Raw genomic sequence first — 51,973 nt, forward strand, 5'->3', positions numbered from 1 at the left:
AATTTTGATATTGTGTATTACTTCTGATTCGATTTTCACAGTTGTTTAATTGTTTCATTAGGGAGTCTACGGATTTTGTTACATAGAACTCTTTGATGTTTCTTATTTCGTTCAGAGTCGAACATTTTTTAAAATTCTTGTGCGAATTTTTTCCAGTCTGATTTAATTTCTATTGGTAAAACAGAAAACCACTTTTTTTGCTGCGCCATCAAGTGTGGTTTTGGACTAGAGAAGCTGTACGTCTGTGCATTCAATTTTGATAAGTGGCGTATTTACTGGTTCAGGTCCTATATATTTATAATTAAGTTAGCTGAAACTGAATTTGAATAATCTTCTACTGAGTATTCAGGATCTGTTCCTGTGAATACCATCAGTGGATAATTAGAAGATATGGAAGATCCACCCATAAAGTATGGTTTCATCGTCATCTGAATTGATTCTGCGGTAATTGGTATTTGAGAAAAGTTTGTAAGTTGTGTTTTTTTTTCGTGCTGTTGTATTTAAAATTGTTATTTTTTTTCATTTTGCATTTTTGTTGGTTGATAATCTTGTCTTTTTATTGAATTTGTATTTGAAAATTATTGTTTTTGTATGAGTTTTGTTTTGGAGGAAAATTTTGTCTTGATTGTCGTGTTTTTGCATTTCGTGTGTAGAGTTCAAAAAGATCTGGTTGACAAATAGGATCTGGTTGATCAATATTCCAGCTATTTTTTGTTGATTTGTGGTAAATCGTTGTTGGTTTTGGCTGAAAATAATCTTCATCTTCTGAATAATGTGGTTGATTTCTTGTAAATTGTTTCGCATTAATGTTTTTACTTTGATGGAGCAACGGGAATTCTTCACTACGATCCACTGTGTCTCGTTGTTGATCGTTGAAAAAAAAACTGAGTGGTGAACTTGTTATTTGCACTTTTGTGCCTGTGATTGATTTTGGCTGTTTGTATAGGGAGGTTTTGCTATGTTATTGTTTGCAAAAAACTTGTAATTATTATCTGAAAATTTTTTTTCATTAGTTTTTTCTGTTTGTTTGTTTGTCGTTATGGTGTTGCTGGTCTACTTGTCTGATAATCCATTTCTGAGTGTTTTGGAGTAACAGACGGTTTTACTGTTGATTGTATAGTTGTTTGTAGAAATGCAGTATTTTTTAACTTGTGGTTTGTAAATGTAGGGTGAATGGGAGAAAATTTTTGTTGTGTTATTGTCGGCATTGATTCGACTATTTCTTATTTAACGAAATGTGATGGAGTTTGAATATCTTGATGTGTAAGATTTCTTTTTCCATTCAAGTTTTCTTGTCTGTTATTGAATGTAGAGCTTAAATTATTATTTCCTGTCCTATCAGTGAACCTTGCATTATAATTTAACGGTGTTCTATCGATAGTAGGTGGAGTTAATTCAATATATTCTCTATTTACTGAGTTAGCAGTAATTGCTGCACTTGATATATCAGTTGTTATCTTAAAAAAGGATGGATGAGACCAATCAGGGTCCAAACATAATCTGTTTTATCTGCTAATACAGTTTCGTCGTTTGAGCTTTGTGGTCGAAAACTATTTCTTGGTTGTGCTATGCAATCGATTTTATGAACAAAATAATCAATTATGAACCATGCTCACTTTTTTTAGTAGATCGTGTTTGACAATTTGGGAAATTTCATTTTTAATGAGATTTTCACGGATTGTATCTAAAATTTTGAAAATTTATTTCATGTCTTACAGTTGAGTGTCGGGATGTTTGAGCCCGTGATTCATTTTGTGCTTCTTTTAGTTCTAATATAAATATATAACTATAAACAATAGACAAAACTTCATCTTGAATATTGAATTTGCTCTTTGTGAAATTTGATGTTGTATTTTTTTATATATTCTGTGAAGACTTCTGAGAATTCTATATCTATGTCATCTGTTTGTATTGATGTACTGTTGGTTTGATTATTCTGGTAGGATTTCGGTTGTGAATATAGCGTAATATGAAGTACTATTACAATTAACTTTGAGATAGTGATCAAGAAATTGTCGTTTTTTTTCTTATTTCAGGAAATTACTGTTTTCATGGGATACTTCTTGTTTCGAAAAAAAAATAACGATTAAGTTGTAACAAAATTGTACTTGTCCTCGAGCGGGATCACTAAGTATTGAATTATCGTCGAAGTTTTTGTCGAATTCTATCTGTTTTTGTATCTTAAAAATGTTAGTGTATAACTTTCAATGTGTCTTCTGGTTGATTCCAACTGTACGGTTGTTCTGGCTTATCAAAATATGATTTTTTATATTTACGTTTTCCTTAAATTAATGATGATGATGTAGCCTCTGAGTCAGAAACACTTTTGATTTTCTATCGGGTTATTTTTGTTTATTGAATCTTTCAGGTCTTGAAGTTCCTGTATAGTATTTGTATCTGATTCTCAAACTGCGTTTTTGTTTTCGAAATACGTCTTTTGATAATTTGTTTTGTTTTGCTATTTTTGTCTTTTTTGGGTATGTATTTTTGATCTGATATATCCTGTTGTTTGTCTGTGCTGTGTGATTACAAGATCATATCTTTTTCTTTATTTAAGCAATTGTGTAATATGATTGTTTGTTTACTGCCTAGATTATCTCATGACATAAAGTTTAGGATGATGGGTACAATACTCGGGGGTTAGAGTTTCTATTTTCCTAACCTGTTAGTTCTTACATTTTTTTTGTGTGGTTATTTTAATTTGGGGTATAGATTGTCGTGGTTGACGGGTTGGAGAGAGTGTATATCAATTCGTGAGAATGATTTTTTCTTTCTCGTGTCTGGATTTTATACATGATGAACTTACTTAATCTAACCTAGTTGTTTGATTTGTGAACGAGGGTTGGAGAATAGTAAATCAGTCCACAAGGTTCAGGTATAATTTCAACACAAGTAGATCGTTAGATACTTTTTTAAAACCTACTAGTATTGTTAAGGGTTTTAGCCTGGGTCATCGAAGAGGAAGGGCTCAAGTAATGGATGAGTAACCGAAGTTCTTCACTGTCTATCCTAATTAAAATGGTTAGTCCTTCAAAAATTTCTATTGATTATGGGTCTTTATAAGGGTTGGGTAGTAAATCGACGTTTAGCTTAGACACTTCAAATTATTGGGTGGGAAAACAAAGTTGTTCTGATTGATCCAAGGGAAGCCTTGACAATCAGAAATTCACGTGAAATGAAATTGAATTTAAGTGAAATTAAAGATCCAAGGAAAGCCCTGATGATCTCTTTATGAAACAAAAAATGAATTATTGAAAAGCAAGGATAAGCTTTGATAATTGTTTAAGGTAAAAATTCAATTTGAAGAAAATTTAAATGTTAGATTTCAAATTATTTTAGTTCCTTGAATTCATGTGGTTCTGTTGTAGGTGAAAAAGTTGAAATAAAGAAAAAATTATTTGAGTTTAATTTAATGAAACTAACAATAAATTTTCATACTAACTAATTTTGTGTTTTTTATTCATTAAATTAAATGTGCAAAAAATTTAAATTACTGCAGATTTTGGGTAGAACGACTTGTGTATCTTTTTATCAGTCGTTATTGTTTAAATATTAGGAATAGCACCAAGGAGATTCTTGAAGAAATTTTCTTCGAATGATTTTCATAATACTAATTCAATGTTTAAATTTACTGCATAAAGTATTCTGAATACAAATACTTGTTCCGGTTTTTGTCGTACTATCATGAAGTAGATCGGTCTGTCTCCTAATCATTGTTCACGGCTTGATCTTGGTCTTCTTGAAATATCTAGTATTTCTCGTATTGTTTAAAATTTTGGCGTAAATTTATTCAGACGTAGATACATTTCTATTAAATTGTGCATTCCATCTAACATTTTGCAGTTTTGCAATAGTCTAATTCTAATTCTAATTGTCTAATTTCAAGTTAGTTAAGGTCTTGTTCAAGACTTTTGGTCGCACCAGATGAGTTATGTACGAGGTACTGTACTCATAGAGTAATTTCAGATAAGGTACACCGTCTGTTCGTCACGTTATCTTATTTTAGGCCGGATAGTGAGTTAGTTTTTAGGTTTAACTCATAGAGTAATTTCGGATACGGTACACCGTCTGCTCGTCACGCTATCTTATTTTCGGCCGGATAGATTCGTGCAACTTCTTAGTCTAATACCGATCCTAATCTTACTCTTATATCTACTAGTCTCAGGGTGTTTAACTAGTCTCTGCTACGCTCAATAGATCTAGAGTATACTGGCTTATTGTGATTGCTAAAGTTCTCTTGGAGAGGTAACTAATTCCTAAGTTAAATTCAAATCTCTCTGGTGCTGAAATTACTAGTAATTTCAGCACTTACAAATAAGTGGGTTGTTAGTTAGATGGATCGTGATTGGTTAATATTAAATATTTTATAGAGACAGGATATCCAATTTATAACCAATAATAAATATAGTTTATATCTGGTTCCAATAGGTTCGTGCATTAAACTATTTCCAATCTTAATTTTACTCTTATATCTCCTAGTCTCAAAAGATCTAGTGTATACTGGTTTTTGCGAGTTAGTTCTTGAAGTTTATCAGAAAGAGAACAACTGAAGTCTAAGATTTATTCAAGTTGTTCTGGTGCTGAGACTACAAGTAGTTTCAGCACTTACAAATAATTGTCAATCTTGGTGATGGAATATGATTGGTTAGTTAGTAATACTTTTTAGAGATAGTTTTATCAATTTTATACTTGGTTTATAAATACTAGTTTAGAATTTATCATTGGTCTGGTTCTATTACCTCCGCAGAACTTGGTCCGTTCCATTACCTCATTGGTCTGTTCCATTACCTCCGCAGAACCGCGCTGAACTGGTTCCATTACCTTCGAGTTATTACTGTGGCATTTACCTGGAAAACACGCTTTATTCACGCTCATTTTTGGATTTTGCTGAACAAATAACTTTAGGAGACGTGACCAAAATGAAGATGTACACTATATTGGGCGGGTTCTTTTTCAAGTGTGATCTAACTTTTTTCATTCCCACGAACCATCTTGTGAGCTTCACCAAACCGCAGCCTCCTCATCTGATGGCCAAATACAGATCATCTATTCTAATGCATCGGGGCATCAAAATCAAGGAAAACGAAGCAGGGACTAAGAAAGAACCTCTACCGGAGGACCAAATTCTGATGACAGTTTTTCCGCAACCACAGTACCAGTTTGAAGTAAGTAAAAACTGAACGGAAGACAGGAGAAATTAAAAGCCTTGTATTTTTAGGTATATTTCTTGCAACACCCATAATTGATGGTAATAGTTTAGTTTTTGCTTTTAAATCGCAGACAGATTTTTGTTCCGAACACTGAAAACTCAGTGTGTTTCAGTTTTTTTTGTTTTCAAAATCAGTACCACAAATAACCAGCGGAATGGGTAGAGTGATATGTCATATTAAAAATCTTTCAATCGTAAATCAAAAGACGTGAGAAAAATTGATTTGAATCACGCCGCGCAGAAAAAACAACCCAATTTAAAAAAGTTTGCGATATTTTTTCAAGAAATTGTTCCAGCAATCTGTGCTACTTGCACAGTAACCGGCTATCCTTGTTTTTTTGCAAAATGTCAATTTTAAGAAAATCATTAACTGTTCATGTAATTCGTACTTTAAAGTTTGCATTTTAAACTGTTCTGCCCATAAAGGGTTTTACGAAATCAAATATGAAAAAAATAATTAAAATGATTGCAAAAAAATCAGTCTTTTTGTATTATGAAATTTTAGATTAAAGTTTTTTAGAAGAAATAATTCAGTCATCCAGACATGTACTGAAATCACTGATTTTGACCACTCTTGTGGACTAGAAGGGAGCAATGGCGAGGAGTGGACTTTCTCCGCCATGTTTTAGATACCAAACTTTTCAAAGAAAGATTGTATATGTTTATTTTAAAATGATAACTTTTGGGTCTTGATTGTGATTTCAGACAGACTTTCCATTTCTATCAGTTTCTATATTTCTTGTAAATAGTTTCAAACTTAAACAGTTTTAAACTTTTTGTAATTCATCTATACGAGCAATAAAGTCTTCAAATTAATTACAAATTTCGGTTCAACCATTTAAAATTGAAAAAACTTAAACTATATTTCAAACAGTAGCGGATATAGGGGGGAAGACGCCCCCTCAGGGATTCGACCCCCTGCCGACCCAAAGGGTCCGCCCTTTGTTTTTTTTTAAGATATCTATTTTTGGCTGACTGACCTTCAAATTTTTTTAGAGGCACATTCGGCGCCAAATTATACTAATTTTAAGAGGCGAGCGCGCGCCGATAAAACGCGAGTTTTTGATCGAAAATTTCCAAAAATTGCCTAAAAACGCCTTTTTTGGCAAGTCTTTTCAAAATTTTGCCTGCGGCGCAAAACAAATTTGGTCTAATTATGGTCGTCATAGTGATATGGGACAGCTCAGAAAATCAATTTGGTTGACCAAAAAAAAAAGTCGACAAAATTGTGAAAACTTTTTTGAAAATCCGCCCCCCCCCCCTCTCTCTCTCTCGAGAAATTCCTAGATCCGCGCGTGATTTGAAATAACAATCGTTTTTCTTTTGTTCTGATAACTGAAAGTACGGAGGATCTTTGTATTTGGGCTTCTTATTTTTTTTTCATTCCAAAACAAGTATGACAAATAATACTCTATCTGTTTTGCGTTTTAATCCTATAAACAGGGGCGGATCTAGGATTTTCTCGAGGGGTGGTGGATTTTCAAAAAAATAAAATTTTTGTCAACTTTTTTTATGGTCGACCAAATAGACTTTCCAAACTGTGCCAAAGCACGGAAAAGACCTTGTTTTGGCCAGATTGTCTGCGGCGCAGGCAAAATTTTGAAAAAAAACAGGCCAAAAAGACGTTTTTGGGCTTTTTTTGGAAAATTTTGACTAAAAAACTGCATTTTTTTGGCGCGCACTCCTCCCTTAAAGTATATATTGGCGCCAAAGGCGCCCTTAGAAAAATTTTAGGGTACGTCACCGAAAATGGATATCTCAAAATAGTACAATGGGGGACCCTTTGGATCGGCAGGGGGTCGAATCCCTGAGTGGGGGGGGGGGGGGGTAGGGGAAGGGGAAACGTCCGCCTCCCCCCCCAAATCCGCCCCTACCTATAGACAATTGGAAAACATATTATTTGTGCTTGTTTTTTGAATTTTTAGAAAGAAAGTTTATTTCGTTTTAGTTATTAATTTTCCTGAAATAACTGTGGTGACATTTTCAATTTCAATTTCGAAAAGTGGTCGAAAATTTCAATTTAGCTAATTAAACTACTCAAAAAAATGCTGGTCCTTATTTTCACCCAACACTTTCTGCCAAAGCTTCCAGGTAAAAAGAATGAGAAAATCATTCAACTCTGATTTTGGTCGTTCAGTGGTCGTTTTAAGGACTAGATCCCCTCAAAAAAAGTATTACTCCATTTTGAGGTTGGTAGTTTTCTTTGAAGAGGGTAGACGCGTAGAAGCCCATCTGACAAAATTTTCAGAATCCTTGCGTGTTTTTTACAGTTTTAAAAACATCTTAATTCAAATAAACAAAGTATACTAGCATATCAAGCAAAACCCCGGCTGCCTCTTAAAGTTGAACAGAAAAAATCAATGCTTCAAAAAAATCACTAGAAAAACATCGGAAATGTCAAAATGAACAATTTTATCAATTTTTATTTTTTGTCTTCATTGTATCCCCCACGCGCTATGCATACTACAAAGAAATGTTAGCGTCTTGTTTATCGTTTTAAGTTGACCAAAATGCTGGCCTGAATTCAATTAAGAGTTGTTTAGTTTGCCGCTTACGCGTATCAAATTGGGCAATTGAGCGATTTCGAAAAGTTCTTATTTTTACAAAAAACGCTTTTATAGATGTCATGATTTTTTGTTTGATTTTTTTGTTTTGAAAAAATTTGAAACTTTGATCACGCTATTATTTGATTTTTTTTTCTGCGGTTTGATTTTTGATTTATTTTTGTCCCAAAACGTTTCATAAAATCAATAAAAATAAAAAGATAGCAATGTTCGGACCATTTGAAAAATGGGGCGAACCTTGTATTCTGATGTGTTTTAGTTTTGTGTTCCGATCATTGACAATGGAGAGGAACTTAGTATTCGGGTATATTTTAGTTTTTTTTTGTTCCGACTATTGAAAACAGGGAGGAACTTTGTATTCAGAAGTGTTTTAGTTTTTTTTTGTTTTCCACGCAAAATCAGGTACCACAAATAACCATCAGACTGGCTTGAGTGATGTATCATATTAAAGCCCTTTCAGTCGTGGTTCAAACCACTTAAAAAATCTCCAAAATTTTTTTCCACTGTCGAGAAAAACCGGTTTGAAAATTTTGATTTTTCGCATTAATTCGAGCGAATAAAGCAAGCAAGCAGGCTTACAACTAAATTATGCCTAATTTGAGACCTTTAAATTCAGTTTAAGGCTAGTAAAACATGTTTCTGAAGTTTTTTAGCTTCATTTTGGGAACCAAACAATTCGAAAAAATCAAAAAAAAAATTGTGTAATTTCTTGTTTATTTTTAAAGTTTTTTTAGGTTTTCGTAGAGTTTGCCTTTAATACTATGACTAAATTGTATTTCTACGTCAGATCTTTTTAATACACCAAGCAGAAAAAAACTACACTCATTTGGAAAAAAAACTTTTTAACCCGTAGTTTTCTAAAGACCAAGTCGGAACTTTCTGTGCTACTTGCACGGTAACCGGCTATCCTTTTCATTTTGTTTTTGCAAAGTGTCTGAAATTTTGATCATGTTATTATCTTTTTTTCTGGTGTTTGATTTTTGATTTATTTACAAGTTCATTTCATTTCCTTTGTTAAAAAGTATTGTAACAAAATTTTAAGGTTTTTCGAAAACTGAGTCCCTAAACTTTTTAAAATCAAAAAGAATTAAACGCTAGCAATGCTCAAATAATTATTGCTCGCGTATTGACTCATATACCGTGCCTGACACCTTACAAAAAATTTTTCACAGGGTTTCTCACCAACGGATTTTCTGACGTGTCGCACGATGACCCCCTGCTGCTCTACTTTTACTTCTTGTCATTTCACATCTTGACTCGGAACTGAAACGTCGTTTTTCCGAAAAACTGGTGCAAACTGACAGGTAAACGTTTATAACATTGATCAACTCATAGCATTCGAAACTAACTTGACTTACCTCATGGCGATCAACGAAATCGCAGCTAGTTAGAATAAGGGTTCTTTCTGAATGTTGTTAAAACTTTCCTATTCCTATTCACCAGACAAACTTTTTTTCACTCGTAAACAAGTTTATTATTGCAAATATCGGGGACACACATATAATATAGAACAAGGGTTATTGGATATAGATTGATTGTGATAGTGATAGTGATAGTGATAGTGATAGTTTGGTATACTTTCGCTTGGCTTATATACGGTAAATTTCCATATTTTCAAGATTCCGTCAGTTGTTTAAATCAATTGGAAAGAGATAACATATGTCGCAATGTTTGCTTTTGGTGATTTTTTATCAACCTATTAAACACATAACTTCAAGATAGCATATGGTAAACGTTTAAGAATTGTGTTTCTGATTTCAATTCAAAGCTCCAACCGTCTTTTAGGGTGATTGTTAAACGGTGATATCAGTTGGAAAAATAAATTTAGAAGAAAATTTCTAATTTACAAAACATCAATATTTAATAGAATTTCCGTAAAGTTTTTTTTGTTTCTGATTTTGACAGTTTGCTCGTAAAATGGCGGCTTTTAGTGTAGTCGGTCGATGAATGGCTGCTTGTGATGTAGTTGCTTCGTAGTATTGCGTCTTGTAGAAAAGGTGCATTTATAGCAGATCAGTGATTTGTAGAGTTGCAGCGGCGGCCAAATCACAGCTGGGTCTTTTAAGAAATATAACATCAATAGGATTTTTTCAAATTTGGTTTGGCAAAAATACTTATCGGCATTACTGGACTATAATTGTAGAAGCATACTTTGAAGGGTGGTGGCGGCTAAATCACACTTGTTGGATATAAATGAATACAAATTTTAAAAATAAAGGGAAGGAGGTCAACAGGTAGTCTTGACACTAATAGTTTCCTTCCGCCTTGGTTCTAGGCTCAAATATTTGTTGCTGAGATCCTTATTTTTTTCCCGGAGAGCTGTTTTGATTTTTTGCATTTGGTTGATACGATTTAAGTTGTTTATATAATTCTTTTGCATCTGATCCGTGTAGGAGTCAAGGATTGGAGTTTGCATTTGGGCGGTTATAAAGGCTGCTGGAACACAAATGTTGAAAAGATTGAGCGAATAAAGCAAGCAAGCAGGCTCACAACTAAATTATGCCTAGTTTGAGACCTTTAAACTCAGTTTAAGGCTAGTAAAACTTGTTTCTGGAGTTTTTTAGCTTCATTTTGGGAACCAAACAACTCGAAAAAACCAAAAAAAAATTGCATAATTTCTTTTTAATTTTTAAACTTTTTTTAAACTTTTTGTAGAGTTTGCCTTTATTACTATGACTGTCTATTATGCCTAATTTATATTTCTACGTCAGATGCTTTTATTACACCAAGCAAAAAAAACTACACTCATTTGAAAAAAGAACTTTTTAATCCGTAGTTTTCTAAAGACCAAGTCGGAACTTTCTGTGCTACTTGCACGGTAACCGGCTATTCTTTTTATTTTGTTTTTGCAAAGTGTCTGAAATTTTGATCATGCTATTATTACTTTTTTTGGTGTTTGATTTTTGATTTAACTACAAATTCATTTCATTTACTTTGTTAAAAACTATTGTAACAAAATTTTAATGTTTTTCCAAAACTGAGTTCCTAAACTTTTTAAAATCAAAAAGAATTAAACGCTAGCATTTGTCGAATAGTTATTGCTCGCGTATTGACTCATATACCCTGCCTGACACCTTACAAACAACTTTTCACAGGGTTTCTCACGATTGGATTTTCTGACGTGTCGCACGATGACCCCCTGCTGCTCTACTTTTACTTCTTGTAATTTCACATCTTGACTCGGAACTGAAACGTCGCTTTCCCGAAAACTGGTGCAAACTGACAGGTAAACTTTTATAACATTGATCAACTCATAGTTTTCAAAACTAACTTGACTTACCTTATGGCGATCAACGAAATCGCAGCTAGTTGGAATAAGGGGACTTTCTGAATGTTGTTATGACTTTTCTATTCTTATTCAACAGACAAAATTTATTTCACTCGTAAATAAGTTTATTATTTCAAATATCGGGGACACACATCAAATATAGAACAAGGGTTATTGGATATAGATTGATTGTGATAGTGATAGTGATAGTGATAGTGATAGTGATAGTGATAGTTTGGTATACTTTCGCTTGGCTTATATACGGTAAATTTCCTTATTTTCAAGATTCCGTCAGTTGTTTAAACCAGTTGGAAAGAGATAACATATGTCGCAATGTTTGCTTTTGGTGATATTTCATCAACCTAGTAAACACATACTTTCAAGCTAGCATATGGTAAAAAAATTAAGAATTGTGTTTCTGAATTCAATTCAAAACATCCAACATTCTTTTAGGTTGATTGTTTAACGGTGATACCAATTGATAAAGTAAATTCAGAAGAAAGTTTATAATTTACAAAACATCAAAAATTTTAATAGAGTTTGCGTAAAGTTTTTTTTGCTTCTGATTTTGACAGTTTGCTCGTAAAATGGCGGCTTTTAGTCGGTCGACGAATGGCTGCTTGTGATGTAGTCGCTTCGTAGTATTGCGTCTTGTAGAAAAGGTGCATGTATAGCAGAGCAGTGATTTGTAGAGTTGCGGCGGCGGCCAAATCACAGCTGGATCTCCTAAGAAAAATAACATCAATAAGATTTTTTCAAATTTGGTTTGGCAAACATACTTATCGGCATTACTGGACTATAATTGTAGAAGCATACTTTGTAGGGTGGTGGCGGCTAAATCACACCTGTTGGATATAAATGAATACAAATTTTAAAAATAAAGGGACGGAGATCAACAGATAGTCTTGACACTAATAGTTTTCTTCCGCCTTGGTTCCAGGCTCAAATATTTGTTGCTGAGATCCTTATTTTTTTCCCCGGAGAGCTGTTATAATTTTTTGCATTTGGTTGATACGATTTAAGTCGTTTATATAATTCTTTTGAACTTGATCCGTGTAGGAGTCAAGGATTGGAGTTTGCATTTGGGCGGTTATAAAGGCTGCTGGAACACAAATGTGTTGATGGGGGAGTTGTGGATTAACCAGATGGAAGGCACCGTTACCGTTTTAAAAGGGTGATAGGTTTCTATCTTAAATCGGTTAATAAAGAGAGAGAGAGAGAGAGAGAGAGAGAGAGAGCGCATAATTTAAACTGGTATCAAAATTTGGCGGTTTTCTAGGGTTGAGGTTTTGGTCCTTTTTGACTTGGATCGCAATTTTTGTTTCAATTTCTTGAGAATTTGCTGATAGGTGAAATAGTATAGTTTCAGAATGTAGGTAAAGCCGAGTTGAGGAAGAGGGGAGAATTTTGAAAGGTCGGATAATAGCTTTTCTTTTTTGAATGTCATTAGAGGGTTTCACTTTCGGGATTGTAAAATGGGTATTCAATTTTGGCTAGATTGTAAAATGGGTATTCAATTTTGGGTATTCAAGTAGAGTCTGAAGAAAATCAGCGGGTACAAAATATAAAATAAATTAGACCGGTACAGCGGGTCGATTAGTGTAATCGACTAGTTGGAGTCTAGCATAAATTTTGTCCTGATTTTCATTTTCAGAATCCTCTTGTTGAGGTGCTTGAGGCCTATGATCATGCATAATATTTTAATCGTACTCATTTTGAGCGAATTTTGAAGTCACTATAGAAGTGAAAAATCTATTGTAAAAGGCGGCCAACATAATTTTTCCGAAATGAAGACATCGGCTGGTTAGTTTGTGTATGTGTGAAACTTTTATTACGGATACAAGAGCGTCGAGTATAAACTTGACAAACAGGAAAGAGGCGAATATTATTCCGCATCTTTCTAAATAGTACTGTTTTGTACCAAAAATACGAGTGTGTTCGTTGTTCCACAAATCAGACGAGATAAGATAGTCTAAGAATACGTTTTGCGTAGATCACGTATTGACTACTCGAGTCCGGATAGAACTGTTTTCTCGCATTAGGAAAAGTTTGGGATACTTTTTGTAAAATACCCTTCATTTCAAAGTGATCAGTAATCATGCTCCAAAATTTTATTTTTGTGCATAAGTGTAAATAGAAGTCTCATGGCTAGATGCAAGAGAGTGTTTTACTTGCCGTTTAAGTTCTTTCGGCTGAAAAAGATCTGGACTTTTTACTCTAGTAATAAACGGTGTGATTTTGATCCAAGAATTATAGTTATCAACATCTAGTTGATAAAAATTTAAATGATTATCGGAGCAGTCTTGTTGATCTGTCGATTTAAAAGTTTGTCGAGTGATCGGGTAGACGAAATGAATTTTTTCGCAATACATAATTGGTATCCGATTATAACATGCATCCATTAATTGAAATGGAGAATAGAAATTTGGGCAGTGGTAGAGCCAAGCAACATTGCCTTTGATCTCAGGCTTTCGATAGAGAGCATTAAAGTGTTCAGAATCATGGAGCATTCTAACTCACATTAATTCGTTCAAAGTTCCAATTCGGCAGTTTGAAGCATGTAAAAGCTTCGAAAAAGATTATAACCTAGTTTTGTTCCTAGACGAGCTTCTTAGTCTATTTGTCCCGGTGCAAAAGGATAATTTTTACTTTTAGTGTTTTTCACAAGTCAAATTTGGTTCCGAATGAATAATTCCTGTATTAGCATTCGGGTTTATTTGTAAACCGGTATCCATATTCAAACCGTTCTGGTATGCTACGAACACTGATTCGTAATGGCTCGGGTAGACTATTTTTGGGTGTCAACATAGAGATGTTGTTTTATTTAGAATTTTTAGCATAAATTGTTGAGTGTCTCTACCTCGCGTATGGTGATTGGATTTTATAATAAAAGACTCTTTTACAATATGATAATTTTCTTCGTTTTGAACAATTTTTGCTTCGAATTCATTGAGGACCGAAAAAATGCAGTTAAGGGGCTCGTCCCAAATATATGCAAAAGGGTCGAGTGGTGTTGTGTCACATCAATTTTCATAGACAGGACAAGGCAATGGATTATTTTGTCAGTTATAATCAGTGCCTTCTTTTAAATGCACAGTTTAGGAAATATTTTGCATGTACGATTGAAAGTATCCAAATGGATACAGGAAAGATCGCTGCATTCGTTGTGGTATTCGCCATCAACTTTGCCTCTATTTGTATTTGTGACAATTTTTTCGTCAAAGTGAAAAGGAGTATTTTTCGAGTATCCTAAGTTAACATAACCCCGCTCGGCGGCGCGCTTACAAGCATCAGGGGAAATGTGTATATCAGTTGTGATTAAATTTTGGCAAGCGTCTAAACCGCTTGAATCGAAAGATTCACAAAACCATCGGATAGATTGGTTTTTCATACGACACATTGTCGCAATAATTGTTGTACCATAATGCCGTTGGTAAAGAGTAACCTCGGTTGTTGTAGTTTTGATATTTTCAGGTTGTATATTGCAGGAGGTACTTTATTAAGCGAGAAAATCTTATTCGATGTCATTAGTTGACAATCAAAAAGCGCAATTTTTAGATCTTTTGTTGTATTAGCGTAGAGATTGTCCTCTGGATTAAAAGCGCACATTTGTTGGGTAAATATTAAAAGAGTGCATATAGCTAACCAAAAAAAAATAGTTTTGGACGGCCGCGGAAAAAAGAAATTTTACTTGCTGTCAGCAAATCATCGATTATTTGGTCCGTTGAATGATCAAAGTCCATAATTTCACTTTCTTCGAGATCGGTGATTTTGGACAGTATTTTTGAAAATGATTGATTTTTTTTGCAGTATTAATCGGCAGTAGGAAGGTTTTGGAGGTTGAAATAACGATTCTGGGCTTATTTTTGCTGGTTTATATAGATCAGATTCTGATAAAGTTTATTTGTTTAAGACATGTTTTAGCAAAACCGGCTGTTCAATTATAATTGATATATTATACTGTGCCGTGTTTGTTTTTACTGGCACGTGTCTACGGCCGTTAGGAGGGGCGTTAATTGCAATTTAAGACGGTAGTTCTCAACATTTGGTCAGAGATTAGTATTTTAGTTGAAGCTTTCTTCTTGAACTTATTAACTTCTAATTGATTGAAATTATGGCTACAAAAAATGATAAAGATAACTGGCTCATGTATCCAGAAAAATTAGAGCTTCTGAAAGGTTTTTCGTTTTGGAGTATAAGTGATGAGAGAAAGGAGGAGAGAAAAAAATTATGAATTTATGTATAACTCAGATCTCTTTATTTCACGGGTCGAGTATTTATTATTCACGAACGACAATCATTTTTTCGAGGTTCCACTTTTTCGGGAAGCCAAATGGTGGTCAGCCCAAACAGTAAAACTTAATTTGGATAGGAATGCTGATATCATGTTTAATTGATGGGAGGAAAATGACCGACTGTCCAGCGATTCGATAGAGTTGATCGGTTTGCTCCTTGGTAAGGATGTGAGTATACTTTTGATCATTTGATTACAATTTCAATACTTCAGTTGTATTTTGACATAAATTATTTTGTTTCGTTTAGAAACTAATGTTTTTACTGTTGTTTTAGTTCTCTTAAGAACTTAAGAACTCTTAAGAAACTAGTTATGCTAAAAAGAATTACAATGGCTTAGTGGAAACCCGAGCCGGTATTGCAGATGGTAGCCAAAGCAATCAATCAAAACAAAGTTGCGACAAAAAGACTCTAGAAACATTGTGTGCTAATAAAATTATACATGAAATAGCAAGTAACTTTGAGTCGAAGTTGCCTAGGGGCGAAATTTAAAGAAAAATAAATTTGTTTTTCTAATATTCAATTGTCTTTTTACTTTTTTCCAAATCTGGATGCAAGACTAGATGGAATTGGACTTCCGAATTTTCGTGTGGGACATTTAGTTCTTTTTGGCCTTTCTGAGCTGACTTCAGGAATAGGCGTATAGAAACTGTTTCCGTAGTAGTTTTCTGAGCTATTTGGGGATTGAGCATAATTCGAAAATTCTTCTGAAGTATTAGAAAGCTGAGAAAAAATTTGGGGTGGTGAAACATCAAACTGTGTTCTAATGTTCCGGTAGCTATGCGAGGTACTTTGGCTATTGAGTTCACTTGGTTCATTTAATATACGTTTTGGATATGACGTAGAACTAGTAACAGGCTGTATATCGGGGTTAAATGATGTTGATTCGAATGAAGTTCTTAAGTTCATAGTTTCCTGGCTGGAATCAGAACTTTGTTTTGGAGACTTTTTTTGTTCAGATTTTCTGATTGTAGAATCATGAATTGACATATGTTGCTATTCACTAATTATCACTGGCCATCAGGAATAATTTGCAAATTCAGTCTTTTTGGGCTGGTTGAAATCGACGATTTGTCGATTTGTTAGATGATTTTAAGAACCATCGGACATTGGATCAGTTGAATATTCAGTAACCAATTTTGGCATTATATTTTCTTATGGGAAATATTTAACAATATGATTGCGGTGTACCATTGTTTTCTGAGGTTGCATCGTTTTCGATTTTATAGTTGACATCTGTTACTTGTTCAATTACAAGATATGGGCCCGATCTTAAATGTAACTGCTTTTGGGACTTTAAAAGCGGCTTAGATCTATTTTCAAGTAATACTTTACTGCCAATTTTGATTGGTTTACCCAGCTTATGCTAATTTCAGAAAAATTGCGCTTGATTAGTGACGCGGCGGCATTGTATATAGGTAATGCTGTAAATTAGTTTAAAAAGATTCTATCTTTTTTAAATTTCTGAGGATAATCCGTTTTGGAGTGACATATCGGTTTTCTCATTTTTTGCACTTTCTTCCCTATGAACTTGAAATGAAAGGCCGGTGCAATATTCTGAGATGCATTGTTTATCATTATCATGCAAAAATCCTAGTTTTAGGCTGATCGGATTTTGTGGTTTAATGCCAAATACGATTTCGTATGGCGTATAATCAGTACTTGAATTGACGGCGGTTTTATGAGCAAAGCCAAATTTGTAAGTTAGTTTTGACCAATTAGAACCAGCATCATTTATAAAATGCCTGAAATTTTGAGTTAAATGTCTATTTTGGACCGTTTGTCCGTTTGTCCACGGTGCGTATGTAGTTCTGGGTCTAAGTGTAATACTTAATTCAAAAGACCAATGAACGAAATCATTGCTTATAAAAGCACTTCCAATATCATGAAAAATTTGTTGTGGAATGCCAAATGATGTGGTATATTGTTCAAGGAGATTTATTGTTTCCTTTGAATCGGCATGTTTGCAAGATTGTACTTGTATATATCGAGAAAAGGCGTCTACAACAACTAAACAATAATTTTTGCCGTTACTCATTGGTCTGAGTGGACATTTGTGGTCAAGATGAATTGTTTTCATTGGCATTGTTTCTAGTTGACCCCATTGCTGTAAGGGAGCCTCAGTTAAATCTTTTCTTTTTGGCTTGTTTTTTTGACAATCAAGACAACCATGAAGAAACTTTTTTACCCGTTTATATAATCCGGGCCGAATGAAGTATCTTTTAATACTTTCTAATGTTTTTGAATCTCCGTGATGACCCTTTAATGGATGACTATGGGCTGGGTTGAAACTGTTGTGAAAAAGTGATAGTGGAAAACATATTTATGGGGTTTGGGAACAATCATCGTTATATTCATGAATACACAATAATTCATTTGGATTTTCGATAAATAGTAGATCAAACTGTCGGAGATAAGTTCTTATAGCTTTATCTCGAGGTCGAGGAGGTTTGGTCTCTAGTTTTGTACCTCTTTTGACCCATTTTTTGACAGAGTCATTTACTGGATCTTTTAATTGTTCTTGGAGAATTGTTTTTACATCAAGAGCAGCAGTTTTTGCAAAATCCGTCAACTTAATGATAAAATCTAGTCATTTATTCTTTTTTCTGAGAGCAAACTAATTGGTTCAATTAGCTTTGATGTTTTACATCTATTTTCAAAATCTTGTTTTGCCTGTTCAAACTCGTCAATTAAACTTTGTTCGACATTGTCCTCGCAAAGTTCTATCCACTCTGGGTTATCAAAATTGTCATCCAGAGCAGAAAACTTGTGAGGTATTTCTTCGTAAATGTTGTGGGTTGAAAATTTTTTTTGGTTACAGGAAAGATCGCTGCATTCGTTGTGGTATTCGCCATCAACTTTGCCTCTATTTGTATTTGTGACAATTTTTTCGTCAAAGTGAAAAGGAGTATTTTTCGAGTATCCTAAGTTAACATAACCCCGCTCGGCGGCGCGCTTACAAGCATCAGGGGAAATGTGTATATCAGTTGTGATTAAATTTTGGCAAGCGTCTAAACCGCTTGAATCGAAAGATTCACAAAACCATCGGATAGATTGGTTTTTAATACACTACATTGTCGCAATAATTGTTGTACCATAATGCCGTTGGTAAAGAGTAACCTCGGTTGTTGTAGTTTTGATATTTTCAGGTTGTATATTGCAGGAGGTACTTTATTAAGCGAGAACATCTTATTCGATGTCATTAGTTGACAATCAAAAAGCGCAATTTTTAGATCTTTTGTTGTATTAGCGTAGAGATTGTCCTCTGGGTTAAAAGCGCACATTTGTTGGGTAAATATTAAAAGAGTGTATATAGCTAACCAAAAACAATTAGTTTTGGACGGCCGCGGAAAAAAGAAATTTTACTTGCTGTCAGCAAATCATCGATTATTTGGTCCGTTGAATGATCAAAGTCCATAATTTCACTTTCTTCGAGATCGGTGATTTTGGACATTATTTTTGAAAATGATTGATTTTTTTTTGCAGTATTAATCGGCAGTAGGAAGGTTTTGGAGGTTGAAATAACGATTCTGGGCTTATTTTTGCTGGTTTATATAGATCAGATTCTGATAAAGTTTATTTGTTTAAGACATGTTTTAGCAAAACCGGCTGTTCAATTATAATTGATATATTATACTGTGCCGTGTTTGTTTTTACTGGCACGTGTCTACGGCCGTTAGGAGGGGCGTTAATTGCAATTTAAGACGGTAGTTCTCAACATTTGGTCAGAGATTAGTATTTTAGTTGAAGCTTTCTTCTTGAACTTATTAACTTCTAATTGATTGAAATTATGGCTACAAAAAATGATAAAGATAACTGGCTCAACTATCCAGAAAAATTAGAGCTTCTGAAAGGTTTTTCGTTTTGGAGTATAAGTGATGAGAGAAAGGAGGAGAGAAAAAAATTATGAATTTATGTATAACTCAGATCTCTTTATTTCACGGGTCGAGTATTTATTATTCACGAACGACAATCGTTTTTTCGAGGTTCCACTTTTTCGGGAAGCCAAATGGTGGTCAGCCCAAACAGTAAAACTTAATTTGGATAGGAATGCTGATATCATGTTTAATTGATGGGAGGAAAATGACCGACTGTCCAGCGATTCGATAGAGTTGATCGGTTTGCTCCTTGGTAAGGATGTGAGTATACTTTTGATCATTTGATTACAATTTCAATACTTCAGTTGTATTTTGACATAAATTATTTTGTTTCGTTTAGAAACTAATGTTTTTACTGTTGTTTTAGTTCTCTTAAGAACTTAAGAACTCTTAAGAAACTAGTTATGCTAAAAAGAATTACAATGGCTTAGTGGAAACCCGAGCCGGTATTGCAGATGGTAGCCAAAGCAATCAATCAAAACAAAGTTGCGACAAAAAGACTCTAGAAACATTGTGTGCTAATAAAATTATACATGAAATAGCAAGTAACTTTGAGTCGAAGTTGCCTAGGGGCGAAATTTAAAGAAAAATAAATTTGTTTTTCTAATATTCAATTGTCTTTTTACTTTTTTCCAAATCTGGATGCAAGACTAGATGGAATTGGACTTCCGAATTTTCGTGTGGGACATTTAGTTCTTTTTGGCCTTTCTGAGCTGACTTCAGGAATAGGCGTATAGAAATTGTTTCCGTAGTAGTTTTCTGAGCTATTTGGGGATTGAGCATAATTCGAAAATTCTTCTGAAGTATTAGAAAGCTGAGAAAAATTTTGGGGTGGTTAAACATCAAATTGTGTTCTAATGTTCCGGTAGCTATGCGAGGTACTTTGGCTATTGAGTTCACTTGGTTCATTTAATATACGTTTTGGATATGACGTAGAACTAGTAACAGGCTGTATATCGGGGTTAAATGATGTTGATTCGAATGAAGTTCTTAAGTTCATAGTTTCCTGGCTGGAATCAGAACTTTGTTTTGGAGACTTTTTTTGTTCAGATTTTCTGATTGTAGAATCATGAATTGACATATGTTGCTATTCACTAATTATCACTGGCCATCAGGAATAATTTGCAAATTCAGTCTTTTTGGGCTGGTTGAAATCGACGATTTGTCGATTTGTTAGATGATTTTAAGAACCATCGGACATTGGATCAGTTGAATATTCAGTAACCAATTTTGGCATTATATTTTCTTATGGGAAATATTTAACAATATGATTGCGGTGTACCATTGTTTTCTGAGGTTGCATCGTTTTCGATTTTATAGTTGACATCTGTTACTTGTTCAATTACAAGATATGGGCCCGATCTTAAATGTAACTGCTTTTGGGACTTTAAAAGCGGCTTAGATCTATTTTCAAGTAATACTTTACTGCCAATTTTGATTGGTTTACCCAGCTTATGCTAATTTCAGAAAAATTGCGCTTGATTAGTGACGCGGCGGCATTGTATATAGGTAATGCTGTAAATTAGTTTAAAAAGATTCTATCTTTTTTAAATTTCTGAGGATAATCCGTTTTGAAGTGACATATCGGTTTTCTCATTTTTTGCACTTTCTTCACTATGAACTTGAAATGAAAGGCCGGTGCAATATTCTGAGATGCATTGTTTATCATTATCATGCAAAAATCCTAGTTTTAGGCTGATCGGATTTTGTGGTTTAATGCCAAATACGATTTCGTATGGCGTATAATCAGTACTTGAATTGACGGCGGTCTTATGAGCAAAGCCAAATTTGTATGTTAGTTTTGACCAATTAGAACCAGCATCATTTATAAAATGCCTGAAATTTTGAGTTAAATGTCTTTTTTGGACCGTTTGTCCGTTTGTCCACGGTGCGTATGTAGTTCTGGGTCTAAGTGTAATACCTAATTCAAAAGACCAATGAACGAAATCATTGCTTATAAAAGCACTTCCAATATCATGAAAAATTTGTTGTGGAATGCCAAATGATGTGGTATATTGTTCAAGGAGATTTATTGTTTCCTTTGAATCGGCATGTTTGCAAAATTGTACTTGTATATATCGAGAAAAGGCGTCTACAACAACTAAACAATAATTTTTGCCGTTACTCATTGGTCTGAGTGGACATTTGTGGTTAAGATGAATTGTTTTCCTTGGCATTGTTTCTAGTTGACCCCATTGCTGTAAGGGAGCCTCAGTTAAATCTTTTCTTTTTGGCTTGTTTTTTTGACAATCAAGACAACCATGAAGAAACTTTTTTACCCGTTTATATAATCCGGGCCGAATGAAGTATCTTTTAATACTTTCTAATGTTTTTGAATCTCCGTGATGACCCTTTAATGGATGACTATGGGCTGGGTTGAAACTGTTGTGAAAAAGTGATAGTGGAAAACATATTTATGGGGTTTGGGAACAATCATCGTTATATTCATGAATACACAATAATTCATTTGTATTTTCGATGAATAGTAGATCAAACTGTCGGAGATAAGTTCTTATAGCTTTATCTCGAGGTCGAGGAGGTTTGGTCTCTAGTTTTGTACCTCTTTTGACCCATTTTTTGACAGAGTCATTTACTGGATCTTTTAATTGTTCTTGGAGAATTGTTTTTACATCAAGAGCAGCAGTTTTTGCAAAATCCGTCAACTTAATGATAAAATCTAGTCATTTATTCTTTTTTCTGAGAGCAAACTAATTGGTTCAATTAGCTTTGATGTTTTACATATATTTTCAAAATCTTGTTTTGCCTGTTCAAACTCGTCAATTAAACTTTGTTCGACATTGTCCTCGCGAAGTTCTATCCACTCTGGGTTATCAAAATTGTCATCCAGAGCAGAAAACTTGTGAGGTATTTCTTCGTAAATGTTGTGGGTTGACAATTTTTTTTTTGGTTGATTTGTTTGCCAAATTTAAAAAAATCTGTTATATTCTGGATTGCTTTGCAAGATTCTTTACACTAATCTGGTGCTTCTTTGATGCTGAAATCGCCTTCTAACTTATATCTATAAGTTTCTTTTTTCCACCATGCAATTGAGCAATGATTGGATAGCAGTCCTTGTGTGTTTTATTTTTGTCTTCTTTGGGAAGCACTGAATTATTTATTTGTTCTCCGGTGTCTAGAAAAAATTTTAATTCATCTGGAATAGTTTTAAGTTCAATTTGATATTTTTTAATATCAGCGATTAGAACATTTCTGCTTAAAAGATCAGAAAAAAACTTACTTTGTGCCTGGTGTGTATATTGTTTTAGATTATGAAACCTGGTCAGCACAACTTGATATTTAAAAAAATGATGTGAAAATTGTCCTTTCATAGACCAACAAAATTGGTCTATGATCGCAATGTAGATATATGGGAAATGGTGAACCTATAATATAGAGTTCATATGTTTGAAGAGCGGATATAATACCACACAGTTCACAATGCTGTGGTGACATTTTATGTTCGGCTTTATCGAAAACTCTGGAGTTTGCGGATACAGTTCTCTTTCCGTCTGGAGAGTCTTGGGTTAAAATACATCCGGTTCCTACTTTCGAAGAGTCGTCGTGAATGTGAAATGGATAATCTGTGTTTGGAATTGCATTAGCAATATCATGGCAAAATCTGTCTTTAAATTTCTGAAAAGCGGCTTCATGACATGGTAGCCATAGAAATTTGGTTGCGGTGTTTGCAAGCTCGTATAGACATTTTGCATCTACATGAAAGTTAATTATGTAAATACTATAAAACCCCATTACTCCGAGAACACCTAGTACTTCGGTTTTAAATTCGGGTGATTTTAGCTTTTTATACCATCTATGCGAGAAGCTATTGGTGAAAAAGACTATCTTTTGATACTACGTGACCAAATAACTTCACTTTTTGTAAGAAAAAAATTGTTTTGTCGGGAGCTGCTTTAATGTTCGCTTTACGAAGCAAAGATTGGTATTCTCTGATAGTATCCAATATTTCGTTTTTATTTTCACTCTGTAGAAGAGTATCGTCAATATATGTTATTGCTTTTTTTTTGTTTTTTTTAAGCGGACCGAACGCGTATCTCATTAGTTTACTAAAGAAACTTGGAAGTGGGTTTAAACCATAAAGACCAACTTGTAAGTATTTTGTCGTCCTCCGACAATAAAACTAGTAAGTTTTCGAGCTTCTTCGGGAAGAGGCACTTGATGAAAAGCGCATGATAAATCACTGCTTGTAAAATACGAGCTATTAATCCGAGTCAATAAGACCTGTAATGGTTTGAGTTGTCAGCTACAATTACTGGTATCGGTTATTGAGTTTAAGTACCGAACATCTAATACTAGTTTTACGTAGTCCTTTTTAGGAAGTATTATAACAGGGTTTACGAACCAGGAATTCATATAATCATTTTCGTTTAACTCTCGTATTATACCAGCTTGTATTAGTTTGTCCATTAACTTGTCGAATTTGTCTCGTAAATGTATGGTATTTTGCTTGATCATTGTTTTTTGAACGTAGCATCTTTTTAAAGAGGTATATGGAACTTGTGTTTCGTTTTTCCAATGTCGTACCTATGATGAGAATATACATCAATGCCTTGTATGATGAATTGGAGTAGATTGACAAATTCGTCGTCCGATAGATCAAAGTGTAAAATTGATTCGGAATCGAATCGAATCGTGCTATCGTTTTTGTTGGTTGAATGTATAATGTTCGTCTGATTAAATGTTGCGTTTCCAATAATTTGATCAACTGATCATTTTGTTCTTTGTTCCCATATTTTGTAAACTGGTCTTGAACGAGTGGTTTTCAAAAATTATTTGCATCATCCGAGAAATTGGTGGATATTTTGCCTTCGCTATTACAGGCTTGAACTATATCAGAACCGATTGTTCAAAAGTTTCGGATACACTTTCTGTATCGAAAACTTCTACTGCAGGCATACTATTGATTTCCCAACCTGGTACATAGACATAAATTGTGATTCCAGAGAATCTTAACACATCGACGATGTTTTAGAAAATTCTTTCGAATCCATTTTGTCTAGACCACAAGCTATTTTTGGCATTGCAATACAACGAAAATTATTAGTAACCGCATGATATTTCATTTCATCTAGTGCATAATGAATGCTTTGGTAGGTAGGTTTTTGGAAGTATCTTTCCTTAGTGATCAGATTATAAACTATCTGTTCGGAAATGGAATTTCGATCAAAGATGAGTTCGTTCACTTTGCTGTTGTGATAGCTACAAAAATCTTTCAATTTTGTATATCGTCGACAGACCATTTCGGCAAAGACTTTCTGTATTGAATACTTTTACTGCAGGCATGCTATTGATTTCCCAACCTGGTACATAGACATAAATTGTGATTCCAGAGAATTTGGCCACATCGACGATGTTTTAAAAACTTCTTTCGAATCCATTTTGTCTAGACCACAAGCTAATTTTGGCATTGCATTACAACGAAAATTATTAGTAATGGCATGATGTTTCATTTCATCTAGTGCATAGTGAATGCTTTGGTAGGTAGGTTTTTGGAAGTATCTTTCCTTAGTGATCAGATTACGACTTATCTGTTCGGAAATGGAATTTCGATCAAAGATGAGTTCGTTCACTTTGCTGTTGTTATAGCGTCAAAAATCTCTCATTTTTGTATTTTTTCGACAGACCATTTCGGCAAAGACTTGGGTCATTGCTTTATCCGCAGAAATCCATTGAGCAAATGGCGTGTTTGATTCAAATATAGATTGTTGTTGAAAATTGTTGTATTTTATACAAGGATCACAGACTCGGCTTGTGCATTCTAATGTGGTGTTTACGAGTGTATTTAACATGAAACAACTGTCAAATTCTGAACTTTCGTTTAGAATAGTTGCTGTAAACGCATCGCAATCTTGGATTGCATATACTTTTTCTTCTTCTTTTATATCTGTTACTGCATATCCGAGTACGCTTTTGTTTATGGTTACTGGTGGTCTTGTTGATTTTCAATTAAAATCGATAGTTTGTTTTCAGTTTGAACGCAAATAGTACTCATGAAAATTAATCCAGTCTTACAGGTGTCTTTGTGCGGAAGAAATGTAGTCCCTTTTTTAAAAACTGTTTCGGTTGTATGTTTATACAGATGTGATGAGCGGTGTGGGGTATATAGGGGATCTTTAAGTCGGATTGTTTCTATTTCGGGTTAGAAACATTCGGATAGTCTTTATCATTGTTTAATAAGCCATATGAGATGACACTTATTTCTGACTTTACTTCCACTGCTGGGATATCAAAAAGAAGGGCTTTAAGAAACAAATGACAGAAGTCGATCACTAATAGATTAACATTGCGTTCTTCTGTTATCCAGACTTTGTGGTTTAATGGATAATTTCCGTCGGTATCAAAGCATGAACCGATCAATGTTTGGCCAAGCATTTGAATTTCAAATCCATTGTAAGTTTTGGCTTTACTTTGGGATTCAAAAAGAGTCAGTTTTTGTCCAATTTTGTTTAATTCTCGATAAATTGGTTCATTTATGATGCTACAGGTTGATCCTGGATTAACCGTAAATTCAATTTCCAAACCACTATTTTTATTTGTGTCCACGGTGGCGATATGATACAGATTGAGATAGATCCTTGCTTTTGGATTGCTATCTTCACTCGGCTTCGGAGACTTTAATAATTTAAAGGAAACACATCTGTCAGTGCGTTACAGTAGTAAGTTTCTTCTTCTATCCAATGGATATTTTCTAGTTGATTTTGGTTCATTCTGAATCCTGGTGATCTTGATCGATCAGAATCTCGACTATTTTTTTGGTTATATCCGTTTTGATTATATTGTCGACCTCTAGGATCACTGCTGGATTGTCTAGTTTCTTGGTCATAATGCTGTTTTGCAGTTTGTTCATTGTCCCTGAAAGTATTTTGTTTTGGATACTTTTCATCATATGACTCACTTTGCCTGGGATTGGAATTGTACGATGGCTGTTGGTTATTTCATGGATAACCGTTTTTGTTATAATTAATATGATAACGAATGCCCTAGTTAATATAATTTTGGAAATTTGAAGTATTTCCATAATTGCCCGATTGACCGCTTTGGTTTGTAAAGTTTTCTTAACTGACCGTTTTGATTATAATTACTTTGATTTTAAAAATTTCGGTTACGTATATAGTCGGTCTCAAATGACACTTTTATATCATTTTTTATTGTTAGTTCTTTGCGAACTTGCTTACTTCGTCCTAGACTTGTTTCTCAGAGCATCTAGAGATAGAATGACCGTTCATCCTACAATAATTACAAACCGTGTATTATTTGGTCTGCCTTTTACATCAAGATCTCGGCGGCGAAAAGAATGTTGTTCATTTATTGCACTAATCTCTTGATTTTTAGTCAATTTGGTTAACTCTTTTATTTGCGTCTCTAGTGATGTCATTTTATCTGACGGGGTTTTGTTTGCATGGTCAGTGGCGACAATGAAAGTTAAATCTTTTGTAATTATATGATTTGTAAGTGTTTCCCATCCTGTAATGGGTTCTCTATTATGTACTCATGAGCTTTTTCCTTCAGAGCTAAGGGTTTTAGACCTTTAACTGAGAAATCCATATACTTTTGAGTTCTTTGTCTCACTTGTATATTTCTTTCTGATGTCTGTGCAGCGCCATCAACATGAACGGTAGTATCGATGCTTTCAGGTCAACCATTGTCGACTGAGGTTTTAATCCTGTGGAATTAATTTTTTATTAATTCGCCCTCTTCTCGAGTGGCATTTTCAGCATCAATTCGATGCTGGAATTGATCTCTACCATCAGTGAATCTTTTTAGGAAAAGATCTTTTAGTTCAGCCCAAGTAGTAGCATCAGTTACTTCACCAGTATACCATTCAAGAGCTGTTTCTGTTAATAAAGATCCAAACAAACTTTTTCGTCTGTGATCATAGTTAGGCTGAGTGGGTCGTTGCCCTAGTGTGGGTCGTTGCCCTAGTGAGAGTACAATTTTATTCTCAACTGCAACCCAAAAGGCTTTGCGTTTAGGTCTGGATCATTTCCTGAGAATGATACAAAATACAAGTTAAGATGGGTAATTGGGTGATCGGCCATCTTACTTTTTTCAAGTTAAGATATCCAATTTGATTTTAAAAATTGATCTTTCAAAAGTTGCAAAGACTACAATAAAGTTTTGATTTTTTTAGCCTTCTGAGTTCTGAAAAAAGTATATCAATTCTTTGAAGCTTTGATAATTTCATTATTTTGAAATTTGATAATTTCAACTTTTTGAAGTTTTGAAAATTTGAATTTTTGATAATTTCAATTTTTGAAATTTTAAAAATTTCACTTTTTTGAAATTTGATAATCTCAATTTTTGAGATTTTGAAAATTTCAAATTTTCCAACATTTTGAAAACTTTAATTGTGAGTAAATTTTTGAAACATGTGTGCCTCACTGGTCGCACCAATTACTCCAAACTAACTTGACTTAACTTATGGCGATCGACCAAATCGCAGCTAATTAGAATAAGGGGTCTTCCTGAATGTTGCTGAGACTTTCCTATTCTTATTCAACAGACAAAGTTTCTTTCACTCGTAATTAGGTTTATGATTTCAAATATAGGGGGCAAACATCAAATATAGAACATGGGTTATTGGCTATAGATTGATTGTGATAGTGATAGTGATAGTGATAGTGATAGTTTGGTATATTTTCGCTTGGCTTATATACCGTACATTTTCATATTTTCAACATTCCATCTGTTGGTTAAACCAATCAGAAAGAGACAACATATGTCGTAATGTTTGCTTTTGGTGATATTTTATCAACCGAGCAAACACATAGCTTCAAGCAGGCATATGGTAAAAGTTTAAGAATTGTGTTTCTGATTTCAATTCAGAACAATAGTCTTGTAACAGAACTCCGCTGTTGCTCAGAATATTATGTTGTGCCGCCATTATTCTGCAGACAGATCTCAATCTTCAGAATAGAGATTAGTGAAGTATACGACCCAAATTAGTCGCGTTGCTTACGTACAAGTTCTCTATTGTAGCCATTATAATCCGTGTTATAAAAACATGGATTCTTTCAGGACCAATTTTAGATTTTTACTTAAAAAGAAGAGTAAAGCTGATGGCCTCACGAAAAACTAATCTGAAAATAAAAACCGTGCTTTTTTAATAAATTTTTTCTGAAATTTTGTGCATGCGTGCTTACTTTATGGATTGATTTATGTACTTTTTTTTGAACTATTTTAAATTTAGATTCCAGTTCAAAAACTGGACAGTTTCTGCAGGGAAGTTCAGCCGAACCAGCCAACAGTCCTTCAAATCTGACTCAGATGATGAGCACAGTTGATTAGCGTCTAGATCCGGAAATGAACTTGATCCCAGCTATGAAGACATTCTGCCTGCAATCATCAAAACTGCCCCTGTACTCCAAAAAAGAAGAAATATTTGGGGAAAGAGCTAGATTCAGTCTTTATTCGAATGAGTTATTTGAACATTTGACTGTAACTTTTTTTCTTAAAATTAGTTTTATCTAGTTGTTTTGGAACTTTTGCGTAATCCCAACTTAACGTCTTGTAGCTCAATCTCGACTCGAAAACATTTCAAAAAAGTTTTCATCGTCCGTTAAATTCATTGCTAAAAGCTACTTCTTTGAAAAAAAAATCAAACGCCATCACAGTTTTCGTTTACATTCGATGAACCTGTAAAAGGTAATTGGCAAAGTATACTTTGGAACCTCTGAATTTTTTGCTGACATTCTAAAACATACCTCCAAGAAAACCGTTTTTCAAATCATAAGTAGTGGAACCTGATCTAAACTACATTTTATGATTGGATAAATTAGATATTTTACCAATGTAAAGTATTTAATATTAACCAATCATGATCCATCTGACTAACAATCCACTTATTTGTAAGTGCTGAAATTACTTGTAATTTCAGCACCAGAGAGATTTGAATTTAACTTAGAAGTTAGTTGAACTCTCCCGAGTACTTCAGCAGCCGCAATAAACCAGTATACCCTAGATCTATTGAGCCTAGCAGAGACTAGTTAAACAACCTGAGACTAGATAGTATAAGAGTAAGATTAGGATCGGTATTAGACTAAGAAGTTGCACGAATCTATCCGGCCGAAAATAAGATAGCGTGACGAGCAGACGGTGTACCCTATCCGAAATTACTCTATGAGTTATACCCATCGGTCCTAACTCATCTGGTGCGACCATAAGTCTCGAACAAGACCTTAATAGCTTAGAATTAACCAATAATAGATTAGAATTTAGACAAAACATTTACAAAATTTTATACGACAATAATTTAATCGAAATGTCTCTACGACTCAATAGATCAGAGCCAATATTCCGAACGATAACAGAACTACCCGGAATTGGAAGAAGACCTCGAACCAGAGACGACATACGACAAAGCAGAAACTTACCATATAGTTATATGATAGTTCGGCAAAAGCCAGAACAAACTTTTGTATTTAGAATACTACTAGCAATGAATTTAGATTTTCATTTGCAAACATAAAATTTTAAAGTCAATCTTCAAAATCATTTCAGGCGCTAAACAAAATTATTAATATACAATAACGATTGATAAAAAGATATCAGATCGTTTTCCTAAATTCTGCAGTAATATACAAAACATGTTTGAAGAATATTTATTGAAAAATCAAAATAAAAATTAGTAGCATGACAATAAATGGTTAGTAATTATAAATCATCCTGTTGTTCCAGCTTCATCACCTAAACATAACAGCATTCATAAGCTCACTAATATCATAAAAATACTAAATCTTTTCTTTACACAAATTTAAATCATTTTAAACTTAAATTCACTTAATTTTAAAATCAGATCATCAAGGCTTATCCTTGGATCTTAAATCATTTTCTATTTAATTAAATTTAACACTTGATCATCAAGGCCTATCCTTGGATCAAAAAATCAACTTTGTTCTCCCCCACCCACTTAACTAGTGTCTAACGACCTCAAACGTCGATTCACTATCCAACCCTTTCTAAAAACCCAGGACTAATAGAAATTTTTGAACACAACTAATCATTCAAATTAGGATAAACAGTGAAGAACTTCGGTTATTCATCCTTCACTTGATCGCCCCTCTTACCAGACCCAGGATAAATCTTAGACTTAGTAAGTTCAAATAGTATCTAACGAACTATCCGCGTTCTAATTATACCTGAACCTTGTGGATCGATTTACTATTCTCCAACCCTGAACACAATCACTACCCTTAAGTAAGATTAAGTAAGTTAACACCTTAGCTTATACTAGCCAAGAGAAAGTATAAAATCATTCTTCGGAATCGATATACTTTTCTCCCCAACCCTGAACAAATAGACCCAGGTTAGGCTAACAAAAAAATCGTAAGGACTAACAGTTTAAGCAAATAGAAATCATTTAACAACCTTTTGCACCCGTCATCCTAAACCTTATGTCATTTAAAAACCTAGGAAATAAACAAACAATCGTTTTACACAATTGTGAAATAGATAACAAAAAATACGACCTTGTAATCACACCTCATACACAAACAGTTGGATACATTAGAACAAAACGACAAACATTAAAGAGAAAAATAATAACTAAACAAAGACAAATAACTTGAAAAAGATTTTCAAAAAATCGAAACGCATTTCAGAATCAGAAACCAACAGTTTAGACGAACTTTATAAACTAAAAGAATCAATAGATAGAAATTGCCCAATTCACGATCAATTATATTTCTCTGACTCAAAAACAACTTCAAATTCATCAAAAAGAGGAAAAAGAAGAATAAAAAAGCAGTATAAACACAAACCAGTACATTTATACAATTGGAATCAACCAATTAGACACATTGATAATTACATATTAACGGTCATCGAACAAAAAAATGAGCTCAACGCACACCCCAGGTGAAGAAAGTCCAGATGATGATGATATCTTCCCCTTTATCGTATATGCAACCACTGATAGAGGACAGCATATATTTTGCAAAAATTTACTCTTAAATTTGTTTGAACCCGGAATCAGTCCATGTAAAACAGAGTTCCCAGATTTAAAAATCAAAAGACAAATTATCGATCACTATCTAAAAGATATATGTAACCTAACACAACAATACGGAATCTACTCCATAGAATTCAACTCACCAAATCAGAATCACAATAAATATATAATTCAAACAGACGACCTTGATTTAGAATTTTCAAAAGTATTCTCAGAATATATAAAAAGCATCCAATATCATAACTCACAGAGAGCAAACTCCATATTCACCAATGAAGTTTTTGCGATAATATATAGTTATATATCGATATTAGAAAACTAAATCCAGATACCAAGTGTCTCACCGACAGAAACATCTAAACATATAAGAGTACGACATGAAATCACACTACTCTCTATTTTTCTAAATATAATTAAAGAAAATTTCACGAAAGATGAAGTTTCCCAACATACAAAACACGACTTACAAAAAATTTTGGCATGGTTCATAATAGATTATTTCACACATAATATTGATTTAATTTCACAAGCAAGAAAAAATTTTAGACCCCAAAACTCAAACGATGATACTGCCATCACAGAACAATCAGACTATGTTTGGGACCCCGAATGGTCTCATCCCGCATTCATAAACTTCCCACAATCAATCTCAAGTCAAGCAATAAGTACGATATCTTATGTAAGAGATTATGTAAGAGTAATACCATTAACCATTGATGCAACACCAATAAACTATAATACATTTTTACCCGATATGCAAAATAATAGTTTAAACTCTACAGTCATACACAATGAAAACCTCAATGGAACTAGGAATCTTACTCAACAAGATATCCAGACACCATCACACTTCATAAATGAAGAAATCGTACACACAACAACTACACAACAAAGTATTTCACCAATACGTCCAAACTTAACAACACCAAGAAATACAAACCCTTCACAAACACAGGTAACCTTACAATCAACCGTTCAACCTTCGGTTGCCCCAAAATATTCACACATGGATTACCAAACATACAGACCCATGACAATACCGCCAAAAACACGCAAAACGTTCACTAGAAACAATTTTGCAGACCATAATTATAATTACACACATCCATCGAAAACAAATTATCAACCACGAAAAATTTTTAGTAATTATACAAGATCTCGAAACTGGGATAACTCAATGGCACCACCTAATTCAGTAAATTTCCAAACAAATTTACATCCTCCACAGGATCGTAGTGAAAACTATCCATTTTTTCAACAAAATAAAAATAAAAAACAAACATCTTATCAAATGGATTACTTATCCTCAGATGATGATTTCTTACAACCAGATATATTTGCACCCTGTAATCAAGAATATCGTGGACAAGGAATTCAGAAACCACATACATATCATAGAATTTTTTCTCCACAACCAATAGATACACAAAATCAACAACCAATTCAGCAACAAAAACCAATTAATACACAATCTTTTCAACCAACTCAGCAACAAAACCCAATGATTGCAAACTCGTACCAACCAGCACAAATGCAAAATGAAATACCACTCCCATATTATCTTCAACAACACGAAATAACAAGAAATCAACTTTCAAATTTTTCTCAAATGCCAAATGCAGCAGAATCATTACAAATGACAATGAATCCATGCCTTATGGGTGGATCATCAATAACATCAAATAAACCTTTAATGGTATTCACAGGAACAGATCCTGAATATTCTGTAGAAGACTGTTTAAATGCAGTCACAGCAAATTTAATTTTAAATATAGGAGCAGAACCAATTAATACGCCACTACATCAAAACTGGATACATCGACGCACAGCGTTGATACAAACAACTTTAGATGGCGCAGCCCAAAAATGGTTTTCAGTTTTCAGTATAGAAATAAAATCAAATTGGAAAAGGTTTACACAAGAATTTTCAAAAATGTTTGACTCCGAAAGAAACAAACAACAACAAAGAGTTTTATGTAATGAAATTCGCAGATTACCAAATGAAACCATCAAGCAATTAGCAGTACGCATCAAAACACTAGTTCGAAAAGCATATTCATTAAATACACACGACTATAAAAACACAAAGATGACAGAAATCCTAATGATGACCTTAACACCGCAATTAAGAAAAATAGCAATAAAAAAGAGAGCATCCCATCCTTCTTCAATTCGAGAACCCGATTTAGATTTTCGAAAACTAGTAGACAAACTAGAACAAGCAGAAATCACAATGAAACTCGAAGAAACAGAAAATCTGAAATTACAATATGTTAACCGAATCGAAACAAATACCACAAGTATCAACAATATACAGGAATCAGATACAGACCTCGTTGAAAAAATCACTGAAATACTCAATATTTACGAAAAACACCCAAACTTTAAAGGCAAACCATCTTTCAAAAAATGGTGTAATTATTGCCGACGATACGGACATAGTATTTCTGAATGTAGACAAAAACAGCAAGACAATCAAAATAAACCTCAAAAATATAAAGAACCAAATAAATCATTCTATCAATACATGAAAAAAGATCAAAATCTACCGAACAAAACTGTGTACAGCAACAACAGTTCAGGAAAACCACTCCCGAACAATACAAATTATACAAGAAATCAATCACCATATAACTCAAGTTATAGAGGAAGATCACCAGAACGAAGAAACACGCAAAATTCATCACAAAATCACTACAATAGACCAAATAGTCGAAATAACTACTCCAGATCAAATTCAATTACACAACGATTTGTTTCTAGATCTAATTCCCAATCAAGAAATAATTACTATCCAAACAATCAATCACGAAATTCATCATACAATAGGAATAGAAACTACTCCAATAATCGGAATAGAAGTTATTCAAACAACCGAAACCAGAATTACCCAAACAATCAATCAAGGAATAATTCATATAATAGATCGAACTATAACAGACCAAACAATAATTACCAAAACAGATCGCGAAATAATTCACAAAATCGACACTCAAGTTATAATAATCGTTATAGAAATTATTCCCAATCACCACACCGGAATAATAATAACTATAATAATTCTAATAATCGCCACAGAAGTAGTACACCTAAACATCAAAGACATATTAATCAAGTACAATCTAATCCAGAAACAACATCAGACCCTCCAGGTATTGATGACACAGTAACTGATACGTTACAACTCAATCAAATAAACTGTGGATCATCAGATTCAGAAAGCGATGCAGAAAACACTCTCTCCATCAATATGATAAAAGTCGAAAATGACTATGAACCTGTTATATATGAACAACCTTTTTCATCACACATATATGAGAATCAATCAGAACTCCTTCACAATTATTATATTGAACCCATCCATTCCACACCGACGACACAAAAAACTAATGAAATTAACACTACAAATCAACCCAATGAGAACGAAAAAACAAAATGCTTGAATACAAATCACATCTATCAAAACATACAAAAAGAACAACCCAAAGAAAAAATTTGGACAATACCATTTCTTTTAGAAAGTCCAAGAAGCAAAGAATTTCAACCACCAGATCTTGAAATTGATTTTTTAATTGATTCAGGAGCAGAATCAAACTTAATAAACATTCCCACATGGAATGAAATAAAAACCTTACACCCAAAGCTAACACCTCTTGAAACCTCCAGCAAACTAGCAACAGCACAAGGATCAACATTAATAAACTACGGAAAAATTCAATTATTTCTTCTCCCCACAAGAACAATGGAGCAAAACAAAATTTTAACCAAACCATTTAAACAAATATTCCATATCACTGATATTAAACACAATATCATTGGAATACCATTTATCTCTAAATATATACCAACAATCAACATCTTGAATAGTAAAATATTAATCAAAGATAAATATACAAAAACAAAAGACACATCCCTAACATTTTTTCAAAGATTAAATAAACAACCACCATTCTTTTCAAAATTTTACCCAATATATAACCAACAAAGAAAACACTTGAAACCACTATCAGGAAACATTTATAATTTTTTAATCAAACAAGTTCACCAATATGATAAAAAACAAAACAAACAAAAATTTTATATGTCAGATTTTATATTAAAACCTATACATAAGTTTTTCAAAATCACAATCTCATCAATAAAATATTTGAAAAACTCGAATTCAGATATTATTTCCTTACATGTATACAAAAATACACCTTACCAAGTAACATTACCTTTAGGACTTTTAGGCTATTGCGAAACCAACGCTACAATATCACCAATACACGAAAAAGCATATCGTGTAAAAAATATACTCCAATTACTAGATATTTGCCAATCCACAATCCTTAATGAAGAATTATCTATAAATAATATAATAAGTAACGAAAACAGAAATACGGATTATTTCACAAAAACCCCATATTTCAAACCTACATTCAACATAAGTAACTACACAGAGAATCAACAGAAATTTTTAACAATGTTTAATTTCCAACATTCACAAATAACACAAGACGAATTTGAAAAATTAGCCAAACAGCTAATTAAATATTCATCAGTCTATGCAACATCCAAATTTGATGTTGGCAAAATCAGCTCATCACTACATCTCCCATTAAAACCAGACGCAGTTTTCAAAAAACAAAGAGCAAGTAAAGTACCAATTCACTTACACGATAAAGTGAACAGATTACTCGACATTTTAGAACAATACAACATTATATCACCAGTAAACAAAGAAGAACAACCAAAAGGCAACACATTTATCAACCCTGTTATCATTCTAGCCAAAGGAGAATCATTAAAAATTGTTCTCGATGCTAGATACCTCAACTCACTCATAGATGAATCAAAGTGTAAATGGCCCATTGAACCAATACAAGTTATTTTAACAAAAATAAACGGAAAATACTTTACCACCGCCGATATGAATAGTGCATATAATCAAATGCCAGTAGATGAACAATCACGACGTTTAACACAATTTGTTATTGGAAACCAACAATACGAATTCAACCGTTTATTCTATGGAATATCCATAGGACCAGCAGCATTTTCAGCTTTTATGAGCAAAATTTTTCGACCACTAATACTCAAGAAAAACGCAATCACCTATTTAGACGATGTTTTTATGCAATCACAGACAAAAGAGGAAATGTTCAATGTTTTAGAACAATATCACCAAATACTTAAGAACGAAAATCTGAAGGCCGCCCCCGATAAATCACACTTCTTTTTGACAAAAGTTAAATTCTTAGGACATAATATAGAAAGAAAAACAATCACTCCATTGAAATCACGTATAGACGCTATTCAAAAACTCCAACCACCAACAAATAAAAAGAAAATCCAAGAATTCCTTGGAATGTTAAACTTTTTAAGCAAATATGTTTATAAAATGCAATTATATCTACGACCATTCCATAATATACTTAGACAACAAAATAATTTTGAATGGAATACAGAACATCAAGCACGATTTGAAGAAATTAAAAAACTTCTAACTGAACAAATTTCAAACACAATTCCAGATTCAAATCAACCATTTTATGCAATGTGCGATGCTTCGAACTTTGGCATCGGCGCAGCATTATTACAATCACATAATGGTACAAATAAAATGAACCTCATATCAGCAAATTCTCGATTATTCACTCTAGCAGAGCTACGACTCTCAACTCTAATGAGAGAATGTACAGCCATAATATATACACTAACAGAATATGAATTTCTGATACTTGGATCAAAACATCCCACAGTTCTATTCACAGACCATAAACCAATCATCTTTCTTTTTACACAAAAGTCTAATCCAAACCACCGAGTTTATAGATTTCAACTAATTTTAATGAAATTCCCAAACTTACATATAGTTTGGACCGCAGGAAAAAATCTTGCATTACCAGACACCTTAAGTCGAAATACGCCACCTGAATTACTTACACGTAAAACCACAGTTGAAATACCCAAAAATATAAAATTCTACCTTGCAGAAAATGAAACATCACCCCGATTGGAATGCAAATATGCAGTAAAAACTGACGTTGAACAATCACAAATAAATAATTTACAACATTTCCCACTTTATTTAGATTGTCAAAATAATCACTATGAAGTTGATCTACTTGGAACATCAACTTTTAAACCAATCCCATATTCACAATGGATAAAAAATAACACCCAACAAAAAAGAATAAAACAACACCCGCCTAAAAAAGACCATTTTCCACTAATTGAAAAAGAAAATTTAACTGATAAAATAAACTTATCAGGACCACAAACAAACGATTCAAAATACACAATAAATCAAGTTTTTGACCTCCATGACCCACTTGATACAATACCCTTATCTAAATTAGAAATTGAAAACATTTTTCTCCCCCCAACAGAAACAATTACAATTTCAACACTGAAACAATATCAAAACCTTGACCCAGTAATTCGACAACTGAAATCATGGCACAAATATAAAACTAAACCTATCAAAGCAGATTCAACTATTCTAGGAAACAAAACACTCCTCCGATATTTTCGAAAATTCAATAATACAACAATTAACGAAAACACAGACCTTCTAGAATACAAACTAAATGAATCTACAGTTCCCTGTCTCCCTTTAAGTATGATTCTCATAGCTTTTAATATTTCACATACACAAAATATTAAAGGACACTCTGGATCAGGGAAAACATATTCAAATTTTATACAAAACTTTTATTTCCCAAATGCACCAATTTGGATAAAAGTACTATGCAATGACTGTATAGTATGTCAACTGAATAAACCTTACCCAAATCAAAAACAAATAGCACAAAAACAAGATTTTAAAGAACAAAGTTTGTACTTTAATCATCGTATCTCATTTGATACCAAAGGACCAATTTCACCCTCATCCGAAGGAAACTCCTACATTATGGTAATTGTTGACGCATTTACACATTATGTAGCACTTAACCCAGTACCACATTGTAACGCTTATTACGCTTACACAACACTCTATGAACACTGGATAGCAAAATTCGGACTACCAGAAATTTTAGTTACAGACAACGGTACAGAATTCATAAATAATGAAATCATCACACTATGTCATTTATATAACATTAAACACAAACCACGTACATCTCACGCACCTTGGACAAACGGCTTAGTCGAAGGTATGAACCGTTCATTACAAGAATATCTCAGATGTATCATCAATGGAAATGATACAAGATATACCGAATGGTCAGCAGATGTAAAACTATTTCCCTTAGCATATATTTCACAAATCACGACAACTTTAGGAATGTCACCATATGAAATGGTTTTTAACCAAAAGCCACGCAAACCAATAATGTTTACAGCAAACTCTCATAAAAACGCACAAGGTTATTGTCAACCAAATAAAGACTCAATTTGTTATAACCTACCATTACATAAACACGATGAAGATCATTTTCATCACCCACAAATTCTTAAATTAGCCTCCGGTACACACACCGAATGGATTTTAAACAGAGATAAAAAACACAATGAAATTTACCAAAAAATAACAAAAAAGTTGTTACAAAGGCAAAATATTAATGAACAAATAAATTCACGCTTTACACCAGCCTCCGATTTAAAAATTGGAACATTTGTTTTAATACCCAATTTTAATACTCAAAAAGGAATTTTAAAAAAGTTACAACCCCTTCGTAAAGGACCATACCAAATAATTACAAAACCCACTGATGTCACATATAAAATCACCGACTCAGACAAAAAAGAAATCGTTCAACACCGAAATAACCTATTACCTTATTATCCAAAAGAATACGCACTCCGCGAACTAACTCAATTATATTCTTTTACAGGTTTAAAAGTTATTCAAAATGACCCACATACGGAAAACATAACAAAGGAACAAAATGATATTCACCACGGAAAACAAAATACAAAATCAACCACCACAAAAAACAATACAAAAAATCTAGATCAAAATACATCTCAAAAAGAAAGAAAAAATAGAAAAATGACAGAACAAATAATACCCCAAGAACAAATCGACAAATCAGAACATAGAGAGTCTTCGCGACTTAGAAATCAACCACGTAAAAATTATAAATTATTCATCCCACAATCTAAAATATTAAAGAAAGTTGAATTTCAAAAACAACTTTAATTCTGCATTTAATAATCTTTGCACCTCTGAAACATTTTACACTTTCAATTTTCAAGATAACATGCTGACAAACACGCAGCGATTCTAGTTCAAAATTAGCCAATAGGAGTCATCCAATACGTCACCTTCTACAACTTTAAAACAAACCAACTAGACGAAAAATATTAAACTCCAGGCATATCTATAACTATAACTCTACGACCTACAGGTCAAAAATAAACAAACCACTCCAACTTGACAACTAAAATAAATATCACCATAATATCATAACCCTCCCTTATCTAATAAACCAAAGATCAACAATATTTCCCCAACTCAGACCTCAAATATCCCCCAAACAAATATGTTAAATTAGCCTAAAGTAAAAGAACGACCATTTTATTTAGCCTAAAGTATAAAAATCTCGAAAATACCCCAGATCATTTGACAAATGAAAATAAAGACAAAGAAGACCTCCCGATCACCATAAAAATTGCCCCAACAATTTTTTACAAAACTCAACCCACTTGTCAAAAAACTTATAAATAATCCGACCACACTTGAAAATTGCCCCAAACAACAAAAAATATTCGATCACGAAGTCATTTCTTAAATGCTCTTCTATCAAACAGTCACTAAAATTATCACAAACTTCAAACAATTTTTTACGATACTTGAAACTTTCATAATATTTCTTTTTGATATCCTTGAATCTTTTCTAATAATCTTAATCATTTTTTGTAATATTTTTTTAATTTTCTACACTATATTCGAACTATTTCTCCAACTTTTAAAAACCCTTGATTATATCCACAGGTACGATTTATACAACTTGTCTAAATGATACGAACTATTTTCAGTAGAACTGATATTTTTCTACTATTTGTAATTTTCATAACATTTCTATCATCCCTCATTTTGACCATATGCAAATGTATAAAGAAAGCAATCATCACATTCGCTCTAGCAACAATCCTCCTAATTCTTTTCTTAGAAGAATACTATAATAAACATTAACTTTTTCACTAAAAGAATAGACCAAAAAGCTATCAAAAATTGCTACCCAACAGTCACAAAGTCAGTCTTCACCGACATCATCCCAAGATAACCCAACAACACCTTCAACTACCCAAAAGCCTCAAACATCTACACGAATTTCCTTTCAAGATAACCCATACACTTTTGAAGAACGACACGCTCGTTTATCAGAACCACTAGAACCAGTTCAACGACAAGCACCTCTAAGCGAACCAACATATAACTTATTCCCAACACTACCACAAGAATTAAGTAGAATAAGAAACCCTAGTCAAAACCAAAATACAGTCGAAATAAATAGACAAATTATACATCCTCGACGAAACAGAAATTTCCAAACTCCCCGAGTTCATTTTGATATACCTCAATCCCCATCACAAAACACTCCAGAAAACCCCATTGGTATATTACCAGAAACCCCTACGCTTCTTTCACAACGTAGCACCTCAAGCCTACCATCAGATTACTTAGGTTCAACACCAACATCTGAACAAACACGTGAAAATTCCTTTAACCCCCCAAACCAGGCATCACGACTACCATATTGGACAACACATTCATTTACACAAGGTGAACTAAATTTAGTCAATGATCCAATAGATATTTCTACGGATACAACAACATCCTCATCACTACCAGAAACATTATCACTACCACCACCATTTATAACCACTGAAGTAATATATAAATACGGCAGATATACCAAAAAGACAATTGGTTACATCACATTTAATAAATCATAATCACATAAATCACATAAATCACTAATACTCAGGATTATCATACACATGTATATTCTAAAAATATTAAATTTTCTCCAACTCCTTTTTCTAGTAATCTCAAATCAAAACATAAACCCTTCTCCCCGCACAGGACCCCAAGATTTATTAGTAACACATTACGATTGTGAAGAAAACGAACAAAAAACACTACACAAGTATGCAATAAATCAAGTATCACAATGCGAAACAGAACCCCAAGCCATAGAAACTACAAATGTAATAGCAACACTTTATTCAAAAGCCCGAGCAACTACAGTTATAGGATATAAATTCACAGCAACATTTTCTGAAAAGAAAGTACATTGTTCACAAGTCTCAAACGGAAATAAAAACCGACTTGACCATGAATCATTCTACCAAAGTAATATAGAACGACTTTTACATCTCAATCCCGAAGATTGTAAAAACGAGTTACTCCGACTAAACATCACAAAAAATAAAAACACAGATAGAAAGTTAGTATATTTCCAAGTTTTTTCAGATTCTGTACATCAAGCAGAACTTGAAAGATATCAAGGACATATAAAATTAGATGAAAAGTACCCATATAACGGCGCACACGGACGATTAACCTATGACATGCACGATAAACACTGGATACCACACATTGGTATAAATGACCCATCAAACTGCAAAGCAGACACAAAAAATAAAGGATACCAAGAAATAATGTTTTTCGATTGGAAAATACAACTCAAAAAAATACAACTCACACGAGATTTATCAGACAACACAATGATCTATCAAGGAATTAGATTACCTTGTAAAAACGACCAAGGTTATTGCGACCCTACAACAAGAACACAAGCAACAATTGTTTGGTTCCCCGAAGACACATGTACAACATTTCAAGTAGCAAAAATACACGCTCGTATGATAAAATTTCACGAAAAATATTTTATACAATCAATACCATATCAACAAGTAAATCCATTACGAAAAATAAGTTCTAATTTTAGAAACATTCATAATATAGAAAATAGATTAACACGTTTTCAAATATATCAGGAAACAGAACTTGCATGTAAATACAGAAACCCACTTCACAAAACACAATACTCCGAAATATTAGTTGAATACGAAAATGGATTCGACATGATCACTGGAAAAATAAAAGTCGACCAATACGCCACAAGTCATCCCCTAAATGAAGGAACATCATATATACCAGTTAATTTTCAAAAGAATACAGGTCAACCTGGTGGACATTTAAAGCCCCAAGACGATCAAAGCACACTTTTACAAGAACTATCACTAATGAATAGTACATATTTTGGTAATATCCACTATGATATTCACTTAGATATGAAACTAGACTACACGATTAGCCGAATTTTTCAAGAAATGTCAATCTCCGAATTAGAAACACTACACCAACTGTGCGAATTAGAAAGAACACAAATATTACAATCACTTGCACTAGCAGTATTAAAAATACCCTACGCAGGATATTTACTATCAGGAAATAGATCAAATTTTTTAGACTATGAAGGAAACATCTTATGGTTTTATACTTGTACTAAAAAAGTATCACCACTATACGTTTTTGAAGATAAACGATGCTATAAAAGAATCGCTATCTTTTATAAGAATAAAGTACATTTCGTTGACACACTTTCACGAAGAACCTATTTCTGGGATACCGCAGTCCCATGTGGATCAGAAAACAGCCACAACGTAGTACAACTAAACCCTGATGAAGATAAATATTACCTTCTCACCCCATATCCCACATTAATGCAATCACTCAAAAAATTTTCACCAGAAAGCATTCGCGCTATCGCTCGAAACCCAAATATAGACTTACAATCAATAGGAATATACTCAAAATCAGATATTCAACATCACATTAGAACACAACAATTCCAAGAATTATTAACACAAATGGACACAATACAAAGACAATCAATTGACCAAAACTTACGCAAACTTGCCGAAACCGCAGGATTTGCAGACATCTATACGCAAGACTATAGCGGATATTTTAAAGACATTAAAGATTATATATATCTAAACGGTGAAAAATACCGTCCCCAAGATATATCACCTATCAATATTTTTAGCTTTGTTACACTCAAGAATGAAATTCTTGATTTTCTAGGATGGCCCTACTACATCTTAGAAAAACTGACTATTTTATACGCAATGTTTAACTTTATTGGATTTCTTTTTTCACTCTTAAAAGGAATCTATAACACATGTGCTATACACACACAAGTCAATAGACAAGCAAGTGTAGCACGCATACTATTTGCAGGATTTTTTGGAATCTTTTCTACATCTATAAACAAAATTCTTTTAGACGCACAAATAAAAGAATATAACACAAAAATAGCAACAAGACAGAACACATACGACGAAGAACATAACAATGTAGACACAACACCAACAGCACCACAGTTACCACCCCTACCACATAACCATCCAATATCCCTAGTCCCACGTAATTTTCGAAATTTAGCCATAACACATAATCAAAATTTTAGACCAACCATATCACAAAGTCCCATCCAACATATAATGCCACACCACTCACAAGATGAAAATACTTATGAACTAATTATAGAACAACCCCATACCACCGCTTTTCAGTCTCAAAATAATAATTTTTTTAGCCCACGATGAGCCGACAACTTGGATCCCTACACCGATCAAATTCCCACCCAACCAACCTCACCACTCCAATCCCAATAATACTACTTTTTGCTTTTCCGCCACCCAATTTCCCCACCAGTAATGTAACATCCGGCATGAATTCCGATACTAATTCACACATCTCAGTTTTATACTCCACCTCACAACTCAATAACCCGAATATTGAAACCCCCGATGAATTTGCAGACTCTGAACCATCTCCATCAAATAATTTTCACACCAATTCCTCAAATTTTTCCCAACCCCCTTTTTAACCCATACTACCAACTAACCCTGACCCAACCAATTCTACACCCTCTTATGCTTCCCAAGTCACCCCAACCTACTCCTCACTTAACTCAGACCAATCATCTCATTCTCCAGACACCCATCGAATCTCCCCAGAACTAGAAAATTTCATTACCCTACAACAACAACCCTACCACCTTGACACCCCAACCATAAACCAAATTTCATCCACAATAGATTCATCCAACCCCCCTACCCCTACACCCTCTTCAATTTATACTGAATCATTAGCACCATCATCCACAACTACTGAATCTTCACTCAGCACTAATAGAGCTTACCGCACTTTTAAAAGAAAGTTCCCCAACCATCCTTTCCCAGCGAAACCAGGAACAGCCCGTGAATATATCAACCATCCAAATCACACTAACACAAAAGAATTTTTAGCTATCACCTTACCCTCATTTCCACAATACACCTTAAACACCCCTCACGACATTAACGAGACACGTAACTTTGTAGACGAACACGTTTTAATGCCTACCCTTCCTTGGACCTCATATTATCATTTTACTAATCCCCTTTGCTTACCTTTATCTAACACTCACATCGATATAGAACGAAATAAGGACATGCTATATCGACTCACTACATCACTAACACCTAGACAATTTACTTACATTGGATATAAAAAATCACTAAAAACACACACTGCACCCCGAGCTAATGAATATACACTAGAATATTACGATCATAACATCATCAGAACTAACCAAGATCAATTCTTAGACGACGATCGCTTCGCTAACCCACAAATCACCGAAAAATTTTTCATTAAAACACCATATGTATTTACACTAAATATCTTCGATCGCAAGTTTGACCACATTATTTCAGAAGCACTAACAGACACACAAGCCTACGAAAGTTTTAAAGAACGCTTCCAAATATTTTCACTAACCTTTCATTTCCTTGCACCACATGAAAGAGATTTGCACTGCTCACACGATATTATGTTGCGCACTAAACAAACACACACATATACTTATTATCGTTTTATCCAAAATCACTTCGACCTACACACTCCCTCCAGACAACCACACCATCGTTTTCAATTCATCAATTCCAAATACACCTCACCATTCTTTCTTAACTTCACATATTGCATTAAAGATACTAACCTTCATGGTATTCTTCGAAATTATGATCCCATAACCCAAATGTATATTTTTTGTCCCATCACCAAGACCTTCAACGCAGAAGAATCCCGACCCTTCCTTATCCCACACGAGTTTGTACAACCTATAGAAATCCCCATTTTAGAATTCATCCATAACACTAAATTCAATCACAAATTATATAATCTAATCCAAAACACACCTTATGAATTTGCAGTTGGCACTGAAGAACTAACCACCATTAAAGCACTTCAATTGCTTTGGCCACTACTTCAAACTAAAAATATCATCCGCATTTTAGCTAAATTACTAACAACTTCAGATCTCATCCACGACATCTTCCCTCACGGTTTCTTCCCCGACGACTAACAGGTAAGTATGAATTATACATATTACTAACTAATTAAAATATTAGAAACTCACCATTCTTTATCCATGTTTTCTTTAGAATTTTAGCCTTCATCCAACGATCATCTGAAAAATTCACAAAAGAAAAATAAAAAATAGCAAACTTCTTCAAAACTGTTTAAAAACCTTATTAAATTTTTGCACCAACAATTAAATAAATATAATACCAATGCAGTAAATTAATTTATAAATTTTTCGCCCACAAGCAGTAAATCTAAAAATGATGAAAATTTGTAACTTAATTTTCCCCAACAACTAGCAGTAAAATTGAAATTCTATGTAGTAAATTAATAAGAAGCAAATGCAGTACTAACCTTTCGATATTTTCATTCATTCGCACAAGAATTCTATCCAAACTCGCACAGCTCGCCCACGAAGAATTGTTTAAATAATGAATTTCAGTTTCAAGCTTTCACACTCAACAACTCTAACACAAGATAACACGTTTCAAACTTTCCTTTAACCCGGTTGGAAAGGAATTATACACTAAACAACACTAACCAATGCAGCTTACTAAACACCACAACACATAGCATAACAGCATGACTAAGAAAAGGAAACCAACGGTACCCAAACCGGATTAACCCAGTTTAAAACTGGATAATTTATTCTTTTGAAGACTATTATAAAGTCTAAGAAAGAAATAATAAAACACAAAAAAGTCGAAAGACAAACCCATACCACAAACAATTTGATTTTTGAAAAAAGGACACAACCAACAAAACATAAGAAAAACCACAACAAACCCAACATAAAACGTTGTCACATAACAGGACCTCTCACAAAAACCGCATGCAATCATACTCCCACTCCTGGCCTAACCCACCAGGAAGGACGTCCTGAGCATGCTCTATAGCCGGCCTAACCCACCGTGCTACATCCACGCTTTGTGACCACACTCCTATTTTTAATAAGAGCTACTCAAGGGTGAGTAACTCTTCAAAATAACTGAACTAAAACAAAAAGCTTTTGTGAAAACAACTAACTAAAATCATAATTAAAAATTATTAAACTAATAAAAGTTTTATAAAATGTAAATTACATTATGCAATACATAGATCAGAATACAACACCAAGGACGAACATCCAAAGACAAAACGACCCTACTACACTCGAGAAAGAATGGCCAACTACAATCAATATGCCGCCCACAATCACAACTCAAAGGATTTAGAGTACGACTTGACTTCGCAGAAAAGGACTTCATTGAACTAGACCAATGACCACCTCGATGTTCAAGTATACGTACAGATCCGAGTAACCAGGCATCCCCTCCACGCACAATCTCCACGCCATTCCCAGACAAGGTCAAACACAAAGAAGTTCTCACCAATGAAACAAAAAAACCTGACATAGCCAACCATTCTGAAATCAGATTTGAGTTTGTTGCGAAAACCCAGTCGTTGTCTTGAGAAGACACAATGATTGAATCTGGGACTTCTCTAATAAGAAAACCCAGAAGAAATAAGATGTTCGCCAAATACCAACGTCCATCATCCATCTTTCGAATTGCAGAAAAACTATTCTTAAAAACTCTGTAAAACCCGGATGGGTGGAACCTGATCTAAACTACATTTTATGATTGGATAAATTAGATATTTTACCAATGTAAAGTATTTAATATTAACCAATCATGATCCATCTAACTAACAAACCACTTATTTGTAAGTGCTGAAATTACTTGTAATTTCAGCACCAGAGAGATTTGAATTTAACTTAGAAATTAGTTGAAATCTCCCGAGTACTTCAGCAGCCGCAATAAACCAGTATACCCTAGATCTATTGAGCCTAGCAGAGACTAGTTAAACAACCTGAGACTAGATAGTATAAGAGTAAGATTAGGATCGGTATTAGACTAAGAAGTTGCACGAATCTATGCGGCCGAAAATAAGATAGCGTGACGAGCAGACGGTGTACCCCCTATCCGAAATTACTCTATGAGTTATACCCATCGGTCCTAACTCATTAGATCTGGTTCCAACTATCTGGTTATAATCAAAAAGTAAAAATCGATAACACGCACAAAATCAAGAAATCCGATTTCGCATTAAGATTAAAATAGTCGACTTCTGCGACAAATTTCAATTGTAAAACTGAACCATTGGTTAACAATTATGATTTGGCAGGCGAGAGGAACTAAATCCTCTACAAAAAGCAGGACCCTGGGCTGGCATGACCTTCAATTAGGCGACAATCAAAACTAGCTTTGTCGGAAAAGTAGAGTCATCAACAAAAATTCGCTTAATTTTCAAAAAGTTTCCGAATTTTTTATTGTAAACATCTTCGCCCTGAGATCACACTACTGGGATGATGCCTTACTCAAGTATTTGGGAGAGGTTCAATATCGTAAATATGTCATCCAAAATTTCACATCTCAAAGCTATTCAAATACTTCGAGACGATCATTAGAGGGTAAAGCTGAAAATCCGATATCAGTAGAGAGCTCTCCGAAAAAGAAACAGACGATCATTTCTCTAGCCAACTTATCGGGCAGTGTTTCAGACGTTGCAGAAACGTATGACCTTCAAATTTCTTTGAAAAGAGATGTGTTGTCGGCAGAGTTGCATGGACAGATAAAGTAAGTATAAATTTAGAGGAAGAATTTGTTCAAGTAATCATGCCGAACATTGTTTCTGAGAAAGGGCACCTAGGCAAAATTTCTGCAAAATGTTCCTCAGATTTGCTGATTCCACTGGGAGGCATTAACAATCACAACGTCATGATTACAAATACTACCGAAGAAACGGCTTCAACAAAATTCTCGTCAAATTCTACCATGAGTTTTTCAGGATATTTCTTGGCTGCAGTAGGCGCATAAATTAAGAATCAAATCAGCGATATGTCTTCTATGAATGAAACAGATAAAAGATAAATGAAGCAGATACTTTTTAAATTTTCATCATTGTCGAAATCAAATCTATTTTTTCCAAATTTCACCATTAATGAGATTCTACGTTTTTTTATTGCCCATCCAGATAGTTTCAACAAATCGGGAGACCATTCGTTCTCAATTTAGAACTAACTACATTTTACGATTTTTTTAATTAGCAAATCAATTTATCTCAATTCCATTAAAAGTTTTCCGTGAATATTGCCAAGAAATTATTTGTTTTTATGAATATTAAAAAAACAAGAACGCTCGTATCAGGGAGAAGCCCTGAATGTTCCGACTGCCTTTTATTGTTTCAGGAGCAGTAATAACCTATAAAAAAATGTAATAAAATAAAATTAATTTTTTTTTCTAAAGTTTGATTTTTTTTTGAAAATCATCCCCCCACACGACATATAAAGTACAAAATGACAGATTTCGCTCCTTGTAACAAATCAATTATGGCAAATAAGCTTCTTCCAACCAATTTGCAACGATTTATAGGACGGATTAAATCTCCGCTTACGCGTTAATAGCGCGAAATATATCGCGCGTTAATTGTCCCAAATTGACCAAAATGGCAATCTTTAAACCCCCATAACTTTACGAAAATTGATCAGAGGTGAAATATCTTTTCAAATTTAAGCTCAGGACAACAATACCTTTTGAATGATATGAGAAAATCCCGTCAAAAATGGCTAGTTAAAAAGTCGATATTTGTCTGAAGAAAAAATAACCCACTTCGAGCACGAATATTCCGTTACTTTCCGAATATTCCAAATATTCCGTTGTTTATGTTATTACTGCTCCATAACCGTTAAAAGACAGTCGGAACTTTCAGGGATTCGCCCTGATACGAGCAGTCTTGTTTTCTTGTCACTCATTTTTTAATGAATGTTGTCGGTTATGCCCAAATTACAAACTTTCATTTATTTAAATAGTTTTCTCATGAAACCTAGCACAAAAACGATCTAATTTGAAGAAAATCAATCGATATTTTACGAATGTGGCCGGAACTTTTTGTGTTAATTGTACAACAACCGGGTATACTTGTTTATAATCGCTCTTCATTGCCTTTTCTTTCCTAACTCTTAGTCTACTTGCTGATTTTTTAGTTCCTCAACGGCGCCAAAGCAGAACTCGCTAGAATTGCACCCTCCCTTGGATTCAGTAGCGGATTGCTAACTGATCTGATGATATCTGCAGTAGCGGATTTATGGGGGGGACGCCCCCTCCCTCTTACGGATTCGACCCCTGCCGACACAAAGGGTCCCCCTTTTTACTATTTTGAGATATCCATTTTCGGCAGACTGACCTTAAAAATTCTAAAGGAGCCTTAGGCGCCAATCTATTCTTATTTTGAGGGAGGAGCGCGCGCCGAAAAAAACGCCTCTAACGAAATTTTCCAAAAAGTGCCTAAAAACGCCTTTTTAGGCAGTTCCAAAAAGTACTTTTGTATGATTTCAATTCTAGTTAGTCCTTTAGTTATTAGAAAAACTTTTAATGGAAAGGAGTTTTATGGAAAGTTTTTGTCGCAGAAATCTATTGTAACAGAATTAACCAGGGGTTCTTGGTTCGATTATTATGCAATTTAAATAGGCAACTCTATCTTTCTAGAATGAGTTGAGGCATCTATCGTTCAAATTTCTACGTTAAGTTGATAATATGAATTTCCATTTTCGATAGCTCAAGATGGATGTTTTTTAAATGACTGAAAGAAATAAAATTTTTTCCTATTTATCTAAGCAAATCAAAGTTTTCAGAGCCGCAAGTACTCCATAGACAAGTTCAAAATTACTGGAAACATCAAAAAATTTGCTGAAAAACAATCAATTTTTATTCGTTTTTGAGCTAAAAACAGCCTAATTGTCAATACTTTCAAATGAAATCTGTGGAAAATTTTTATTAAGAAAAAAAATAATTCGGCTGAAAATTCTTACTGAAACAAAAAATTTCCCTTATTTTCTATTTGAGAAATCTCTAATTTTTTACCAAAACGGTAAACCAATTAATGAACAAAAAAACTTCACTTCTAAAACCAATTAGAACTGTAATACGTCAGCTTAATCAATTGCAGATAAACTTTTTGACTTACTTGATTTAGTTTTAGAGAGAGAAATTCTCTGCTATACAGGAAACTAAAATTTGTGACGTCATCATGAAAAACATTAAATTTGAACAGATAGAAATGTGTGTATTTCGAAAACAAGTTCAAACTGTTCAGAAAAAGGAAAAAAAATGAAATTGAAATATTCATTAGTACCTTTAGGAACAAAGAGAGCATGTTGGTTTTTTCGTTCTGCTTAGTATCAGTTTTTGCGCGAGTTAGTTTAACGGTTTGTAATGAAAGATAAAACAAGAGTCAAACGTAAAATTTAATTGCAGTAAACAATTACATTTGTCAGCGGAGAGGTATTTCACGATTATAAGCCACTAAAAGTTATTTTAAAAAGTGGGGCTCAAAACATAAATGAGCAAAAATGTCCTAAGGCAATTGTTCAAAATGTAGAGATGATGTTGTGTTTTCATTTTACAAGTGTGCCCTGTATTTTTTGAAATGGGTCTAAGTGAACGTGGGACCAAAGGACCAATCCGTTTGAGGGGTGGGGGTTCCACTTACAGCTGCGGATTCAAAGACAGCGTAGGTTTACAAAACACATAAAACACGGGTTCCGCAAAAATTGTTGAGGATTCCAAAAATTTTGTAGCAAACTCCGTAAAGTTTTCTGTTTCTCGAGCAATTTTCTGCAAGTTTTGGAGCGATAATGTGTTGTAGCTATTTGTCCGTGGAATTCAAAACAGCAAAGAAGATCAAAGAAAAATAGCAATGTTGCGGATTCTGCAACAATTCTGTTTTTGGCCTGCTGCGGAACTCACTTACAATTTGCAAAATGCACAGTTTGGCCTCGTAAGGAAAAATCATTAGGCTAGTGGATCAATTTTTTTTTGCCAACTAACCAGAAACGAGCAGTTTGGACAGATCGAAATGAGGAAATTTGGAAAAAACATCATATTTTTATTTAGATTGAAAATTTTCTATTTATTCAATTTTTTATCATCAAAGTTATTACAATAGTGTTGGTTACTTTTTTCACCAAATTTGAAAAAGTTAATGGTATAGTGATATACAAATATGAACTAATTGGGATTAGTTTTCAGTCCAACAACTTTAACATTTTAAAGCAACTTTTTTTATTTGAAAAGCTCTCAAAAGAAAAAGTTGGAGTGGGATAGTTCACTATAGTTATTTTTTGGGGCAGATAACATTGTGTGAACTTTTGGTCTACTTGCTAGAATAGGCAATGCAATGAAATGACTAAAAATGATCTTTAATTATTGACAATTTTGAACTTAAATTTTGGTAAGATTTCAGGTTGTGTCAGCTATCTTAAACACTTCGAGAATATTGATGAATTAGACGCAGAAGAAAGGGTATGCCTCGATTGCAAAGCTTCTTTTAAATGAGAGAAAACAAAATCTGAAAATGAAAAAATCAGCAAAAAAAATTCTTTTATTCTTTTTTCG

The 51,973-nt window shown here is 33.7% G+C and overlaps 1 long non-coding RNA gene across 1 annotated transcript; it reads left to right on the top strand.

The window, feature by feature from the left end:
- Positions 1 to 3,650: 3,650 nt before the first annotated feature.
- On the top strand, positions 3,651 to 28,735 carry LOC134842893 (uncharacterized). The gene is made up of 3 exons (XR_010162569.1): positions 3,651 to 5,165; positions 8,946 to 9,077; positions 28,421 to 28,735. It is a non-coding gene; the product is annotated as an uncharacterized LOC134842893 (long non-coding RNA).
- Positions 28,736 to 51,973: the final 23,238 nt, after the last annotated feature.

The sequence above is a fragment of the Symsagittifera roscoffensis genome, chromosome 3 (genome assembly GCF_963678635.1).
Source record: "Symsagittifera roscoffensis chromosome 3, txSymRosc1.1, whole genome shotgun sequence".
NCBI lineage: Eukaryota > Metazoa > Xenacoelomorpha > Acoela > Convolutidae > Symsagittifera > Symsagittifera roscoffensis.